This window comes from Arachis ipaensis, chromosome B5 (assembly GCF_059453495.1).
Source record: "Arachis ipaensis isolate K30076 ecotype BB chromosome B5, ASM5945349v1, whole genome shotgun sequence".
Taxonomy (NCBI): Eukaryota; Viridiplantae; Streptophyta; class Magnoliopsida; order Fabales; family Fabaceae; genus Arachis; species Arachis ipaensis.
This window is the reverse complement of record NC_142440.1, coordinates 2,422,141-2,481,190: the sequence shown is the minus strand read 5'-3', so window position 1 is coordinate 2,481,190 and position 59,050 is coordinate 2,422,141. Positions and strand designations below refer to the sequence as shown.

General features: G+C 30.3%; 6 protein-coding genes across 16 annotated transcripts; 3 read left to right on the top strand and 3 right to left on the bottom strand.

The window, feature by feature from the left end:
* The first annotated feature begins 4,831 nt into the window (after positions 1–4,831).
* On the top strand, positions 4,832–7,067 carry LOC107642439 (6,7,8-trihydroxycoumarin synthase-like). The gene is made up of 2 exons (XM_016345796.3): positions 4,832–5,785; positions 6,184–7,067. Exons 1-2 carry the CDS (start codon positions 4,862–4,864, stop codon positions 6,787–6,789), a joined length of 1,530 nt encoding a protein of 509 aa, XP_016201282.1. The 5' UTR covers positions 4,832–4,861; the 3' UTR covers positions 6,790–7,067.
* Positions 7,068–14,352: 7,285 nt separating this feature from the next.
* Positions 14,353–21,099, bottom strand: LOC107642440 (Pectinacetylesterase family protein). 7 transcript variants are annotated; one of them, XR_015883394.1, is made up of 19 exons: positions 20,795–21,047; positions 19,748–19,863; positions 19,549–19,631; positions 18,997–19,126; positions 18,823–18,902; positions 18,609–18,695; positions 18,395–18,519; positions 18,236–18,296; positions 18,018–18,071; positions 17,858–17,935; positions 17,481–17,586; positions 17,217–17,362; positions 16,784–16,906; positions 16,261–16,338; positions 15,556–15,624; positions 15,374–15,439; positions 15,038–15,093; positions 14,725–14,801; positions 14,353–14,616 (listed from the first exon to the last, which is right to left on the bottom strand). XR_015883394.1 is itself a non-coding variant. In XM_088487543.1 (13 exons), the coding sequence occupies exons 2-13, from the start codon at positions 19,860–19,862 to the stop codon at positions 16,778–16,780; spliced, it is 1,194 nt and encodes a 397-aa protein (XP_088343669.1). In that variant the 5' UTR covers positions 19,863–19,866; positions 20,795–21,099; the 3' UTR covers positions 16,359–16,777. The 7 variants fall into 7 exon arrangements, 2 of the variants coding, with proteins under 2 accessions (XP_088343669.1, XP_088343668.1); XR_015883396.1 differs by having other exon boundaries at positions 19,748–19,866; positions 20,795–21,044; XR_015883395.1 differs by lacking the exon at positions 14,725–14,801.
* A 16,188-nt stretch (positions 21,100–37,287) lies between these two features.
* On the top strand, positions 37,288–40,465 carry LOC107642438 (DNAse I-like superfamily protein). Its single transcript, XM_016345793.3, has 9 exons — positions 37,288–37,568; positions 37,660–37,700; positions 37,790–37,839; positions 37,929–37,998; positions 38,146–38,267; positions 38,831–38,964; positions 39,199–39,343; positions 39,480–39,627; positions 39,760–40,465. The coding sequence occupies exons 1-9, from the start codon at positions 37,340–37,342 to the stop codon at positions 40,066–40,068; spliced, it is 1,248 nt and encodes a 415-aa protein (XP_016201279.1). The 5' UTR covers positions 37,288–37,339; the 3' UTR covers positions 40,069–40,465.
* A 3,412-nt stretch (positions 40,466–43,877) lies between these two features.
* On the bottom strand, positions 43,878–44,512 carry LOC107641618 (uncharacterized). Its single transcript, XM_016345100.3, has one exon. It carries the CDS (start codon positions 44,424–44,426, stop codon positions 44,019–44,021), a length of 408 nt encoding a protein of 135 aa, XP_016200586.1. The 5' UTR covers positions 44,427–44,512; the 3' UTR covers positions 43,878–44,018.
* Positions 44,513–50,673: 6,161 nt separating this feature from the next.
* Positions 50,674–58,814, bottom strand: LOC107642436 (Tetratricopeptide repeat (TPR)-like superfamily protein). 5 transcript variants are annotated; one of them, XM_088488464.1, is made up of 5 exons: positions 55,940–58,809; positions 54,758–54,850; positions 54,109–54,370; positions 51,714–53,146; positions 50,674–51,070 (listed from the first exon to the last, which is right to left on the bottom strand). In XM_088488464.1, exon 1 carries the CDS (start codon positions 58,773–58,775, stop codon positions 56,112–56,114), a length of 2,664 nt encoding a protein of 887 aa, XP_088344590.1. In that variant the 5' UTR covers positions 58,776–58,809; the 3' UTR covers positions 50,674–51,070; positions 51,714–53,146; positions 54,109–54,370; positions 54,758–54,850; positions 55,940–56,111. The 5 variants fall into 5 exon arrangements, with proteins under 5 accessions (XP_088344590.1, XP_088344588.1, XP_088344589.1 ...); XM_088488462.1 differs by lacking the exon at positions 50,674–51,070 and having other exon boundaries at positions 51,509–53,169; XM_088488463.1 differs by lacking the exon at positions 50,674–51,070 and having other exon boundaries at positions 51,509–53,146.
* LOC107639946 (HXXXD-type acyl-transferase family protein) lies at positions 51,700–53,414 on the top strand. The gene has a single exon (XM_021122693.2). The coding sequence runs from the start codon at positions 51,700–51,702 to the stop codon at positions 53,053–53,055; it is 1,356 nt and encodes a 451-aa protein (XP_020978352.2). The 3' UTR covers positions 53,056–53,414.
* Positions 58,815–59,050: the final 236 nt, after the last annotated feature.

Genomic DNA, 59,050 nt, shown 5'->3' with positions numbered 1-59,050 from the left:
TTGTTAGCCTCAAACAGTGGATAAAGATCAGATTCACGTGGTAGTCAATTAGCTAAAGGAATTTAAAATTTCTTTTTCCTGCCAAAGAAAATTAAAGAAGAGATACCTTTTGTAAGAGTTGAACTAATTTATTCATAAACACTACATTTTGCTTCAAATTAAAGCTTTTCTGTGACCATAAATGTAATGTTGGCTACATGATCCGTAGGGCCCAAAATAATCTCTTCAAGTTAATACTGAAAACATGCACCTGCTCTGGTTCAGAGTTAGTGTTGAAAATGTGCAAATGATATATATAATATAGGATTGATTAATTAAATAAAATAACTACTAGAAAAGATTACGAAAGTCTTTCTTTTTTCCTTAGAAAAAATTAAATGATCTTTTTGGCTAACAAGGGTGGTGCTAATAAGTTTGTGATTAGGTTAAAGAACAAGCAAGTGTATCCGATTTGATATGCTACAAAACTTTTAAGTTGTCTGTTGTTGGCAAAGGACCTAGCAATTACAATTAAGATTGCTGAAAAGAAAAAGGAACAGGCAATTTTTAAAAGGATTTCATGTCTAATGTCTTTCTATACTAGACATTGCATGAAAGAATTTAGTTGTTTATTCTACATGTGTTTGATGATATAATTCAGAGTCACTATTTGCTTAGTAATTAGTTGTGTAATGTGTACATGGAGAATGATGGTATTAAATAAATAAGTATCAATATATAAACACTTTTGGTTTTAAGAAGAGGTGGTCAAATTGAAAACAAGTTTTTTTTTTTCGGTCTTAATGAGTCAAAAATCTAATAAATGTCACGGATTACGTGACGAGCTCTAAAAAAAAATCGTTATTTTTTACTAAAATTTCACTTTTTATCGTAGTATAGTATTTATTCTTTTTTTTTCTTAGTTTTTTTTCTTTTTTTTTTTTTGTATTTGCAAAGAAAGAGAGTTTAGAGACTTAGCACAAATGAGAAATTATGTAGAGTTGTAGAGTTCATATTTTTTTGTCCATTTTAACAAAGTGAAGTAAAAATGTAAAGAGATGCGTAAATGATTTTTACCTTATTTATTTGCTCTGACAATGCTGAAACGTTAAAGGGATCTTATTTTATGCTCATTAAATGCGGTAATCGATGTAGTATTAGAATGTATTTGGTTGTTGTTAAAATTTGAGTTAAGTAAATCGTCCTGAGATATGGGTTGAAAATCAAAATCGTCTCCGACCTTTTTTTGTTATTAAAATCATCCTCAATATTATAAAACGTTATAAAATCGTTCTTTTCTATTTTTTTGATCAAATTACCTTTAACTATTAATAAAAATAATATTAAAAAAAAAAAAAAAACCCCAACCCCACCCACACCCAGCATCTTTTCGTCTCTCCCTCCTACCCAAATCCATCCCCAATTCCATCATCATCAGTTTCCAGTTTTCACTCCCTCACCCCCTCACTCCACTGCCGCCGCCCCTGTGTCCAACCCACGCGCCTTCCCTACGTCCAACCCGCCGCTACCCTTCGTTCTTCTTATTTTTTATTTTTCTTTTTTTAATTTTTGAAGAACATATACATGATTGATGATTATTGAACTTCTGCTTCTTCTTCTGCATCTTCTTTTGTTCTGCTTGAACTTCTGCTTCTGAAATTGTAACTTAATGATTATTGAACTTTTGGATCTGAAAACCGAAATTGTAGTTGATGATTATTGAATTATTATTTATTGAAATTGATGTAATTATTGAAATTGTTATGCTTCTTCTGCTTCTGATTTTTTTGTTGATTTATTTTGTTTTGTGAATGTTGCTATGAATTTGTTTTGTTATAAGTAATGAATAGCTATGGTGGCAATGGTGATTGGGTGAGGAAGAGGGAGGAGGTGGAAGGAGATTGGGTGAGTGAGGGAGTGGGGTGAGGGGGTGAGGGGTGGAGGGTGAGGGAGTGGGTTGAGGGAGTTACAGGAGGGGAGGGGGGGATTTGTTTTAATTTTTTAATATTATTTTTAATTATTTTTATTAATAATGAAAAGTAATATAGTAAAAAAAATAAAATTAAAATGAAAAAGGACGATTTTATAACGTTTTGTAACGTTAAAGATGATTTTAATAACAAAAAAAGGTCGGAGACAATTTTAATTTTCATCCCAAACCTTAGGATAACCCTTCAAATTTTGAATGAATTTTAATTAGTATCTTATTTCTCATGCATGGTTTGAATATAATACTTGATTACACAAAAAAAAGTTGAATTATATATTAACGACATACATAATCATAATTACTTATTTTAATTTATAATGTTTAAAATTTATGTGAAAAATAAATTTCTCTTCTTTGAACTCCTTGTTCTTTGAATACTTTGTTAATATTCTTCTCTATTTTTATTTTCTTTTTGATCAGGTATATTCTTCTCTAATTAAAATCTTTGAACCCCAAAAATTTTTATAAAAACTAAAAAGTCAAAATCTTTTTGCTCCAAACAAAATGGGCCTTTGCTCCCACTAAAGTAGACTTTTCACCTCCAATCAAATAATGTATTTTTTTTAATAAATTGATCATTCATCTATGGAATTAGGACATACTGTGAACTAAAAAAAATAATGCACTTCACTGTCCAAAAAAATAATTGGTGTACTTAGATATCACTGGAATGTTTTATCGCCATGTTTGTGTAATTTCGAACAAATAGGTTACTCCCGTCCAAACAAAAATAATAAAAAAAACTACTCTTAAACATTACATTCTAAGAGTAACAACATATATTTTATTTGCAGAAATTCAATCAGGTGGGATGGAGTTACTAATTCGATTTGCAGCTGGTAGAGTTTTTGTGCGGATTGAATAAGATGCAGATTGAACTCCAATCTTATCCAATTTTATTTGTACTCTATATATGTATATGTTATATACTTATATAAAAATATGATGAAAATTCAGGTGTAGTCGACTTTACATGAGGTTGATAACTGAGAGTTATTAGATGATTTGACTGATTTGACTAAATTTTCATTTAACGGCTCTCAACTATCAATTTCATGTGAAGTCGACTGCACCTGAATTCTTACCTAAAAATATATTTCAAATGATGTTGAAGTAAAGACCTATCACTAAATACAAAAGATTCTTAGCCACTAAAAAAATATCATTAATTGATAATTTAATATTTGTTTTAACATAAAAATAAATTTTATTTTAAATTATCATCAAATTATATAATAATATTGTATCTTTTTGGTAATTTGCGGATAGAATTGAATACCCACGAGTTAGGAACAGATAGAGTTAGATTGGAATATTCTCAACTTGCGAATGGAATATAATTGAATTTATATAAAAATTTCAACCCACAAATAAAATTAGAGTTAGTTCCAAACCCTATCCTACTCTAACCATTACCATCCCTAATACACCTTCCTAAATTTTGTATATAAATTTTTTAGCCTTTTCCACCGTTTTTTTCTTCAAGAATCAACACTAAAGATAAGTTACTATAAAATATAGAAGACAAAACAATCCTTATATATATAGAGGCATCCAGACATATCTTTTTCCATTAGTAATTATTTTTTCACAGGATTTTATTAATATTTTTTTTAAATGAAGTCGCAAGTCACAACTTATACAAAACAGATATTGTTTTGTTAAATAATTTTGGGAGAGTTTACTTCGGTTATACTTTTTGGTCTTTATAATCTTTTTTTAGTAATTTTTTTTTTAACTTTTTATTGTACAAGGCAATATAGCTCTTCCGTTTTAGAAGTCAATCATTACTACTTACTTCGTTATAAAAATAATAAGAGAAGGAAAATATGAATAAGACACGTAATGTGTACTACAATGTAACCAAAGGTAGTAATAAATTATTCCTAGACAATATTTTTTTCAACAAATAATCAACATCAAAATATCTCCAAAACTAATTAAGTAACCAAATTGACAACGGAAAATAAAATACGACAATGTAATGTTGCATTTTGGTCTTATATATTTAGTTTCTCTATTAAAATTTTTTAAATCCTTTACTCTTGATAACTAAGCACTAATAACTACAAATATATATTATAAAATTAGATTTGTTAGTTAAACAATGACTTTTATAAATAATATAAATAATGGACTCTAGAATTGACTTAATAAAATAAAAAAATATCTCATTTTTAAATTATTTTTTAAACCTTAACATGATAACTATCTGCACACTTAGTGAATTGAACATTCAGCTATTGTTAACTGTGCATGAATAAATCGAATCAAAAGAAATAATCATTCAATTAAAAATAATAAAGATAATCACCTACGTACCTATTGAATTGAACATCTAATATATTCATTATTTATATTATCCATGAAGCGGCACCTCTGATCTGAGGAGACAAGAAAGCGTGCGTATTTTTTGGTACCTTGTATAGGCTGAGATAATAGATTAATAATGAATTCCAACAGATAATATGTACTGTTGTGGATCTAGTATAGATTCAACAAAAGGTAACTTGTCAAAATGAGTATGAATCCACTTGTCAAATGTAAGAGTAGAGTCACACAGAAGTTGCATACTCTTCAATTGCTACACATATATAAATTGTAACAACTCTTTGGACTTGGAATTGTCTTCTTATTCAAAACATTTGGTCTTATATCATCTCTTGCTAGTACATTAATTTAATATAAACTTTTAATTCTCTGCTGATTGACCAGAATATACAACATAAAAAATATATACTGCATTTCCCTTTGGACTATGAATTTTCTTCGGCTGCTTCACATCATATCAAATATCATACCTACAAAAAAAATAACCGACTTTCAGTTATCAAAATTTCACGAAATTTAACTCTATATATATCTATAACTAATTAGTCACCCTTAGCTTGCATGGGCTTCTTCAATTTCTTCCACACAATGTTTTCATTTCTGTATTATCTGCTTCTTCTTGCAATTCCTCTAATGGCAGCAGTGATGTTTCATCACTTAAAGAAACAACAACACAGAAGAACCACTCTACCACCAGGTCCTAAACCACTTCCCATAATCGGAAACCTCCACCAACTCGACAGCTCCAACCTCAATGTCCAACTATGGAACCTCTCAAAGATCTACGGCTCCATATTCTCCCTTCAAATAGGTTTCAAACCAGCCATAGTCATCTCCTCACCGAAACTCGCAAAGGAGGTCCTCAAAGACCACGATCTCGACGTTTCAAGCAGACCTCCCTCGCTCGGAACCACTAGACTCTCTTACAACGGTTTCGATTTGATTTTCTCTCCATACAGCGAGTACTGGAGAGAAATCAGGAAGATCTGCGTCGTTCATTTCTTCAGCTCCAAGCGAATCTCTGGATTCTACCACATCAGAAAATCCGAAGTGGAAAGAATGTTAGGCAAGATATCAGAGCACGTGAGTTCTTCGAAAACGACGAATCTGAGTGAGATATTGATGTCCGTTTCGAGTTCTATAGTATGCAGGATTGCGTTCGGAAGAAGATACGACGACGAAGGAGCGGAGAGGAGTAGGTTCCACGGGTTGCTGAATGAGATCCAAGCTATATTTCTTGCTTTCTTTGTTTCGGATTATATTCCTTTCATGGGTTGGGTTGATAGGGTAAGTGGCTTGCTTGATCGTGTTGAAAAGACTTTTAAGGAGTTGGATGAATTTCTGGAAGGAGTAATTGAAGAACACGAAGAAGATCATAATAATGGAAAGAAAGGGGAGGACATAGTTGACGTCTTGCTTGAGCTTAAGAAGCAGGGTAACTTGTCCATAGATATCACCAATGATCATATCAAAGCTATTACCATGGTCAGTCACTCATTGTTAATATTGTTGACTATGCTACGTGTACACTAAAATCAGCCACCAAAATCAGCTACCAGTATAAAAGACATGTTAAAGTACAAATACACATTCAAAAAAGAGGAGTGCTAGAGAGCCAGCAACTTTTGTGTTTTGTAACCATCAATTGGTTATTAATAGTCTTTTTAATTGTGTGAGAATACATCCAATGGTGGGAAATCACTCACTTTTCTTTTGATGGTTAGTACTGGCCACAAAACACAAAAGTTGCTGGTCCCCTAGACTTTTCCTTAAAAAAATTAAACCATACATATTTTATATACAAATATATTAGTGACTGATTTTGGTGTACGAATAGCATTTTTGTAATAATACTATTAATTGAAATTCAATGATAATTGCAGAACATGCTTGTAGCAGCATCAGATACAACTGCAGCCACAACAACTTGGATAATGACAGCATTGATGAAGAATCCAAGAGTGATGAAGAAAGCTCAAGAAGAAATTCGAAGTTTATACGGCAGGAAACAGTTCATAGAAGATGAAGATATTGAAAAGCTTGTTTATCTGAAAGCAGTGATCAAAGAAACATTAAGATATTATGCACCTGCACCATTGGTACCAAGAGAATTCAACAAAAAGAGCAGAATAGCAGGGTATGAAATTGAAGCCAAGACTATAGTATACGTAAATGTGTTTGCCATCCATAGAGACCCTGAAACTTGGAAGGATCCAGAAGTATTTGATCCCGAGAGATTCATAGACAGCAATATCAATTTCACTGGACAAGATTTCGAGCTGATTCCATTTGGTGCCGGACGAAGAATCTGCCCAGGGATACCGCTGGGATCTGCATCCGTAGAGCTTATAACGGCGAACCTCCTTAATTCATTTGATTGGGAAATGCCTCAAGGGATGAAGAGAGAAGACATAGATTCTGAAGGACTTCCGGGACTTGCTAGGCACAAGAAAAATCATCTTTGCTTGCTTGCCAAGAACCATATTTGAATAAAAGCAAAGGTGTTGAAGAAATTATCAACCTGATCATGCTTAACTGCAATGAGCGGAGAGATGTGGATTTTTTTTGTTGATAGCTATGTCGGAGATAATTTGGGATTGTCTTGTGTTATTTTGATTTTTCTGTTGTCTAGTGATTTGTTGTCTAGTTTTATTTGCTCTACTTTAGTGTGTTGAGTTCCTTTGTTTAAAAAAAAAAAGAGAATATAGACATAAATATTAGTGTTTTTGTTTTTTGTTTGATAATAAATTTTAACAAATTATAAAAATTTAATTTATTCTTTTTTTCATATAAAAAATTCAAGAAAATAAATATAATAATAAAAAATATAATTATGAAAAATTGATAAGAATAATGAAAAAAATAAGTTGTATTGCTTGTTAGTGTCTTAATGTCCTTATCAAGAAGAATACAAAATACACTAATTCAGTATCTTTTGATACAATATTTTTATTTATGTCTCTATTAAATATAATTTTGTGTTTCTAAATCCTTATCTCTATGTCTCGTTTCTGTAAATAAATACAATTCAATATACTAAAATTATTTTGTAACTTCAAAAAACATACTATTTATCTTGATTATTGAAAAATATATAAAAAAAAATTTACAAAATTAGACTCTCTTAATTATGATTACGAATTTAAGGGCAATTTACAAAAATAAAATATTTGGCTTCTAAAATTACAGAAATACAACTTTTGCAATTGGATACGAAAATACAACTTTTTACAAATTTATGTAAATCATGGAAGGGGTCCCACGGATTTGAAATACACGTAAACAGCTAGAGGGTTCCACGGTTTACGTTGATGAAGCATCTGGGAAGAAACCGTGGTTGAGATTCCATTGTGAGAATGCAAAACATGCATAAACATGCAAAACACGCACCGAGTTCTACTATATATACCAAGTAAATATTTAAACTATTAGTCTCTAAAATTTGAGTTAGGTAATTTAGTATTTTTAATGATGATGTTTAGGATAAAATAAATTTTTATGATACTTATATAAAATTTTAAAGTTAAAAAATAAAAGAGTTTATTTATTATATTTATGTTTATTATGAATTTTTTATTTCAAAATTATTTTATTTTTAAATATTATATAAAATTTTAAAGAATTTGAAAAAATAAATTATTCTTTGTTATAAACACGTTTATTATAATTTTTTTAAGTTTTAAAAGTTATTTTATCAAACATAATTATGGTACTTGTGCTTATTAAAAGTCATTTTTAATTTAATTTTACTAAATGCAAGTACTGCAGCTTTTAGAAAGCTGTCTAGACAGCTTTCATAAGTTAATTACAAAAAATAAAAACTTTATCAAATCAAGCCTAAATGGTTATTGACATGACCAGATCTTTGAAATGTTTGTCCCTAATGATATTGTAGACTTGCAACTTCTCTTGAGACTTATTTTTCTCTTTTATTTTGAATTTATCCTTTTTAAGTCACCAAAAAAAAATTATTAACAAATATATGAAATTATATATCATCCAAATAATAAGGTTTAAAATTTTAAAAATTTAAATTATATTTATTTAAATTTTAAATATTTTAGGGTAAAATATGTTATTATTAATAAAAATTTGAGAGTATTATTTAATAAATATATATATATAAATATACGTATTAAAAATTTAAAATATTATTTGAATATATGTACTAAAAATTTGAATGAGTTACTTAAATTAAAAAATTAAAATTTAAATAGAATATAATTCTATTTAATTCAAATTATATTAGATTAAATCAAAATAGTTTGAAAAATAAATTTAAATTAGCACTGTATAAATCAATATTTGCATAAAATTGAATTAGATTGAAAAGTATAAATCAAATTAATATTTTTCAAATCGTTTAAAATTATATCATTTTTATAATTTGAATAAATTTAAAATGTACTACAAAATATAGTCTTATTTCGTTGACAATACAAATGATAGATGTAAATATATCCATTCATTCTAGGTTGGTATATATAGTGAAACTCGTATATAAGTCGTTGGACTCCTTTCACGGCATGCATGTTTTGCATCCTCACAACGTAAATCGTGGAACTCTTTCAGCAGTTTACGTGTATTTCAAATCTGTGGGATCTCTTCCACGATTTACATAAATTTATAAAAAATTGCATTTTCGTATTCAAATTGCAAAAGTTACATTTTTATAATTTTAAAAGCTAAATATTTTATTTTTATAAATTGCCCCAAATTTAAATATACTTTTGCGATTTCATCTCTCTTTTTTAATGGTTTAACATAAATAGTCTTAGGTTAAAAAATTTGAAAATTTTCTAACGCTATCATGTTTTTGTTTCAAATGCCTAAACATTAACATCCCTATGTTGTTTACCATTTGCTTAAAGAAATTAAAGATATTTTCGTAAAGATATAATTTACTTAATAGTTGTTTATTTTTACTTTTAAATGAATCATTTTCGCTCTCAAAAAAAAAAATTCTTTGTTCAAAGAAATGGTTTTGTTAAAAATTTAACTCAAAGATATCATTGTCTTTTTATTGTTTGAATTTTTCCTTGTGACTTACATGGCTGAAATTGATTGATGGTCGAACTTTCATCTTCTGTATCAAATCACAGAGCATCTGTATTCCTACCATGATTACATTCGACTTCGATTGGTTTGTAAGGAATGGAACTCTAAACTTTCAAGCATTTCAAATCATAAAAAAAATCCGTGGCTGTTGTTACCTGGCACTACTCATGACTCTTGTTTGAGCCATATTCTTGAAAAGGAGTAGATCTACCATGTTATGTTCCCCGATATTGATATTAATGACAACTTAATTTATGGTTGTGGCTATAGATGGTTGATTACTGTTGTGATATCCGAGGGAGCAATACGAATGTTGAATCCTTTTACTAAATCTCATCTTAATCTTCCTCCAATTTCAACTTTTCCAAATGTGGTTCGTATTAATTATAAAAAAATTGTGATATCCTCCCCTCTTGATAATGACGATTTCATGGCAGTGGCTATATATGAAGAGTGCGGCAAGTTGGCTGTTTGTAAACTAAATGACAAGAAATGGACAAATATTTCAACTGAATAGATATCGACATTGTTTCAAGATGTCATATTTTTTCAAGAGATGATATACGCCGTAGACTCTGATATAAATCTGTATGAGTTTGATAAGAAGGTCATTATGGACGAATTAGGGAAGAAGCCCCGGCCTCAACTAGTGCCGCTACTATCCTCCATTGGAGGAATATGTGAACCCCCACCTCCTGCAAAATTGGCCAAGCACTATAATTGCAGCATGAACAAGTATGTGATTGGTTGTGTTGACGGCAGTTTGTTAATGATAGTTACACATGATGATTGGGCTATGAAAATACTACACATCTGCAATAAATTTGATGTGTTCAAGTTGAACAAGAATTCAAAAGAATGGTCAAGAATACATAATTTAGAGGATTATGCAGTAATGATTGGATATAATTTATCTGTTCAAATGTTTCCTCACAATTTCCCATATTGTAAGGCAAATCATATATACTACACAGACAACTAAGTGGAGTTGCACATTCCTGGCAAACCTAGCCTGCAAGATATGGGCATCTTAAACTTGGAAGATACAAAGATCAATAAAATATTACCAAATGTGGAATGGGTGTGTCTTCCAACTTGGTTGTTACCCTAACGAAGAACTCCTTTATTTATTTACTTACTATCTATTAGAGTTTTTTAGTGTTTTTTCTTGCACTTTATAAAAGTTATTTCTTAGTCTTCTACTTCATAGGATTTAGTTAAAAGTAGTTAAAATAGAAAGTTTATATTTGTGTGTTTATTTATAAATTTATATATTATTTATTATAATTCAATTATTCCAAGTAAACTATGATTGAATTATCTTAAATTATTTGGTATAATCTTAAACCTCAAGTAAACTTGCACTTTAAGTATTCCAGACCTTAAATAATTTTGAATCTGAAAACAAATTTAGACTTTAGATAATCTTAGACTGAAAATAAACTTAGCGTTTAAATAGACTTAAAATTTAAGTAAACTTAGACATCAAGTATAAGGTAACTTGATGACCACTAAGGATGAGTTTGGTAAAACTTTTTCAAGAGGTGCTTGTACTTTTAAAAAGCACAAGCACCTCATTTTGCGTTTGGTAAATTAAAAAGTCTAAGTGCTTGTGCTTGCGGCTTTTAAAAGTTAAGGGTGCTTTTGAAAGTACCTAAGGAAGAGCTTTTCAAAGCTGGTTTGTGCTTATCAAATTTTATTTATTTTTCTACACATATTTTCTGCTATTATATTGCCATTGAAATCCTCATATATTTTTAACTTCTCATCTTAACCTTCACAAATTCTAACACTGTCTTCATATATTTTTTATTTTTTAATCTAATCTTCACAAATTTCAACACAAATATATCTCTATTACATATTAAGTATGAACTTAAAATTTTTCTTGCATGAACATTAGTCAAAATTATATATATATATATATATATATAATCATAAGGGTAGTTTATTTGAGATATGTGTCTCATTTTTTGTGATCTGTAAAGGTGAGCCAATATATAGGTGGGTAATGGACGTATCCAATACTAACATTGGATTACATACAAATTTTATTATTAGCTAATGATAACTCTATTTATATTAGTACAATCAAGTAAATATTTAAACCAATAGTCTCTAAAATTCGAGTTAGATAATTTAGTATTTTTAATGATGATGTTTGGGATAAAATAAAATTTTATGATACTTATATAAAATTTTGAAATTAAAAAATAAAAGAGTTTATTTATTATATTTATGTTTATTATGAATTTTTTATTTTAAAGAATTTGAAAAAATAAATTATTCTTCGTTATAAACATGTTTATTATAATTTTTTAAGTTTTAAAAATTGTTTTACCAAACACAATTGTGGTGTTTGTACTTATTAAAAGTCATTTTTAATTTGATTTTACCAAATGCAAGTGCTACAACTTTTAAAAAGCTGTCTTTTAAAAGACAGCTTTCATAAACTACTTTAAAAAAGTAAAAGCTTTACTAAACCAAGCCTAAGTCTAACTCATTCTTATTTTCTTCAACCATGATTTATTTTAGAACAATGCTAGAGAACCAAAAGGGTATTAGCCAAAAACCAGCCAAATATATTTGGGTGAATCTCAAAATCTCTACGAGTTAATATATATGGATGTTTCTTCTGCTAAGTATCAGAATGTTTCTTTTTCATACTAAACAGATGTTTTTTTATATATTTTTCAAATTTTTTTAAATTTTATAGATATTTAATTATTTTTGCTAAAATATAAATGGGTATTTCTTTTGTTAAGTATTAGGATTTTTTTTTCATATTAAATGGATATTTTTTTTTATATTTCTGTAATTGTGTAGTTTGCGGTCTCTTTAATCATCAAAACGGTACCTAATATCCCAAAACGCAGAGAGCAACATCTGCAACAAACTCCTAATTACAAACGTGTATTAAATACAAAATAAGAACTCCATCATTCACCATCCTTCTCACTAGCATCATAGCACCATCCACCTTCTTAACCTTACACGTGCCCATCTTCTTCAAAACTCCGGCAGCGACAGCCACGTCTCCAGCGTAACAGTGTGCAACGAGGAAGTAGTTGTGTCCCGTCAGATCCAGATTCACGTCAAGCGTGGACATGAAATCCACCACGCACCGCGCGTGGTCTATGGCTTTCTAGCGCGTTAGGATGTTTAGAACGAGGTAGAAGGTGGTCGCATTGGGGCAGCAGCCTCCGGCGTCGGTACGGCACTTGGAGCGCGTTATCGACGCGCTGGAGCTTACAGAGGCGCGTAATGAGGGAATCGAACGCGTTCTTGCGAGCGACGCCGCGGTTGAGGGTAGATAGGGTTTGAAGGAGGTGGTTGAGGAGGAAAGAGGAGAAGGTTTCGTCAGTGGAGAGGCAGAGAGGGCCTGACAGTGAGAGAGAGGTCTGTGTGTGTGATTGTTGGAGGTAGGTAGGTTAATGTGAGAGAAAAGAGGGAGGTTTTTATAGATTTACTTAATTAAATTTAAATTTTTTAAATTTTAAATTTAAAAAATTTAAAATTAATTATTTATATAAATTAATGTGATTTTGTTTAGTTTTTAGCTGGTAATTATTTTATACATACATTATCTTTTACCTTATCTATTAAACTCTTTTCAACATTGACTATTGACTACTTTTGACTCTGATTATTAAATTTTTTTCTTGACTTCGACTCTTGAGATATTTTTTATTGTCTTTAACTCCGGCCATTTATACCAAATTTTTTACACAATAATAGTCTTTTGAGTAAAGTATCGTTTTGGTTCCAACGTTTAGGGTAAGTCTTATTTGTATCTCTAACGTTTAAATCGTTTTATTTATATCACTAATGTTTATAAAAGTGATTCAATGTTATCCTGCCGTCAATTACACATCATGTGCTTTAGTTAGAGTTCTGAAAATCTCTTCTTGAAGTTAGAATATAAATGTTTGGGTCAGAATTGATGATCCACTCAGGATAGTAACTCATTAAAAATTAAAACTAATCAATGCAATATTTACATAATTCACTTTTTTAGAGACATAATTGAACATAAACACAAATTTTGGATACAATATTAAAATCGAACATATACAAGTGAGACCTAATTGAGAATAAATACATCCAAGTGAGAATAATTAAAAATACAATATAATATATTAGTATAATTGACGACAGGATAACATTGAATCAATTTATAAAATGTTAGGAATACAAATAGGACGATTTAAATGTTAGAGACACAAATAAAACTTACCTTAAACGTAAGGGATAAAAACGATACTTTACTCTAATTTTTTAATAATCACCAAATAAAAAAAAAAAAGAAAAAAAATTCGTACACAAGTTAGATATCCTAATCTTTTGATATTATAGAATCTCCCTTTATAGTGAAAAGCATATATAACACATTTAGTAAAATCGAACATCAATAAACATATGATTAAAGAATTTCTATTATATTACTATTACTATTACTGTTTCTAAAACTTAAAACAAAAAATCATTTATTAAGAGATAAAAACTTAACTAATTTTATATTTATTATTAGAATTTAACTAACATGGGACTTCATGATAAAGTTATAAATTAAAAAAACGTTTATAGAAAATGATATAAAATTTAAATTCTAAATATATTTGTTGTACATTTATTAAAATAAAATATTTCAAACTTTCTATTACTAATAACTTTAATTTGTTAAATTGTGTCTTTAAGATATAGATTAGCTAAATTTTTATTATTATTACACGCATTTAGTAATAATAATAAAAAAAAGAGAAAATGACAAATAGGTTTTTGCGGACATTTTTGTTTCTGACCATTGAAAAATACTTTTAAGTCCCTAACCTTCACAAAACTTGAACGGACGTCCAAATGCCTCCGTCAGGGACTGATCCGTCCAAATTTTGTGAATATCAGGGACTTAAAAGTATTTTTCAATTGTCAGAAACGAAAATGTCTGCGAAACAAAAGGTTAAGGATCTATTTGTCATTTTCTCTAAAAAAAATAGTAGATTAAAAGTTACATTAATATCTATTACTCCACCAGTAAATCATAAATGCTACATAAAGATCTTCAGACCCTTCTCAAATAGTCAAATTTGTGTCCTAATTAACTAACTAATGAAACTGATCAGCATTCAGTAAAAATTCCGTGCCAGTGGAACCTCTGTCGCATAGCGTGAGTTAGGCAAAGAGAAAACAAAGCGAGGAAATTGCATACATAGCCTTCCATGGTGGTTATTAGTACCAAGCAGATTGTAGTATCAATATCCCTGCATAAATAAATAAATAACAATAAGAATCTGTTTAAAATTCTATTTCTTTTGAATAAAATAAAATAAAATGAAAAATTAAATTGAAATTTAGACTCGTGTACTTACAGACTAATAAAATACATCCTGGCTCCTAACAAATACTCCACCAGCAGATTTTATGCACCATGCATTAAGCGATTTTTCTTTAATTGACATAATTATTTCAATTAATAAATCAAGAATTACAATGCACAAAAATAGGATTAGTGTCACATGATGACACTTAAAAGAATAATTCAATATGGTTCTTTTATCATCTTAAACCAGAATTAGTTGGTGATATACGGTTACCAAATTTCTTAAACACACTAACGCAAGATGTACTTTAAGCAATTTCAAGTGGAAAAACAATTTGTATAAAGAGATAATTCAAGCTTACATTAATTATTGTATGTATCCAACTATGAAGTTTTCTGTCTGTAGTTTATTTACAATCTGTATATAAAATCAACAAGGTGGTCAGCATCCAATTCATTATAAATCAATCCATTATTTCTGGAGGAAAAAAATACATAAATAATTTTTAATATAAGAATAATACTACACACACAAGTTTTTTTATGCTTCTAAGTTCAACTAAGTTAAACAATAAAATTTAAAATAATGCTAGTGATAACTGATTTTTGTTATGTTAGATCAATTTAATTTGAATTTAATTAACAAAAAGACTTGAATGTATAACATTATTCAAATGGTAGATTATAATTCCTCTTACATGGTAGACAGAGAGACGATCCAGCTGAGTCATAACTAACCATCAAAGCAGCTTTTAAAGAATGGCCTAAAAGATGCAAGAACCATATAAATTAATTAATTAACGAATAATCTGTATTATGAATAAATTATTTCAATAAAATAAAACAGATTAACAGCTTTAAACAATTTAAGCTCACTCACCAGAATAAGCAAGGTTGGAAGAAGGCCACTTATCCATTGTTTGATGCACAAAAGCTCCATCCGTTTTCCCTGGCAAGTAATATACAGTAACATATCAACACATTTATGTTTAAATTTCATTGCAATTTATACGCGACAAAAACACAGATCAAAATCGTAGTTGATGATGATATGGAGAATATTGTAATTATATTAGAACAGAACAGAAAATCGTTTTTGGTTTCTGTTCTTTATTGGAAATTTCGCTGTTAATCGCGATCATCAAAGAAATAAAATTACGGTAAATTGAGATTGAGGACAATCGCTGCAGCGGCGGCGCGTGACGACGGAAAATCGGAGAATCAACAAATCACTAATTGAATTCCACACAGGAGAAAGATAAAGTGCAGAGTGTAGATCTGATTCGCATTCACACAACACGTGTTCCGTTTTTGGAACACCTAATCAAAATGCTTTTGAAATTTGTATCTTATTCTTATCTTATTTCAACTTTAATGATAAGTTAAACATTAAAATTGTTATTATTATTATTATTATTTTATTAATTTAGCAGTGATGCGATTCGGCATTTGTCATTGTTCTACTGGATGGATGGTCCCAAAATCATGCATGAAATGTAAGCTTGAAGTTAAAGCATTTTGATTTGATTTGCTTTGCTGGTTATCATTACCTTTAATTTGCAGAATATTGCAACATAAGTCTCACCTTGTTTGATAACTTTGGGAACCATGGATTTGGATTTCTTGATGATGCATCTGAAGTTCCTTTGGTGGTGACATTTTTCTAACATTGCACACAACATATAAATAAATCTCTTAACCAAATACCTTTTTTACAATGAAGATTATATATATAGATACATATCATAGTACTAATATGATGACTCAAATTTTCTATTGTACTCATTAACCCATCCAGTTGGTGTGTGAGAATCACACCAAGTTACAGTTTCATTTTTCATGTGGATGAAGCGAGTACAAGAAAAAATGACTTAGAATAAAGAATATTAGTAGATGCCTGTGGCATTCAAAACAATGATGGAGGGGGCGCCCAGCACACAAGTTGAGTGCAGTGGCTGCATTTCCCTTATTGTCATACCTTGATAAAATCATATCCATTTTTTTTTTCTCCTCCTTAATCAATGACTAGCTAGTGAAACAATGAATGTGGTTTATAAGAATGATGACTATAATCTATATATGAATTTTTGATGAAAATGAATCTATACTTCTGGTTGGTCTTGTGGTTCGAAGACACGGTTGTGGCAGCTGGGATTGCAAGGGTAAGCACAATCGATCTGCCGGAAAGGCTTTCGTTCAAAGAACCAATCTGCTACAGCCTTCGCAATTGTCTGCACATTGTTATGTACACAAGTTAGCCATTGAATCAGCTGGATAGAGAAATATTGAGGGCAAATTACATTGATCTCTCTTGAATTTGAAGAAATTCACTGCAATTCGATTTGTCAAGTGATATTGAGTATTGAGTATGTCATTATCTAAATCTCATAGGAGATCAAGTTATACTTTCAGAAATAGATAGGAGTCAGGTTGAATTTTACAAAATCTCAAGGGAGATGAGTGTAATTTGCCTATAATAAAACCAGAAGATATGAGAAAGCTGATTATATAATGTTTATAATGATGCATTCAGCTTCTTACTGTCTTGTTCAACAGGGGAGAGTCAGTTCTGAACCATGTTTCCTGCATTTCAGTTTGGCAATGGGCATAGCATGAGTCTATGAACATTCCTTTGGATGGAGAGTTTCCTAACACAGTCAGTGCCCTTAGGAACTGTGTCCTAAACCCTGAAAAATCATGAATTTAAATGTGATGTCATAAAATGTTAGATGATCTTATGTCAAATTATTAAGGGTTTCAGCAGATTTCCAAGAGAGACAATTTATCAAAGATCAGGATATTCACCTTGCATTAATTCAAGTTGATCAGGTGAACAGTTATTTATATCAAGTTTGCAGCTATGCCAATGGCCTTCAGGATCGGCAACTCCTGGTGCCAGAATGTTCTTAATCTGAATCAAAGCAATAAGGATCAGGAAGAAAGACTAGAAGGATCTCATCAGGCGATGAGAGCTAGTAGCAGTAACATTAAATGACAAGTTCATTGCAGCGGTGAGTTATCAAAGATCCATATATTGATACTGACATAAAAAGACTAAAGAGTGTGTGGAATAATCTTGAGCCAATTCTGATAGTATCACAGTTTTTCAGGTTAAAATCTTAAGTCAAGCATGACCGACATATTAAGGAAAACTAATATGCAACTAAACTGTTGTCTCTGACCTGCCATGAGTCATATGCTGCATTCACAAAGAAGATTGGTGTTTTGATTTGGGATACCAAATACTGTGGGAAGAAGCACTACAACATTTTCCAAAATAAAGTATTAGTAACTTCAGAGATTTACAAATGTAGAATATAAAACTAAAATGATCAAACTTACCAGCCCTGGACTAAGTCTTGAAGTGCAGGACGGAGGCAAATTCTTCGCAGAGCCCTGCAAAAGAAAAAGAGGAAACAAACCACACCTGAATATTTTAGAACTTATACCTCTCTTAGATGAAAGCTTCAGAAAGCATCTTTCAAATGAAAACTGGGACTTTTCTGTAAAACGCAGGAGATAGATGCTAGTGCATTTTTAAGTTGGAAAATAGTACATACATGTGTTGCAACAATTTGACTGAAGAATTGTTCAATGTGTTGTGTTCCAGAGACATCCCGTCTGTTGTACCACATTAACATATTCTATCACAAAATGATCTAAGGAAATGTAAAAACAATCAAGAGAGGCTAAGTGGAAAGAAAAGTAAAGGATCTTACGTGTTAATAAAGTAACCGGCATCTGAAAGGCATTTAACTTTAGCTCCTGCAGGCAATAGAGCTCGGAAGCGATCACAATGCAATATCGAAGTCAATCCTCCAGCTGAACATCCAGATATGATAGCCTGCAGTTATAGTGATAAGTTTCAGTGACTAAGAAAAAAAATTAATAGAGGAAGAAGAAAAGTAGTCGCAAATCATCGATGTCTCTTACATTTCGAGCATTTTTCATTCCTTTTGTAAGTAAATCCTGCATGACAGCAGCAAAAACCCTTGCCCCTCTGAAGTGCAATTGAGTTGTCTGATTTATACACCATGATATTTTATAGTCTCATCAGAACCAAAAATAGGAAATACAATTTGCAAGTGTTTAATGCTTCTCTTGATAATTCAACTAAGAGATTCCTTTTTAGTATTGCAGAACTCACTGGATTAACTTCTTCCTTATCACCAGTAAATGAAGAACCATCACAGTACCTAACCTTGACTCTGTTCCAATTGTAGAAATCTGGAATCAACAACTTTCATTATTAGAAACCTAAGCAAATGTGAATTAATGAAGGGAAAAAATAAAACATGATCTATTGACTAGTAGAAAATACCTGGATTAAAAATTCTTCTGTTATTTAAAATCCCTGAAAAGGCAATTTGCTTGGCCATTTTCTTAGATGAACCTAAACGACCGTTCTTTCGACCAAGGCAAGTAGTAACATTGTTGCACCATCCCCCACCCTAAAATAAACCAAATGAAGTTCATTGGACGGAATAGACATTTAAGAATCACTTTACATATGAATCCAAACTTGAGAATTAAAATTTTGTTTTGGCAATCTCCATAGACCATGGTAAATGAAAATCATAATCACAGCTAAGAATTTGCAGGTTCAACAACAGAAAAGTCACTTAGAAAGCTTCCAGTTCTTGTGGAATTGAAATTAAGATTGGGTTTTATCTTTCCAAAACAGTTCTTTCACCCCTCTACCATTTTGCCAAAGCAATTAGTTTAATCATAGTGATACAAGCAAAAGAAATAAATATTTTTTGTTATTTTAAATCAGAAAGAAAAACAAAATAATGAAAGCAATGTTTTCTTGAGTTGGTAATTGGTGAAGACTTATTATTGATGCCAGTTTGCAGAAAGGGACAGGACACACCTCAAACTGAACTAACCAATTGTTTATCCCTTCTCCGAATCCCCTATCAAGATGGTAAGCTGGTGCACTCCCATCCAAACAAACTGCAGAGTAATTTTTAGGGGGGGAAAAGTTACCAAATATGATAATAAACTAACTAAAATAGAACAGCTCAACAAGGAAAATTAACTTCTATCAGACGTAGCGAAAAATTCCTCACCGGCTCCTTTTGTGACCGCATTCTGGACAAAAGTGATTGGAACATAAGAAGCTTCTGCCTTCAGCAATAGAAGTACACAAAATAGAAGGCATAACCATTTTGTGCAATCTATCATTCTGCTACAAATCCAACAAATAGAATAAGGAATGCAAAGTAACTTATGTAGAAGTATCAAATGAGGGCATATACTAATTTTTCCATAAAGCCACGTTTTATTTTTGGCCAAAATGGAAAGACAAAAGCCACAAGCATCCTCATGAGTTGGCAATAAGAATAATAAGAACACATGTTAAAGGGAAAATTTTCATTTGCCAAAATTGGATGAATTAATTTATGCCATCTTGCCAACCAATTTAACTTTTTCACCTCAACTTCAACCTACCACTTACCAAAAGAGCAAAACATTTTATTCCTAGTCATTGTTGTTTAAGAAACCAATGAACCAATCAGTTAGATTTATACACAAGCAAAAACATCACATATGAACAAGCAAACCGCCAATTCCTTTTCTTTCTGATTCAGACTTAGATCTTTTGGAGAGACTTTTTTTCCAAGTTACCAATTTAGAAGGAAGATATCCAGATATAATAAAAAAATAAAACCTAAATTAGTGTACAAAGTTATCCTAATCTACCTATACTTAAATAAAAGATCTTAATACTTCTTTTAAAATTTAACTCATGAACTCAGGAGCATAGAATTGCTTCACCAATTCATCATAGAAAACTTAATGCGATCAATGAATAGAGTTAAATTGTATAAAAAAAAAAACTCAGAGCCCAGAAAACCAAGTATTAAAGCAAACGCAGAGCGAAGTTAATGGCAATGCCCCCATCGGTTTAATACTTTAATTCACACACAAACTAGAAACTTCTAGAAACAAACAAGTATGAGAGAATTCACAAGACAGCAAAAGCTATGAACAATTCGATGAATCAAACAATCTTCTCCATTGCACAGTATCACAAAACTTATCAATGATCCAATGGTATTAATGAACAAAAAAAAGCGTGATGTGCGAGTAAGAATGATAAGTGCACTGTGTACCTGAAACAAAGAATGAGGTGGAAAATGCTCAACGGGTTGAATCGAAGGTGCTGCTATATTTTGCTACATACAATGAAGGAATATGAATATGAATATGAATGTGAATGAAGAGAGGGTAGTAGCGGTGGTTGAGGGTGGTGGCTTATAAAAAAAATGGTCCAGTGTTAATGTTTATGTGAGAGATGAATGAATGAATGAACACTGGTTTTAAAAAATTGATTTTTTTTTTTTTTATTTATTATTTGTGAATGGAGGGAAAATTGGTGGGTTAGTTCCTGAATTTATCGTTGTGGAATTGTGTTGTTGCTGTGAAAGCGAAAGTGTACCAGTTAATAGCAGAATTTTTTTTTTTTAATTTTATTATTATTATTATTTTTTTGCTAAAATATTTTAGGCACAGAAGCAAAAGAGCCGACACTCATTCGCTGAGAAAAGAAAATAGGCGCACCAAAAAAATGTGTATTGTTTAAACTTTCAATGCTTTTGTCTCTTCTTTTTTAATATTTCCACCGTTTTATTCTCTGTCATCATAATTTTAATCACGGCCACCAACACAGCATCACCACTCCCAATTTATTTGGGCAAATCAGGGCTTTTTTTTCTTAATTAATCATTAATTTTAATTGAATTTAATTCAGAGAGTAAATGATCAAATTAGTCCCTAAAAGATTATCCATTCTTTAAATTAATTTTCGAAAGATTTTTTTAATCAAATTCGTCCTTTAAAGATTTTAAATTAGTCATATTAGTCCTTGCGTCACTTTATTTGTTGATGGTGTTAAAATTTACTAATGTAATGTATTAAATGACACTCCAACATACACCTAGAAGTCTTAATTGACTATTAATATGATTAATTTATGAAATTAGATCAAATCAACTCTAAATTAGAAAATTCTAATGCCTCAAGTTTTTTCTTTAATTAAATTTTGATTTAATCTAATTTCATAAACTAATCATGTTAATAGTCAATTAAGACTTCTAGATGTATGTTGGGATATTATTTAACACGTTAAATTAACAAATTTTGACACTATCAACAAACAAAGTGACAGAAGGACTAATAAGACTAATTTAAAATTTTTAAAGGACGAATTTGATTAAAAAAATCTTTCGAGGACCAATTTAAAGAATGAGTAATCTTTTAGAGACTAATTTGACTATTTACTCTTAATTCACATGTGTCTTAAAGATATAAATTAAAATTATTATTAGCAACAAATTTTAAATTTTTTATTTTTATAAATGTACAATAATTATGTTAAAAATTAAATTTTACATATTTTTTAATTAATAATTTTAATTTGTGTTTTTAAAACACATATTAGCTGAATTTATTGTAATTTGTATGCACCACTAGTATAAAAAACTTAATTTTGGATATTCTAAAATAATAAAGTAAGAGATTAATTATTATTAACTTTTATAATTCTTATTATATGTAAATTTTATCATCTTAAATTTAAGAATAATTAATTTTTTTATATTAAAAGAGCTTAATCTAAAAGAGATTTTTATATAAATAATTAATAAATTTATTTCTTAAAATGCTATCTAAGTATATAAATCTAATTAATAATTATGTAAAATTGTATACATTATCACTACGCATTTAATTTTTATATCCTGCCAATGTAAAACTTTTACACAGCTATCTAATGTTGTATTGTCGCATCATCAAATTAAAAGTAACTAATTTTAATATAATTTCGTAATTTTCCGGCGTTCTTCTCTTCAAATACCCCTAAAGTAATTCTTAATATATTACAATGATAACGAATCAACGCATATTATTTTTCTTTTGGTAGAGAATAGGAAAAAAAAGATATATTGATATTATTTATATGGAATAAACGTTTAAAATAATCCAGTGATGACTTTTTGACTTATGCTCCTTAATTTTCTATGAATAAATCCATATAAAATAGAGTACCATGAACCTGAAATTAAAATACGAAAGAGGAATGAGGCATCGTCATTGGTCGTGGTACTCGTACAGTTCAAGAGTCGATAAATGATTAATTATTTGTTTACAGAGAACAATATTGATACCGTCGTTAGTTTTGTTTTATTGGAGTTAGATCCGACCCGAATGTTCTCCCCACCAATTAATGGTTCCAATGTGCAATCCTATTCTTTGGCGCCGACTATATTAATGTTTTGGAGACTAAATTCCATAGTGTTCTTTCAGATTTACCATTTTTATCATTTTAGTCTTTTAAATTTAAAATTTACTATACTGATTATCGAGATCTAATTCTAGCACCATATTGATCCTTAAACGCTTTATAACATTGAATCAAGTCAATCAAGGAATAAAATGTGAAATTAGTTCTAACTTGTCACGCTAGATACGTAGCTAAATAGTATCTTTTCATTTTAGTACTTAAATAAGATAAAAGAAAGTCGTGCACATCATATAAACTCTTCTGTTTTTGCCTTGTTTAAATGTCAAAACGAAACGATGTTGTTTAGCTATATCTCCAGCGTGGCGAGTTAGAATCAATTCAACACTTAGTTCGCTAATTCAGTATTAGAAAGAATTCAGGGACTAATATAGTATCTAAAATTGAATTTTGGGGATCAATATAGATAATTTTTAATTTGAGAGACTAAAATAATAAAAATTATGAATTTAAAGGACCATTTTAAAGATTTAGTCATGTTTTAGAAGAATTGTAAATATATCAAATATATTAGTATTTTAATAATTTTAATAGTTAATTTTAATTATAAAAATTATATATAATATATATTAATTAAAATTAATAGTTAAAATTACTAGAACACTAATATTTTGAATAAATTTAAAATTTTTTTCAAAATTTAAAGCCCACTTTTGGAGCCATGTTCCTATAATCCCATGCACCCAACCCTATTCTTACTATCCCACCTCACCTATGCTTCCCTTTCATTTTTTTTATTTCTTTATTTTTTGTGAGACACTCTTGTAAAATAATCTCATTCTAAGAATTTAAATAGTTAGGTAAAAATATATAAGTAATTATATATTTAACATATTTTTTTAAGAATTTGTTTTGGACTTAAAATATAATTATATATAATTTTTTTATAAATAATTATATATTTAATAAAGAACAATAGTTGAGTTATTTTTGTAAATCTCCTCATAAATTTAAAATATAAAAATAATTACTGATGTAATAAACATATTAGATTATGTATATTACATTTTTTAGATGTAGTCTTTTTTTAAATTTTACGTTAATACAAAATGTTTATATACTGAACTATTTGTTTATGTTTAAATTATCTAGTATTATATTTAATTATATAAAAAATTTAAATTATAAAAATATATAAATAATTATATATCTAATAAAGAATAAACTCTTAATTGATAAGTTGCTAATCATCAAGAGACAAATATATTAACAAATTAGTTTTTTGGGCCTGGCCCCTCATCCAATAAAAAGAAAATAGCTTTTAGTATAACATATTAGAGAAAGACCAATGAATCACATATTTTTTTTTCTCTTACTTGAATATTAGAATGTAACTTATTTAATTGGAAAGCAAATTAAATTATTAAAAATTGTTAGAGATGAATTTATATTTTGTCAGTGGGATATATATTTCAACAGAGAGCCTTATCTAAAAAATATTTGAATTATTCGTTGTGTTAGGTAATTTTTTTTAATATATGACTTTAGTCAAGAATTTATTAGGAGTTTAGGTTATGATCATGATTGTGGCCTAACAATCATGTATTTGTATGTTGTTTTTCAAAACTAGCACCCAATTTTCAGGTCGCGGATGAATTTTAGCATCACAATAATTATATTAGTATGCCCGCCTTAAATTTTATCCTGTAGAAACATTAATCAACTTTAAATATATAATAATTATTTTTCATTAAGTATGTAATAATGTTATACGGTTGCCTTTGTTGAATGAAACTTAAAAGCTTAAAATAGATATAAAATCATATGCATATATTATAAGCATGCATTCCTTTAATTGTTCATATATATCATCAAATCAATTTGGGTCGAGGATTTGAATTCTGCTCTATATATACAATATTCTTAATTTATTGAGTTTGAAAATACTGTAAACAAAAAAATACATATATTATCGTTCTATTTTACTATATTGTTTTATCATAAATGTTACATCACGCGTACGGTGTAACAGAACTAAATATATAGATCTATATAAAAAAAATTTTTTTGATATTTTTCAGTCCAATAAATTAGAACTAATCTGTCACAGTACTCAATTCTATGTAAGAGTTTGTCGATCCATATAAATATATAATGATATATGAATAAGGGAAATTTTAATTGAATAATTATCCCATTTGTATGAAGCTTAAATTGCGCATGTTTGGCATAATAACATAAAAGAAGTAGGTATCTATACTGATTTTATGGACAGATTTTATATAATCCAATAATCCATCGAACTGATGATACACACACATGCAAAATAAAATGAAACAAAATTGTCTCGGTAAGTTATAACCATGGAATAATTGTTTTAAAAGAACACATGACTATAATTATATAATATATTCAACATTAATATCCAAATAATTAATACACTTCAATTGAACTTAGTGCATAAAAATATTTTTATATAAAAATAATAATTAAAATATTAACGTATATATACTATCATACGCCAATTTAATTAAATATATAAAATTGTTTAATAAATAATAACTTTTAACTATTATGATGATAATATTTTTGGATAAGTAATCACCTATTATTATTGGTGCTGGTTTGTTGTATGATTGAGGATTGTGAACCCCATGATTGAATGGAGAGATGACGTGGCAGCTGTTTATTTCTTAAAAGTTAAAACTCGAAGGTGGTGCACCAACAACTGGCACGGCATTGACGGTGATTTCTTTAATGCTTACATTTCTATTTATTTTTAGCATTATTCCTTTCTATGATTTTTATCAAACGGCTCTCAGATATTAACTTCATGTGAAATCGACTTCACATGAGTTTTCACCTTAATTATTAGTACCTTTCTAGATATGTTAGTATCAGTATGTATCATAACCAATTTGGGTTGGCCAAAACATTCAGGAGTAATCTCACTCATCCGTTTAAATAAGTGTTAAGAGTTCGAATCTCATTTTATATATGTAGTAATTTATTGGCCAATAATAAACTTTTAAAATATATCCTCCCTGCAACCAAGCTCTAAAGTCAGATGAAGAGTAGTTTAATTGCAACTCTGATATGGAGAATTTGGGTAACTATCTGATTGATTTTTGGGATGACCATTTTTATTTTTTGGATGATCCTTTCTTGTAAAAATTTCTTTGTACTCATTTTTATAATGAATACAATCCTATCTTAGTTAAAAAAAAAAACAAACTCTTAAATCCTATCTTAATTAAAAAAAAAACAAACTCTTAAAAATTTTTGACTGATCAAACTGACAAATATTGTAAAAAAAATCAGTAAAATTAATATTAATAATAAAAATAAAATAGGTAAGCATATATTGTTAAATTTAATATTAGAAAAAATTCTACTCCTTTTTCTTGAGAAATGTTAAAATAATACTTTTTATTCTTCCGTCTATTTATAAAATGTACATTCTCCTCTTTTATAACTTTTAAAAGACTTTCTCTTTAATCTATTTAAATTTTTTATATTAATTAATGTTAATTTTATCTATTTTTTTTAAAAAAATATTTTTTACAAAAATACTTTTTAATTAAAAATTTTATTTTTTTATCATTAAATTTTACTGATAAAAATATCTTTTAATAAATTATTGTTTATTAATTAAATTATATTTTTATCAAAATATTTTTTTAAAAATTAATAATTAATTTTTTAAAAATATTTTTTAATTATTAAATTATAATTTTATCAAAATTTTCGTTAACAATTATTTTAAGATACAAATATTTTCTTGACAATTAGTGGCTAGATTTTTTTTTTTTCATGTATAACATAACTGTATGCTAATTCTAACTTATTCATATTAATTATATTGTTAAATAAAATGGTTACACATACATAAATATTACAATGATTAATCACTTAATAATCTCTTAGCTTCCTATAAAGATTGTCCAGAAAATCATTAAACGGTATTTAACTGAATTATTTAATATAATATAGATTTACATTTTAACTATTATTTTAACATAAAAAAAAAAAACTTTTATGACTATTCACATGACATGTTTTCTTAATATAAAAATAATATATAATTTATTCTTTATGAAATATAATTAATTTTATGACTTTTATGACTTTATAATATAAATTAATAGTAAAATATAAAATTATATAATTGTATTATATAATTTGGTAAATTCATAATTTAATTAATTTATTAATCAATTGTAATATATTAATTTATTTTTTATTGAAAATCAATAGTAAAATATAAAATAATTGTTAATAAAAATTTTGGTAAAATTATAATTTAATAATTAAAAAATTATTGAAAGGTATCTTAAAAATAAATTAATTATTAATTTTTTAAAAAGTATTTTAGTAAAAATATAATTTAATTAATAAAAAATAATTTATTAAAGAGTATTTTGGTAAACAAAATTTAATGACAAACATGAGTTATTAGTTAATACAAAAAATTTAAAATAGATTAAAAATGAGGTTTTTTAAAAGTTATAAGGGAGAAAATTGTACATTCTATAAATAAAAGAGAGAAAAATAATATTTTAGCATCTCTGAAAAGAAGAGAGTTAAATTTTCTCTTAATATTAATTTATTCCATTTAAGTAAATTTAATAATTTAGATGAATCTTTAAAAATGAGTATAAAAGATAGTTATTTTTATTAATTTTGAGTGAAAAATTTTTACACTGAAAAGTATGTTTCATACAAAATAATTAACTTTTTTATTTATTAATTAAGAAAAAATTATTTTTAAAAAGAATTTATAATATTTTGTTGGTGAAAACTCAGGTGCAGTTAATTTTATGTGAAGTTGATAATTGAGATTCGTTAAATAATTTGATAAATTTAACTAAATTATTATCTAATAAATCTCAACTATTAACTTGACATAAAACTAATTACACTTGAATTTTCACCTATTATGTTATAAAAAAGTATAAGTAACCAACAATATTGGTGAATAATGTGAATAATGAAGATATAAGATGTTTATTTCACTAAATATGTGGATGATTATTCTAATATTAAGATTTAAGTGAATAATTTAAAAGTATAGTGTATTTTTATTTTATTAATAATTGTTTATATTATTTAAAAAAGTGATTAATTACCTAGTATAACCTATGTTATATATTACTCATTACAAATACGTATAATGTTGAGGTGTAATATATAGTAGATCAGTCCACTTAATATAATTTCTTTTTGTAGAAAGTTTAATATATACCAAAAACATTAGAATAATGGGATGTGAAGAGACATAGTTATATTTTAAAAAAAATTATTCTATTGATTTCTATAATTTTATTAAATTTTTAATTAAATTTTTATATATATATTTTTTAATTAGTCTTTACACTATTTTTAATTTTGTAATTATATTTTTTTATATTAAAAATATTAAAATTAACATAATATTTTTACCAAAATACATACGATTAAATATTTAATTAAGTTTTTAATTATAAATACTTTTAATTTACGAAAAAATATTCAATTAATTTTAATATTTTTTATACTATGAAGGACTTAATTATAAAATTAAAGTAGTATAAGAATTTAATTAAAAAATTATATATATAAGAATCTCATTAAAAATTTAATAAAACTATAAAAACTAACAGAATAATTAAACTTATTAAAAATAAAGTGAGTTTTATGGTACTATTGTTATGGTGCCTAAATTGTCTAACTTTCCTTTTAAAGTAAAAAATAAAATATTTAAAATAAAATTAAATCATATAAAATTTATTAAATATTATTTATTTATCTTTTTTAGTAACTTAGGTACAAAGTGATAGACACCATAGCATCACCTAAAAATAATACTAGATATTGGTTGTTCCAATTGCACTTCCTTAGGTTCCTATTGTCTGAATTTTTCAGAGCTGTCAAGCAACAAGAAAAAGGTCATGGTTATGGGGCCTCAGAGGTTAACATGGCGCCAGCCAAATATTTTTCTCCCTTTACGCCAAAAGTGTTTTTCTTAGTTTTCTATGTCCTCCACTTTAATTCTTAGATCAACCGAACAACGAACCTTCCCCACATAGATGCTAGTGTTTATATTTGAAAACTAAATAATGAGAAATGTTGTCTACATATATCCTACAACTTATTTAGTACATATCTGTTTATTTATTGGCTGGTTGAATATAAAAAAATTAATCTTTACGTATAAGTCTTTTTATTATACAAATTTTAGGAGTCCTAAAATTCACTTACTTTTAAAATACATTTTTATGGTACGTATATTTCACGTTCTTTTTTAACAGATTTTTCAATGAATATGCTTTTTCTTTTTATTAGTTATTTTTCTTTTTTGTTATTGTCGTCATCAACACTACCTCTTCCTCCTCCTCCTCCTCCTCTTCCTCCTTCTTTTTTTATTATATTTTCTTCTCTTTCTTTCTTTTTCTCTTCCTCCTCCATCATCTGTTATCTCATTGTTGAATATAATAATAATTCAAGTTCAGATTGTGAATTGATTCAGAACAAAATTGATTATTGTTTTTGAATCCAATCAAGTGGCTGAGGTGTGGTTCAATTCAGAAGAAAAAAATACAGCATTAGAGGAAATATTTTTCTGTATTTGCAACAAATTTGAATGTAACACAAAGATATTTGAGTGTAAAACGAAGATATTTGGATGTATTTTTATTCTGATAAGTTTTGCATAATTTAAAAATCCTCATCTTTCTCCTCCTCATCTTCTGCGGCTATTTTTTTCTTTCATCATCATCACAATCTTCTTCTTTTTTTTCTTATTCATCTTTTTCTTTTTGTTTTACCTTCTCAAGTTTCTTATTATTTTACTCTCTTAATAAAATAAAATAAAATCAAACAAAGAAGAAGAAAAAACACATAATGCTGCAAAATTATTTGAAAGATGATGAACTTACATTCATTTAACTAAAAGAAAGAAAAAAAACAAGGAAAAGAAGAAGAAAAAAATGCAGCATTAGAGGAAACATTTTTCTGTACAAAAATGCTATTTGTACACTAAAATCAGCCACCAATATATTTGTGTATAAATACATGTGTGCTTTAATTTATTTTCAATGTATATTTGTATTCCAGTATGTATTTTATACTGGTGGCTGACTTTGGTGGCTGATTTTGGTGTACACGTAGCATAACTCATTTCTATATTTGAAGCAAATTTGGGTGTAAAACGAAGATATTTGGGTGTATTTTTATTCTGATAAGTTCTGCATAATTCAAAATTCTTTCTCTTCTTCCTCCTCATCTTCTGCTGTTTTGTCTTCTTCATCTTCTTATTTCATATTCTCATAATTCTTTTTGGGAGGAAAAAATCAAACAAAGAAGAAAAAAATACATAATGTTGCAAAATCAAAAGAAGAAGGAGGAGAAACATGACGATGAAGATGAAACACGCGGAGAAAAAGGAGGAGAAACACAAAGAAAAAGGAGAAGAAGAAGGAAGAAGAGAAAGAGGAGGAGAAACGCGAAAAAAAAATGACAATTATAATTTTCATCAAGGAAGAAGAAGAATAGTCGTTTATAATGGTGAATGAGGGCTTTGGAAACATGATGCACGTGTTAACATGCTTTTGTAGGTGATTATAGCTTTTGCTGGGTTTGACCCAACTTGTAAAACTTATAAGTCAAAAATACTTGTATGTGTAATATAACGGATAAAATTATTAGTGACCAATCCATATAAAAGATGTGGTAATAGCGTGACAGGTAAAATATATACACGTATTAAGTTAAATAATTTAGTTAAATATATTAAATTATTATTATTTTTTATATAATATTAAATTTATTTTATGTTTTATTAAAAATAAATAAAAATATATGAAAAACTAATTTTTAATTAGTTAATATTAATTAATTTTTTAGAATTTAGATTTATTATTTAAAAATTATGATTTAAAATTTAAATTTAAGATAAATAAAATAATTTTAAAAATATTTATTGATGTTAATTAAAATAATTAGTTGTCTATTATTACTCAAACGAAGAATATATATGTACTAAATATATAAATTAGAATTAATAAATAAGACTGCGTTTGTTTATGAAAACAGGACAATATAAGATATTAAAAACAATATATAAAGAATAGAGACACAAAATTTTGTGTTTTTGTATTTTGTTTGGTGATAAATTAGAATAAATTATAAAAATTTAATTTATTCTCATTTTTTCATTCAAAGAATTAAAAAAAATATAATTATAAAAATTAATAAGAATAATAAAAAAAATAAAAAATAAATTGTGTTCTTTGTTAATATTTTTTGTGTTCTTTCTATTAGAATAAATATAAAATACACTAATTTAATATTTTTAAACACAATATTTTTATTCATATCTTATTTATTAAACATAATTTTATGTTTCTTTATTCCTATTTCAATGTCCCATCCTTAAAACCAAACTCAGCCTAATTGTTTTCATAATTGTAAATTACTATAGTTGAAGAATGCATCCATATCCATTATCTAATCTTCATCGCCTACAATTATATACTTGTGTGTCTACACTCCCTTTGACTTAAGAGTCATCCATGTGTGTATATATATAAATTAATGGAAATTATTATATGATGGAATCATCTCCCTACCTTGCCATGCACCTTCTGAGCAGTGCAAAACTTATGCAGTCAACAAACGTGAAAGCAACAGAAGACAATGTTGAGTGTTGACTATTGTTTTTGGATTATTGCAACATTATTTAGCCATATATATATATGAAATATGGATTTCCCATCATCACAAAATAATATGTAAGAGATCACGTTAATATATATATATAATTTGAAGAAATTGCTTAATTATTACTTAATAGTTATTAATTCATGAGAATATTTTCGATACAACAACTAATGATTTCAATGATTTAATTTGCCTAAATAAAACAGGCCAATTAGTTAAGGATAAACAAAGACATCCCACGATGCACACAACTGGAAGAAGTTCGGATAGAAAGTGACAAAATGTGAAAGGGACTTTATTAAATAGGTTCCATTTGCAATGGATAAAAATAATAAAAATGAAAAAAACTAAATTTATTTATGATGACCATTGACCAAACGGCATTCCATCATTGATAAATTAATTGAGGATGATAAGCCTAACTGTATAGAAAGCGTTACTATTGTCATTCATCAGTTGATTTGTTTTCTTTCTGGAGAGTGCTAGGGGAAAAATAAAAATTTTGAACAACATGAACAACTACTAATCAAATAAAAATACATTACACCCTAATTTAATGCTACTAATCAAATTTACTCTTTTAACCCTATTAATTTATATTATTTACACATTGTTTAAAAATCTTATTGAATTATCTATACTTTTCCTTTCTAATTAGTTTGGTTTAACTAACAGCAGTGTGCTGGTGATTTTAGTTTCTAAGTCAACAACGTAACTGCGCACCTGACATGTTTTTTGCTTTGCTAGCTTGCAACTAAATCATCTTAATCCAAAAGCAAATAATTATATATATATATATATATATATATATATATATATATATATATATACCTATTTAAAAGTATTTATCTAACTTATTAAAAAAAGTTAAAATTAATATTTAATTTTAAAAAAATAATTATTAAATATTAAAATTTATCATAAAAAATAAATTTAATAAAAATTAAATACCAAATTATAAATATTATAGAATTCACCTATATATATTCATTTGAAAAATTGTTGTGTTCACTAACTTTATTTTTGTTTTCGACATTATTTTTTAATTTAGCAGACTAAAAACTAATTTATCACATACATAATACAAAATTTAAATTTTTAATATTTATTTAAACATATTAGTAAGCTAATTATTAAATTAATCCAAATTAATTTGTGTTCACCAACTTATTATTAGCCTTTAATTAAAAGCATATGATTTATAATCTAACTAAAAGCATTAATTAGCCACAATATTACTTATGTTTTATGAAGTACGGACATTTTGTTAAATTTTTGTGTATACGTATTGGACACATTTTGGATACGACATTTACTGACACTTGTTCAATACGCGTGTCTGGTGTGGCCAACTGTATTTTAATAAAAAAGTAAAAAAAAATTTTCGGACACGTTTGGACACACCTAAATACAATCACGTGTCAGCGTGTCCAGTATTATTCTTAACATATATTCTTGAAATAAATTTAGATATAGTATATATTATTATTTATTAAAATAAAAAATATTTTAAATATTTGATATAACCCAACAATACTTTCTGCTGATTATGCTAACCCTGATCAGTCAATCACAACCTGACCCATACTGTGTACACTTGGCATAAAATGTCAACAGCTTCGACTCATACGCCTGGTAGTCTACACCTCTTTGGATGTATAATCTTTCATCGCCATAATAACAGCTTTCCTGGAACTGAATTCCATTCTCACGGCAAATTCATCATATGCGACAATAGAAATTTCTACCACGACGACAGCCATACGATAAATATTTAATAAGTGAAATTAAAAGTAAATCAACACTCACTACATCAATATTAATATAAATTAACTTTACATCAAGTTATTATCTCAATTCTAACCAAAATAAAAACATAAACACATAAACACAAAAATAAACACTAATTAATAAATACTAATTAACATTTATCTAAATCAATAACTAACTAAAAAGATTATTATCTTAAATTTAACTAAATAAACACATAAACAAGTGCTAATTAAGTATATTTTCTGAAAATTATTATAAATTATTACAAAATTCTAATCATTCGTATAAATATAGGTAATTACGTACCTGCATTTATATATTCTGGAAACTCCGGAGCATGCATAGCTTCCAAATTCAAAGCTCGCATAAAAGATGGCTTCTCAAACGGATGTTCGTTTTCGAGTGCATTTGCCACGTCTGTCACATTTTGAGTCATAGTGTCGTCACCTTGATCTTCGTCTCCGTCTGGACCAACAATTTCGTAATTGCTTTCAAACTCTTCCTCACTGTCACTATTGTAATCTTTTCGTTCAATATTTCGGTCGGCTTCAGATTGTTCGAACTCAATATACAACTCAATGAACGATATCTGAGCGCGACTTTCAATGTACATTAAAAGCATCTCTTGCATGCTCACTTCATCAATTACATATTTCGTTTGAAATTGAACGAATCCACTAAATACCGGTATAGGATATCTGTATAAAATACATGATATTTTTCTTGACACTGCAGAACCCATTTTCTCACAAATCACACCTTTTAGTTCTTCAAATGAGATTGTGAATGGAATAACAATATCTAACAGATTTTCACAAATAAATTTAACTCCTTCAGATATTTGTAACAAAATTTGAACGAAATAATATATTTTTAGTAGAACTCTATTATCCATTTTTCTCACTCATATAAATATAAATTTCACTATCAAATTTTTTTACTTAATATGAACTAATAGAAGAACCTGAGGGAACGAGTAAGCTGAGGGAAGAAGAAGAAAACAAGAAGAAAAAAAGAAGGAGAGGAGATCTGAGAATCTATCTACGAGTTTCACACACTTATATATGTATATATCAAATCGGACCACCGATTTGTACTCACGGATTGAAATAACACTTATAATAATCAAATCGGACGGTCCGATTTGACTCTAGCGAAATAAAAAAAAAAAAAGAATTCTATATGGAAATTGGATGGTCTGATTTCCTTCGCCAAAATTCAAATTTTTTCTCTTACACAAATTGGACTGTCTGATTAGTGGGCTTAATTTTTTTTTCCAAAGAAATCGAATGATCCAATTTCTTCATCTTTATTTCAGAAAAAAGCTGTCCCACATCCATATCTAGCCCCCACATCTTCCGTAACAACGCACAACACACACATGCTTCTCATATCTTAAAAAATGAGTCTAAGTAGAGGACCATATATCTATACTTATCCAAAATTATTGCCTAAAAAAGTAATATATGCAACCAATTTAGATTGCTCGAATGGTCAATTCATTTGTCCGTTCCAATTCCACTTTATGCAAGCAACGATTCATTGACAGTGACAGACTCTTAAATAGAATTTAAATCCATAATAAATTAATTATTAATCTATCAAATTGAAAAATATTGTAAACAACTAAAAGAATAAAAATAATATATGCCATTTATAATAAATATTATACTATTATATATGTATTTTTTAGCAACTGTCATATTGTACACCTTTATGTACCTATGTGCTGGTGAATATAACATTAAAAGAAAAAAATAGAAAGAGAGTAGAGTGATACCACAATAACTGAAAAAAACAATGTTACAGAGTCAATAAATATTAATATTTTATTATCAATAATTTCTATTCCTATTTAAAAATTTTGTACATAAGAATATAATTTATACATATATTTATCAAAATTTTATATACGTAAATTAATACAATTTATATTTATATTTTTTAAAATTTAAACACACAAATTAATAAAATTTATTTATTAAAAATAATTTAATATTTATATATGCTAATCAAATGAATACTAAAAATTAGTAATCCAAAGAGTTTCTCTAACTGAAAAATCATCAGCATACATAATATATATATTATACTTAAATCAACATTAAGGTACTTAGTTACTCACTGTTCCAACAAACATATTGGAAGGTAGGAACCACCCAACATATCATGTGAATATACACAGCAAGCAAAGCATCGAAAGCTCAGTAGTACCATGTCCCCCGAACTTGACCAATCCCTGTTCAGATTAATGTTTACATACATTAATTACATTAATTACGAATTTATAAGTTCTTTCATACGTTGCTTGGCTTCATATTTATTGAATCTACGGTAAACTTCCAAAGGAAATTTCATTGCACCCATCAAATAATTGGTACTTAATTAAACTACTACTTGAAAACGTTTCGTGAATATCATTAAACAATTCAGAGACATAGTAACTGTTAATTTATACTCAATAGTTAGTATTAGAATTGTATTTGGATTTTGCTACAGTGGTATTTCTAAGTTAATCGCAAGTCGCAACCACCAGTTCTAATGTTAAATGTGATGCATTTAATTGTTTGGGGTCGGGGATTAAATTTAAGAAAAGAGCTTAGCAAAAGTGGACCATCATGGAGCAGCCATCACTAGCTAGTGCAATCTTGTCGCCATGATATTAATGTGCCTATTAATTAAGTATAGATGTATATGCAACGCAACATGGATAATGTTATTAGTGGTGATGGGACTCAAATTAATTTCATGCAACTTGTTTGAAACACTAACATATTCTAATAAGATCCAACCCCTTTAATTGAAAAAAAAAAATTAAAAATCACTAATCAAAACTCAACTCAAAGAATCAACACTATCTTTGTAGAAACTTCTTAACTCGTTGATTGCATAATTATCCTAAACAATGGTTGAGACTTAAAATTGATCATCACCAGAATGATTAGGTCCACCAAAGAGTAATTTAAATATTTTGTGTCTCTTTAATTTGTGGACGAACTAGAATCTTGTTTGATACGCAAGTGGAACCTTATGGATTAAGAATTGACGAGATTCTTGCGGCTTTATCTCCACTAATGCGAAGTTGCTTGGTTAAATTGGTCCAAATAAAAATGGTCCCATCTGCTTACGAGGTTGTGGTGTCATAGCCATTTACATCCATGGAAATGGCATAATTCACGATTCTCACTTATCATTATCCATCAATCATTGAACTTTAGCTCTTCATTTAGCCAAGTTCACATTAGGCGGCTGCAAACATAACTATAGTTTTTGTTTCTCAAATAAATTAATAAAAATAAAATGTTAAATAAACGTTACATACATTGTGTGTGTGTGTGTGTTTTTACACCCAAAAAATACATTGTTTTTTTTAATAGTATTTTAATGGCATACAATGAAAAAAATAAATAAAAAAACTACTTCACGCTTCACGCTTTTTTCTTCTGTTTTTTTTTTCCTCCTAGTTATCCGCAGTATTTCTTAACTCGACAAGTCAATGACTAATCAGTCACGAATTTGAGTTCTATTTAAACGTTTGCCGCTGAATAATAGGTTGTTATATGTACAAGACAAGATTTGAACTTCCAAAACTTGTTTAAGTGAACAAGTGAGTTGACCACTCGATCAGTTTAAGTTGGTTTGAAATGAGCCTTTTTTTTTTTTTGGTAAACTGGAATGAGCCTCTTTGATTGGAGTGTGATAAAAACAGGCCGAGGCCCATATTTGGGGCAGCCCGTTAAAGCAGTGAGATAGGAACAAAATAAAGTAGTTGGGTTACTTATTACCCAAAACTATTGTTGGGCTACCGATACAAAAACAAAGTTGGGCCTAGGCCTGTATAATGTTAACAGTAAATCTGTAACACAACAGTGCGCACAACTGCAGTGCAGACAAATGCAGCAGCAGTTGAGAACAGATACAGAAGACGAGAATTGAAGAGATAGAAATGCTAAAAGCAGTAGTAGCTGCTCTTTCGCGCTCACCACCTCCTTCTTCTCCTTTCACGAGCTACGCTACCATTCACGATTCCGCAAACTTTCACCGCGTTTCGATCAGAGTAGCAACATTCACGAAAATGGCCTCCTCCTCCTCCTCCTCACCACTCCCCTCACTCAACATTCCAAATTTCGTTTCCGTCGAAGGCGCCGACGTACATTCGCGAACTAAACCTGATGGTAACGCCGTCGTATTCAAACCTTGTTCGTTTCACTTCTTCTCTTTCACGTCAAATCTAATTTTTCCTTTTGGTTTTATAATTAAATTCAGGCTTCAGATTCAGCTTCGTCTCGTATAACATATTAGCTCAGGTTTGTTCAGTTTCTCAAAATCTTGATTTTGATGCGCAACCATTGACTTTGACTTTTTTTATTTTAATTTTAAAAAAATTGTTATGTAGGCTTATGTGAAGAGCTCTCTGTTCCCACACTCTCCTTCCCCGTCACTCAAGTAAAGTTCATACAAAATTTAATCAGTAAATTAATGTGAACTACGAATTTTACTGTAGTTGATCTTGATTATGATTTTGCTTGCTGCAGGTGGAAATTTCGTTCAAGTTCGATTTTAGAAGTTCTCAAGAACTTGGGAGCTGATTTTTTCTGCCTACAGGTTTATTTTCCTCCTCTTTTTGATGTTGCTGCTTTTTTTTTTTTTTTTTTATTATATTATGCCAACCTGGATATGAATTGCTTGGGACATATGTCTTGCATTGTTTTTCTTTGGATGAGTTCTTATTCCTATATGGAATAATCTCAGGAGGTTGATGAATTTGATAGCTTTTACAATGGAAGCATGCGGAACTTGGGATATTCGTCTATCTATATGAAGAGAAGTGGACAGAAGCGTGATGGGTGTGGTTTGTTTTACAAGCATGACCGGTATGTCGATCTATTGTACAATGCTCAAGCAACTTGTACTTTAGAAGATTATGGTACATAGATACATGACCTATATCCAATGAGTAGCAAGGATTTTGCACCTGGATAGAGGTTTTTTAAATGGACAAGAGAGAACTAGAACAACCTTGCTTTACTGATTTTAAAAATTGAAAACCCCTCAACGTGCTTTTTGTTTGACTAGATTTTGGTATTGGAAGGATTCCACATTCTTCCTTGCAATTCCGTCACCACTTACACAACATCCTTCTATTGTAAATCTTGGTCAATAGATATGCTGATAAAATGCGAATTCCCTAAAATCTGAATGTAATTATGAAGCATTTACACAACAGGGTAGTATGCTAGTTATGTGTAATTGGTATTCAGATCATTGTGGTTGTTTTTATCTGTCTCTCGTTCTCGTCCTGTCTTTTGGGATTAATTTTCGTTCGAATTTGGTTTTATAGTAAAACAATGGGACTGATCAGTGATCAAAACTTCAATTAGTCTTTAATGATTTCAACGTTCTTAGTTTATATTTATTCTTACTTTCTGGCATTTAGTGCAGAGTTGGTTTTGGAGGAGAAAATTGAATACAATGATCTGGTAAAGTCAATTAAAGATGGAAACTCTCCAAAGGATGACGAAGAAAGCAAAGGCCAGCCAAATAAACAAGAGGATGCTGCATCCAATGATGGTTAGTGCATCAAGCCCATGTATTTTCTTATTGATATTAGAGACTGCCCCATCTTGTGTATACTACTGCCTTGATAGTGATACTGTTACTGAGTATTAACCTACTGATAGACTACTTGCGGAAGCTATGCATTTGTCCTGCTTTTTCATGTCTGTTGCTGCTGTACTCCTTTGATTGTTTCTGCACCAAATGCATGTGTGCAATATTTGTTCGTTGACTGATCTTTTGATTCAGGACCTAAATCGAACAAAGAAGATCGTGGAGACCCCAATGATCCTCGTGTGAGACTAAAGCGTGACTGCGTAGGAATTTTGGCTGCGTTTAGGGTCAAAGATCCCTCTCGTCATGTTGTTATTGTGGCCAACACACATCTTTATTGGTATGAAGTGGCATGCTTTGCTTTTATTTTTCTTTTGTTCTTTTACTTTTCAATATTTTTTGTGTAGATCTAGTTATATGAACACATGGTTGCTCTAGTGGTGGAATTCATTAATGATACTGAGTTATTGTCCCAGGGATCCTGAATGGGCTGATGTCAAGCTTGCACAAGCTAAATATCTTCTTTCTCGATTATCACAATTCAAAACTCTGGTATCAGATCAATATGAATGCACGCCTGAAGTCATTGTGGCTGGTGACTTTAATTCTACACCAGGAGATATGGTATGGTAACTAGACACTTAAAATTTCTCATTTCCTATTTCTTATTTTTATCTAGATTCTGTGTTCCCTGCGCCTGTATTGCATGAAATTTATGTGTTGATGCAGGCTATTCTTATTTTCGGATTGTTTCAGGTTTATCAGTATCTCATATCAGGCAATTCTTCTTCACAAATTATGCCTGAATGTTTGGAGGAGCAACCAATTCCCTTATGTAGTGTCTACGCTTCTACGAGAGGAGAGCCACCATTTACAAACTACACACCTGGTTTCACGGGAACTCTCGATTATATATTATTTTGCCCCTCTGACCACATGAAACCAATCAGCTTTCTTGAGCTTCCAGACTCCGATGCAGTCGACATTGTTGGTGGACTGCCAAACTATAGTCATCCAAGTGATCATCTACCAATTGGTGCTGAATTTGAGATCATCAAGGAGTAAATGGTCTTGTACGGCTAAGTGGTATTTGATTTCTCAGGCATTCACGTGGATGAGTGCAAAGAATTGGGGCGAGTATACTATGGATTAGGCAGTGAAATCAACCGAGTGACTTGACAAGGTGATGGTCACTTAACCTCCAATTATCCAATGAACATTACTTGTTTTAGAAAATTTTGTAGGATTGAATTCTCTTTCCAGTTGCACAATCCTTGCAGAATCTTTTGCTTGTCTTCCATCATGTGATATTTTTCAAGATTTTTTTCCCTCCGATTTTGATGTGCGCATTTTTATTATAAAAACATAGTTTGTTATGTGTAACCAGCGGCTTGGCAAGCCACTTTCCTATTGTTGTTAAGTGACATTATTTTTAAAATAAAAGGAAAATATTAGAGGCTAATACTTTTATTGGAAAGGAAAATGGAAGGTTGACTAGTATGTAAGATAAATACAAAAAAGATATTAGTCTTCTAATATTTCTCAAAATGAAAATTTATAAATAAGGTAATCCTTCTGTTTTGTTTTATAAATTAGAAAAATGAATAGCCGCTAGTATTTTTGTGCCTAGTGCGAAGTTCTAAAACTGATCTTTTAAGTAGTTATGCAAAAAATGAATGATGATGATAACGGTATTGATGTTAATGTATATAGCTTATGGCCCTATGATGGCGCGACTAGTAGTTTGATCATGGCCTTGACATTCGTTTTCAGTCTATGGAGTATGTAGTGATAACATTATGATTCTTCCTCAGCTTAATTTGCTCTGTGCTGCATTATTATGGTTATTGTTATTGCTTTGTTCTCACAAATATGAAAATGTTTTGGACGGCTCTGATATGTCAATTCAAGTGATTCTTGGGTCATTATAGTGTCACAATCATTCACACTAGACTGCAGCATGGGCATCACGACTTCATACACAGTTATGAATTATGATGGGAGCGTTTTCTTGTTCAAGTTGGGGGTCTTAGGGGACCACCAATTGCAAGTTGCAATGTGAGTTTGTGAGGAGTTAGATTTGGGTGGCTACTTTAGCTTTCTATATCCATCAATGTGTTTCATTGAGAAGAACATTTCTCTTTGTTAAGCATTTCTATCTTTTCTTCTCAATGAATCAATTGATATTTCACCCTTTATGATTATAAATTCAATTCGAATGTCAAAGTATCCGCCACTTTTTCTACCCATTGGCTGAGAAATATAATTGAGTCTAATCAAGGGAATTGTTTTTTGGGAGTAAATTTCTAGCTAATTTTTTTTTAGATTAATTTTTTGAGTTATGTATACCAAAATTAGTCATCAAAGTCAGCCACCAATATAAAATACATGATGGAATACAAATACACATTAAAAATAAATTAAACTACACATGTATTTATACACAAATACATTAGTGACTGATTTTAGTAGCTGATTGTAGTGTATAAATAACATTTTTGTTAATTTTTTACTCTTATATTTACAATAACTCATAGTTTTGAGAAACGGTTAATTCAGTTAACCAAAAATTGGCTACCAAATTAATTCAGCTCAGCGTAAACATTAATTATTAGTAAATTGGTAAAAAAATCGAAAAAATTAAAAAAAATCATAAATCGATTAAATTGGTCTAATTTTTAACACCTAATTAATTTAAAATAATAAAACATAATTAAAAAAAAAATCTATTTCATACTTAAATATATTATTTTATTATATTTGCAATTAAGCTTTAGATCTCTCAACCTCTAATTGTAACCTTTCAATTTTCAGAACCTTCCAATCACCTTTTTTTACTTCTTTCTTCTTCCTCTAAAAAAACGCTTAACGCCACCACAACTTTACCTCTGAGGCTCTCACACTACTAACCGGTCATTATTGTTGTCGACCAGCCTAAACCTTAAACTATAAACCCAAACACTCCAAAAGAGAAGGATTAAAAGGATAATTTTGACAATTAAAAACGCTATTAGTTCATCCGGGAGTTTTCTAACAACTTTTACTAAACCAAGTCCTAATCAAGGGAGCTTGAGCTAAGGTACATATGGTGGGGTTGATTGAACTTTATGGTTCTGAGTGTATGGTAAATATCATTTTTCCCCAAGGCATGGGCAACATTATAGGGAACCTTATCCCCACGGTCAGTATCATAAACTTTAATAGCCCTATATATAAAGTACATTATTATTATTCAGCATTTCAACTATTTTCTTTAATCCATGACGCAGAACCATACAAAATCCATGTAGCAGAGTTGTCACACATTCGCGATTCTTCCTTCATCGGGTACTAGTTTGGCACTTTTCTTGATTTGAGTGCTCAATTTTTATTTTAGGATCATATTTTGAAACAAGGGAAAAAAAATAAGTCTCACATTCATAATGTAATTAATTATTTATATTTATTTCAGTTGGAGCTAGGAGTGTTCAAATTTAAACCGATTCAAATTAAACTGTTTATCAAATCCAAACCAAACCGAAAATCGATTAAAACCGCACTAATTTGGATTTGATTATATTCTATTTTTTGCAAACTGCTGGATCGGATCGGATTTCGGATCTACTTTTTATAACCGATCCAATCCAATCCAAATCGCACAATGTGTTATAATATTATTATTTTATTATTATATTTACAATTATACCTATAACATGTTCAATTTGTTAGATATTTTTATATTATTCATGTATTATTATTATTTAATAAATATTTTATTTCAAAATGTTATTTATTTATTTATTTTAACTAACCTATAATTTTATTTCTATTATTATGTTATCGGTAGCTTTTTGATATATTGTTGAGACTTGTTATATCATTATTAATTATTTAAAATTTGACGTTGAGACTTGTTATATGTATTTAATTTTTTTAATTTACAAAACCCCAAAACTAATCCAATCCAAACCGCTTGAAATTGGATCGGATCGGATCGGATTTTTTTTTTAAAACCATCCAATCTAAACCGCACCGCAAGTAAAATTAGTGTTCAGATCGGATGAGTTTTTGACGCAAAACCGATCCAAACCGCACCGCGAACACCCCTAGTTGGAGCTCTGTGTGTGTGTAAATGGTCATTAATACCCTTTGCATGTTTACACATAGACCAAAGGGAAAAAATTTAATATTGAGAGGTTGGGTTTATGCTTGAGAGTTTGAGTAATGGATAGGGGTTTGCACGTCCTTTTATTCAATAAATAATATACTTCTTCTATTTTTCTTTCAAGAAAAAACTCTAAGTATCACATTCATTTTAATAGAAATAAAAATAAAAATTTCAACTAAAAACGAAGAGTATATATAAAATATCTCATGCAACCTATCTACATGTATATATATATACACAAAGTTGAAAGCTTTCAATTTATTATTTTTGAGTATTGTATCAATTAGGCTTAATTTATTAGCTAGTTGCACGTATAATATACTATTATTAATTTCAATTTTCTTAACATTTAATTCATTATTATGTGAATGTTAATAAACTTGTCAGCAAAAACCTGCAGATGAAAATACAACACTAATTAGCAAAATAACAAATAAGTACAATGAATTAACTCAGAATACAGCACAATGATATACACCTTGAAATGCAGGCCCTTTGGCTTTTACACTCAGATTAATTAATTAATTAATGCTTCATCACATACATAAATACATGCCGCTCCTTCTAATTAATAATATATACATTAGATGAAGTCGACTTTATATGAAGTTGATATTTGAGAGCCGTTAGATGAAAATTTAGTCAAATCAGTTAAATCATCTAACAGCTCTTATATATCAACTTCACGTGAAGTCGACTACACCTGAGTTTCCACTTATACATTAATGTATGAATACTTATCATATGCAGTTGTTTTTCATGTGAAGTTGATAGTCGAAAATTGTTATGTTATAATTTAGTCGAATTTATCAAATCATCTAACTATTCTTAAATATCGACTTCACATCAAAATAACTGCCACCGTACATTAATTGTTAGGAAGAACTGGAAATGAGAAATATGGCTCGGTGAGTGGTGCCTCCATGGCGGTTATTATATTTTGTTGATTGGAAACATCTCCGAGAAAACCATTGTAGAAGGCCTTAACCTTTGTGACAACGTAAATAAAAGATGATGCAAGGTACGAGAATCCCAACCTGTGAAGCTTTTGTGCTAGCTGCTGCTTTGCACCTTTCTTCGTGTTCAAATCTTGTTCTTGTTGGGTGCTTGCATTGCCACTGCCGTCGTTGTCGCCGCAGTGGTTCGTTATTCGACGGTACCGATGAGAGAGTTTGCAACCGCCACGACGACGGCTGCCGCTCCCTCTTTCGCCGTAGGAGGCTGTGCAGTGCGTTAATGTTTGGCATCTTGTATTGCTAGCAAGTTGTGAAGCCATGTTTATGGCTGAGGAATGAAGAGTGTATCCTCTTTCACTCACTGCTCTATCCTTTTTTATTTATTTATTTGCAGTTGAGATTTGAATGGATCATGGCCTTTATATAGACTAGCCTAACTTGTACCAAATATATAGGTAACATTTGTTTTGAGGTACTGAGATAGAGATTGGGAGGCTGAGATTTAATATCATATTTGTTAATTCAGAGATTGGTACTAAAATTTCTGGCTTTGTCTCTAAAATTTCAGTGTTTTAGTACCTCCAAAAAGTAGGGACACAAGGGACTAAAATTTTTAGAGATGGAGATTGAAACTTTAATAGCATTTTATACCTAAAATATCTTCATTTTAATTAATTAATTCCAATTTTACCCTTTATACAAATTAAATTAGAGTTTCATTCTTGTTTCGATTTCTGTCTCCCACTTTGCACCAAAAAAAATACTGAGATTTATTTCAATCTCTGTCTCTTAATCTTTGTTTCTCAATCTCAATCTTTCTGTTTTTATCTCTCCACCAAACGCTACCATATATTACTCATTTTAAAATATGAATTTAATTTTGATATACTAATAGGGTAAAGCGTTATAAAATATAATTGGTAATCACATTTTTTTTTATAATTATTCATATGATTAATATAAAAAATAATTATTTTTATTAATATAACATTACATAATATAAAAATTATTTTATACTGATAGTATATAAAGATTAAATTTTTAAAATATATGTCAATTTAAAGAATTTAATTTTGATAGAGTATAAAAAATTTAGCGTTTTACACCATTATTTAATTAAATTTGTAAATTTAAATTTATTTAATTATATTTTACGATGTGACATAAAACATTATTGGACGTTAATTATAAAATTATTTTACATTATTGATGTATCAAAATTAGATTTTAGTAATATATTATATTAAGGAATTAAAATTTAATTTTAACGTACTAACAAATTAAAAACTTTTACATAATTATTTAATTAAATTTATGTACTTAGATAATATTTTTAGTAATAGATTTAAAAATTAACTATTTTGTTGATTAAGCAATACTGGATGCTTGTGTAAATTATTTATATAAATTAGATTTATGTATTTAGATAATTTTTTAATAATAAAATTTAAAAGTTAATTATTTTTGTTGATGAAGTAATACACGATTAGATGCATGTGCAAATCACTTACATGCAAATTAAATTAAACTTGCATTGCTAAATATATTTTTATTTATTATTTATTATTTTATTTCTGTTAACAAATAATTTAAAATAAAAAGAATATATAATATCTCATCGCATTTTTTGAGGTCTATATATGGGTTGTATTTAATTAATAATAATATATTTTGATTTGCAGACTACTTCAAATAATCATAATTTGAAGTCAACACCAAATTCGCACAGAATTTTAGTTTCTAACCACATATATAATTTGCGCAAAGAATTTTAGTTTCTAAATTGAAAGAACCTGGGTCACAATTTTAATTTGTAATTAAATGATATGGCAAACACAGCCTTTCTTAGCAAGATTTCATAATGTTTGTTAGTTAGTTGCTTCTACAAAAAATCATGAAGATGGGGTCCGTTGTTAAATTACTGAAAGGTACACGGCACGTGAAGAGTAGGGCCTATTAGGACAAGCAGGGTAGCATTGTCATTTTCATTTTCATTAAGACATGTAATGTAAATGAGGTTGGATCACGTAATTGCATTTGCATGGTAATTAAGGTGCTTAGCTCTCTATCTCTCTCTCACACACACACAACTATCTAACTATCTAATTCTTGATGCCTGATTTGGTTAGGCAATTGGTATCATTTGGCCTTTAATTAATTTGGAAAATAATGTATGTATTTTTTCCCCTGTATATTTCTTTTATCATATATAAAAATGCCATATATAACGTAACGTTCTTTTTATATCTATCTATCTATATAAATAATTAATTTAGTTGGTCAGTGGTTAATTTATTTGTTCGCTTAAATAAATATTTGGGGGTTTAAATTTCGCTTTGTGTATGTAGCAACAAACTTTTAAATATAGTTTAAATCCACAATAAATTAATCCTTAGTATCAGATTAAAAAATACTTTGAGAAAAAAAATCTATATACGTGTGTGTTTGATCAATTTTATATTTTCAGTAACAGTTACAACTTACATGTGTGTTAAAACCAAAATTATTTCACTCACCTACGAGAATAATAACAACTTTAACTCCTTTAGGTATATCAGCTAACCTTAACAGTAAATATATTAGGGCTACACATGTATCAGATAATATTCGCAATAATTATTCGCATTCAATCCGAATTTTGTGGATATTATCCGATCTGCAGAGTCATAGATCCAATCTGCACTATGGTAGAATCGGATTGCGGCTTTGGTAATGATATCTGCGGATTCGATCCGCAGATTCGCATATCCGCACGTCTCATATAAATAGTATAGTTTAAGAAAGTAAATCCTAATGTGACATGAATTTTAGTGTGTTATTTTATGAATTTTATGATATCTTGTTTTTAATTTTTTATGTTGTACTTTAACTTAGAATAATTAAACATAGATTTTGTGTTATTATTTTTCTTTTGTTATTTAAGAGAACTTTTATTAATAATATTTTAGGAGTAAATAAGTTTAAACAAGAGAAAAAATAGATTTTTTTTAGAGCTAAAAAAGACTTTAAAACAAATTTTTTTGAATTATGTGGATATACTCAATATCCGATCCGATCCGCATAGATCGGATCCAACTTGAAAATATGTCGGAAATGGATCCTCTCAATTTTTTTTAACAATTGAGAGAGTAAAGTGTAATCTCTCACCATTAATTTTGTAAGTGTGATCAATAATAAATATGAAAGAGAGAACAATGAAGGGCTATAGATCACACTTTACACCCTTAATTTTTTTTAACAATGGAGAGGATCCATTCCCGAAAATATGCGGATATCGTATTCGATTCGATCCGATCCGATGAGTACAGTGCGGATCGGATAAAATTATAAGCTATATCCAATACGATCCGATCCGTGTGCAGCCCTAAAATATATTATGAAATATCTGGTACAAGACCTGCATATTCAAACTTAGTTTGTAAACTCAAGTTAGAAACGAAAATCTCTAGCCAGCGAGCAATTTATACAATAATAATAATCTTATATATGTTGAATTTTAATTTATTTTACCTATATTGGTCTCACATATATTTATAATAAAATGTTTTGAGCTATAACCAGTAACCACTATGTCCATGAAAAGAAAAAACACTGGTAATTAGATAATTTTACATAATTTAATTAGAACTATGGTTCCTTTTTATGCAATTAAAACTCAAAATTGAGATTAATGAAAAAAAATAGACATATATACATATATAGCTATCACTTAATTAATGATAATAAAATTTAAATCACCAAATATATATTACTAAGATTGTTGTTTCTCACTATGTGCGTGTCTTAACTGTTAAATAAACAGAAAACAAATGTACATATGCGTGATCATGGAGATTGACGAAGTTAACACAAAATACATAAAGAAAAATATAGTCGCACTGAGTCTAAAATTGGTTATTGATAATGACATTGACTTCAAATTATGGGGGTTTGGCGGTGTTACTGGTTGTGGCGGTTTTGCTTGTCTTTACGCCATTCCCTAATTTGCAAGAGCTTCAATTAATACTCTTTAATTTACCAACATTTTTGCTTTCTTGTCTGTTTGTGGCTGCAGCATGCAATGTTGATTCTCACGTTGTGTTTTGCCTTAATTGATGGAACATCACTTCACGTGAAATTGAGCTGGCGCTTCTTCTCTTCATTATCTGCAATGATGAGGCCATTCCACATTTAACTTGAAATTCTTTATCATTAATTGTTTCAATCACATTTTTTATTTATATTAAATATACTAGCATTCCCAAAGCATTTTAACTATAAGGTTTATTTTCTAGTTCTACATATTTTCAGTAGTTATAAAAAGACACGTATAGTATCTGACATTACTATAGTAAATAAAGTTGAGAGCATCACATATGAAACTTTTTTTTTTTTTAACACAAGAGCTCAACACAATGAGCTCAACACAATACAGTGGAGCAGCATCTAACAGACACACCAACACAAAAAGCTTATAACAAAAGACACAACAGCATAAAAAGGAGTCCTCATGTCATTTCCGGCATAGTCATCAACAATTAAAGGGATGTACACCTTTCCATTCATTGGAGCTCACCACCGTCATGTTGAAAATTTCTTCCACACCTTTGTTTACATTCTGAAATACTCTTTTATTTCTTTCCAACCATATGGGCCAGACGATTGCGCAGAAGCATCTCAGTCGTTTCTCTCAATCCACTTTTCTCTTTGGTTCCTCTGTCCAGCTTAAGAAATGTTCTCTCATCGAACCTGGAAAAGACCATTGGCGGCATAACTTCGATATCCAAGCACTCCAAATCTGCCAGGCAAATTCACATCCTAAAAACAGATGGTGGACATCCTCCACTTTAGTATTACAGAAAATATAGATACTATCTTTCTGTCTGATAATTCCAAACCTGCTGAGGTTGTCTTTTGTGCTCACTCTACCTATCAGAACAAACCAAGTAAACAGTTCCACTCTAGGTGGTACTAAATCGTTCTCGATAGTCTTCGTGAAGCTATAACTATTGCAAATTGCAAGGTAGGGTCAAATCATATCAAATATGTGAATACAGGCGTCACAATGATTTGAAAGGGTACATAGAAACAACTTGTTTTACCGGGAAAACAACAGTAGTGGGTATGTACTATGGAAAATATTTCAAGTGTACCGGAGAGTATTGGTGCACCAATTATTTTAACTGTTGATTTCAATTAATATATATTATATATATATTTTATAATTCAGATCAACGGTTAAAACAACTGAAACACCGATAACTTTCGGTGCACTTGAAATATTTCCTGTACTGTGTTAGTTTTCTTGAATCTTCTTTGTACCAAACTCACTTTAGAGAATTAGTGGTGAATGATTGATCTACATCTACTAGCACTCTAGCACCTTAGTGAACCTTCATAGTTAATTTCATTCACATGATCGAAATCGTTGCAGTGTTCAATTTTTTTCCTGTACAAACAATTGTACTCTTTTAATTAATTAGAAAAAGAATATATTCGGACATTTTCCCAACGAAACATGCAATGCTTTTAATATTATAAAGTACTACTATTCCATCAAATCCGACATGAATTATCATTATTTTTTAGGAAAGTTTTTCCCAATAGAGAGCTAATAATTGGAACCGTGAACTCTTTCATGCTCTTTGAAAACAAAGAATAATGGAATCTAATATAATTCTTCACCGTTATTGGTGTGTTTACTGTTGAACATTATATAAGAAAAATCAAAGGCCAATGAATGAGTAAAGAATAAAATATCACCTGAAAATTTCCAAGCCCTCTTCAGCAGCAGCTTCAATAGGCGGACACGTCTGAAATCCAATACCTCAGGTCCTTTTTTTTTTACTTTCTCCGTCTTTTTCTATTAAAAATTTAAAATAGAGTCTTAGAGCATCTCTAATAGAGTATTTTTAATCATATTACAATACTTTTAAAAAGTGATTTATTTAAATTTAAAATCTGTATTGGAATTGATTTATGAAATAAAACTAGTATCACTTTAGAAATACGGTATTATTTTGATGAAAAACTAATAAAATTTTACTATTTGTATAATTATGTTGATAAAATAATTTAAAATAATATACAATTCTAATTGAACTAATACTAAATAGGAGGAACAAATTTTACTTTTAATTTTAAATTATTATTTATGACATATAGTCTCACAAATATTTTTGTAGAATCCAAAATAAAATAAAATTAAAATAAGCATTGGAGATACTCTGATTACTACCAAAAACCAACATGGTTCCTTCTACTCTTCTCTCAATTGGGATCTTAAGCTGATTGAAATGGCAACAAAACCACTCATAATAAATGACAATGCTACTTGAAGGTACGGAATTTGGATTATTAGATAAAAAAACGCATTAACTTTGACAAGATAATGGTGCGGATATTGGGTTATTGCTAGCAGAGAAATTCTTTAGAAAGATTTTCAAGTGTACCGTTATACCGGTGTATCAGTGATTTTTAACCGTTAATCTTAATTATATATATTATATATATTTTTTATAATTAAAATCATCGGTTAAAAATAACTGAAACACCGGTATGACAGTACACTTGAAAATTTTCCAATTCTTTATACTTACAGTTAATAATAAAAATATAAAATGATACATGTAGAAAGAAATGACAATTCCCTTAGTGCTCCATATTCCATAAACATCAAGAATTTTTGTTGCCTACCCCAGTGGCCAAACCATGTTAGCTCTGAAATGACCAGCACTAGACCATAACAAGAAAGTGGCTCAAGACCTAGCATCTGACACGACATTAACTAATAAACTTTTGGAGCAGCGAATGACTCAATAGAATCCATTGTTTTCCACAGATCCTTCTCAATATTGGTGCTGGTGGATGACTTTCTTCCTCTAAAATGCATGCCCATTCAATGGCCTGAATACCTCAGTTCTGTTTCGATGTTTTTCCAACAATAGTGTCTCCAGCAACGATCTACTTTTGCTGGACCTTCTACCTGCAGGTTCAATCATGGTCCATGGCTCTTATCATCTCTAATTAGTTACAAAATTTATTTACTTTTTCCTGAATAAATACCCAAAAACGAAAAAACAAAAAATCAAATAATGACTTGAAAACTGAAGATTGTCATGGCTAAACTTTGTATGTAGAATGCTTAATATATTTGTCACATGACTTTCAAACTGCAACATAATTTTGGAAAAAGCTTACTTGATCTGTTGCAAGGACGATTTTGTGTTTCTGTATGAACCAAAAGTACCAGAATAGTTATATTGCACAATATTTGATTATCTGGATTCCACAATTATGTTGCCTACCAAAATTGACGGTAGGCTTTGTCTTGTTGCATTTTTATGATTGAACCATCAATGGAAATTGGTGGAAATAAAGCACAAAGATACCAACCAAAAGTAGCATTTGTGAGATCAGCTTAAATCATGACAACATGCTTAGTAGATTCATGATGTCTGACGAAAAAATATCTACAGTTATGACCGAATTATTTGTGCCAATTTCCAGCACACTATATAAGCATTATATACCATGTTCAAATTAGTTCAGTAAAATTTTAAACCTAAGACTCGACAGAAAACACCAAAGAGGAATACGATCCTCCCTGAAAAAATGTCGGATATTACCAAGCACGGTGAGAATGGGAATTTTGAAGTGATATTCAGCAGGAAGACTGTTGTAAAAGCTGCCAATCCATTACCAAAGCCTTTTTCAATCAGACTCTCAAATCTTGACCTCCTTTCAGGCCGTTTTCCAGTTACATACTTGTATTTCTACCACAGGCCACAAGTAGATGACTTCAGAGCTGTCGTTGAGGCTCTCAAGACCTCTCTAGCACAAGTACTTAATTACTACTACCCTTTTGCTGGCCAAATTGCTGAAAATCCCAAAACCAGTGAGCCGGAAATCATTTGCGACAACAATGGTGCTCTATTCATTGAGGAACACATCAATATTCCATTGAAGAGTGTAGATTTCTATAATCTCAACGAAACTATTGGAGGAAAAATAGTCTCCATTCAACCAGACTTCCCCTTGCAAGTTCAGGTAACAGACTACACTTGTGGAGGTATTTCCATAGCATTTACTTTTGACCATGCATTAGGGGATGCAAGTTCCTTTGGTAAATTTATTGCCTCCTGGTGTGAAATATCCCAAAATAAACCACTAACCTGCCTGCCAGACCACACTAGATCCCTTCATGCGCGTACTCCTCCAAGATATCACCCATCCTTGGACCAAACTTTTATCAAATGCACCAAAGAAGATATACAAAACATATCAATGAACCACATCTCACTTAAACGACTATACCACATCAATGCATCAAGTATTAACATGCTGCAGAGACTTGCATCTGTTAATGGTGCAAAGAGAACAAGGATTGAGGCTTTCTCTGCCTATGTATGGAAGAAAATGATCGGTACCATTGATCAAAGCCATAAAAAGTATAAGATGGGTTGGTTGGTCGATGGCAGAGAGAGAATGAGTAGGGGTAGGAATTCCATGTCAAATTACATTGGCAATGTCCTATCTTTGGCTTTAGGGGAAGCAAGTATTCAAGAATTGAAGGAAGCCTCTATATCAGACATAGCTAACATGGTAAATGAGGCAATTTCAAAGGTGAACAATGAGGTTCATTTCTCGGACTTGATTGATTGGATCGAGTGTCATAGGCCTGGTTTGATGATAGCAAAGGCAGTCTTGGGTCAAGAAGGGCCAACCTTGGTCGTGTCCTCAGGAAGGAGGTTTCCTATCACTGAAATTGACTTTGGATTTGGGACTCCCCTGATAGGGACAGTATACACTTCCATTGAAAAGATTGGAGTTGGTTACATGAATCAAAGGCAAAGTGCCAAGGGTGATGGCTCTTGGACTGTGTCTGCTATCTTGTGGCCTGAACTTGCAGCTGCACTGGAGAGTGACCCAATTTTCCAGCCAATGTCTACTTCTCATCTTCAACTTTAGTGCCGTACCTTGCCTTTGCATCTGGGGCGGGTGGGAGTCGTGGGAAGGAGATTAAGGTTACTTTCCAGGTTCTACAATAATGGTGATGAATCTGAATCCTTAACATAGTAAGTTCTGCATATTGAAGCTCGTGAAATAAAGTTATAAACATTGAGTGCATCAATGTAATGTATATTTAGTGGATCAAACCATGCTTATGATACTATATGAGAATTATAACCAAAGGCAATATAGCACGCAGAATTTTAGCAGAATACAATTACTATGTATACAACAAAGAGTAGAGTAGTACACTGAACAGGTCTAAACTAGTTGCACAGTCCTGAAACCACCAAAATGCATAAAGTCATGTTTGATGACATTCATTCTTTTCTTCTCTCCTTTTTTTTTTTTTTCTTTTTTTGGATAGAAGAATATATAAATAAGATAAAGAAAGGAAGTCTACCAAAGAGAATAAAAAAAAAGAAGATAAAGAAAGGAAGAATACAGAGCCATACAAGGATAAAATTATTATCCTCTTATAAAGCTTTTCAATGTCTTAACAATCAACATACATAAGAGAGAAATTCCTATAAAAAAATTTGAAATTCAAAACTTTAAACCAAGTAGAGGTTAAACACCAAAGCTTTTTCCGCAAGTCTTGCTTATTCCATATTCTATCATTGAAAACATGGAAATTATGCTACAGCCAAATTCACCCAAAAGTGGCATAGACTGGACACTGTGTCACTGTCCCAAGGATATAGCTTCCTTTTCCCAAAGCTATCAAAACTAGTCAACAGAAACTAATTCAAAGTAGAGTTTAATTCCTTTCTAAGGAAAATAAGTAATTGTATAATTCTTATTGGGCTTTCCCTTAATGAATACAACAATCCATACACAAATTACTGTACAGTTCTGGTTAGAAATTGTAATTCTTTTCTTTTGTATACCACAATTAGTTCCACTAAATAGACACCATAAGGTGAAGCAAATTTGAAAAAATACAATCATGATGATGGCTTCACTATCTCCATCTGGAAAATTTGTTAAAAGAAATTAATAAATGTTTACCCTTCATCCCTCTTGACTTGTAGACTTTCTTCTCTACCCCAAATCCTTCCAATGTCAAGGGCAAAGATGGTGACAACAAACACTGGTTATTGGTCAGCAATCAGCATGCATAATAAATTCAAAAACGTCTTTCATCTGAACTGTATCCAAGCCTATATTCTCTTCCAAGTTTTAACCAGAAATTACTATAAGCAGATTCTCCTTAGATATAGAGCATCCTAGAAGCATGCAAAGCTATTATGTTCTGGCCATCAATGTGAACCTGGAGAAAGTAATGTGAACTGATAACTATGTGGCCTGATAGGTCAAATCGGAAAAATAAAACAACCAAGCCTGTACTCATTAAGTGAAAATAGGCTTATATGGACCAAATGAAACCATTGCATCCCATCATATCAAAGTAGCAAAATTATCAAAGGGACATACATGGTAGGAAAAGCAATCGCGGCCTCATAGTTCACATATTCAAACCAGAATGCATGTCCATTTGCACTGTACATAGTTTAAGTCTCGGCCCTAAGGGCTTCTTATGGAAATATAGTCCAATCGTTTAAATTCTCATACTTATCCACTTTGAGAATTCCTAGGATGGTTAGGGTTATAGCTACAATAAAATCTTTATACTGTAGGTACAAGAAAAGAATCTTACCAATTTGATTGAACGGAGGACCAACAAGGGACAACAACCTTGCATAGTTAAAAAGCTACAAAATGTTTGCTCCAATGGCAATCCTCCTACACCCTGAAACATAAGTTGCCTTATTTTAGAGGGAGAGAAAAAGAAAAGAAAAGAAACCCCGATGCATCACTATCAAATGGTACGTCAAACACACCAAACAATTGAAGAAAAACTAACCTAATAATCACAGGAAACTGCTTCAAAAAGTAGATCACACTGAATGCTAACAAAAATCCAGAAATACATTTGCATAAGTAGAACAAAGGCCAAATGTTTCTAAGCTTGCAATAAGTCATCTGCATTTATTCCATTAGGTAGCATTGTCAAGACGAAAAACTTGTATTTACAAGAGCTTGACTTCCAAACAGATTTTATCAAAGAAGGAATCCTATGACTCTAGGAATCTAAAGTCCAAATCTCTCCATATATTGGCTGAACTAAGAAACATGTACAACCTGAACCGACTATGTTAAACAATATTCCAATATATACATATATTTTAGAGTTAAATTAGTGTGCTCTAACAATGTAAAACTACTTTATATTGTCAACCAACCAAATTCAAGTAGTGGGTGAGAGAGCTGATTATAACAGATGATGTGATAGTATATGAATGGATGACAATATAAATTCTTTTTTACATTGTCAATGTATTTAAATTAAATTCCATATATAAGATGTCTTTACAAACATTTATACCTTACAAATGAAATTTTGCAACATTGGATATGGAGATAAAACCAGCTTCCTAGAAGCAGAAATTGACCAAATCTGTTTAACTAATTCCGAAGTCAACTAATTTGGCTTAACATTCACACATCTTCCTTTTTAGAGACAAATTTTTTCCTTCCTGAACAAAGTTTAGAAAAAATATTTCCATGTTACTACTATAATCATAGCAGTACTAATTATCAGATCAGAATACCAAATTGCTATTTTTATTATCAAAGCAATATCAGGTCTTAAAAGAAGAAAGGAATAAAAATAAAAAAAAATAATTAAAAAGGTACACGGCAAATGTCAAAACATGGAAATGAAAACATTAATAGAACAGTCATCATCCCAAAACAATACCTCCATCCATCAATAACAATAACAATAACCAAAATGATGTGAAGCAATCAACCATTTTAATGTGAATCGTTTACTAACCTCTGAAGTTCCATGAGCATTTTCAGGTAAGAATAGCAGCTGATCATCCTATCACGAAAACAAGCATATGATGCCCTTATCTTCCTGACAAGAGGTTCCAGCAACAATATGGCACTATCGTCCAGAAGAGTCATGATACCAACTAAGATACAAGCTTTCAATAGTTTCCTCTTTATTTCTGATTGCTAATTGCTGTAGGAGAATGTAAACCCTGAACCAATGTCGAATATGTAATTTCATCTAAGGGTTCTCCTCTACTAGACAAATGATCACGCAATTGCAAGGCTCCGTGCAGCTTCCTTTCCTTGCAATTCCCATTTTTCAATACCTTACGAGTGACATCATCTGGAGTTATTCCATTTGCTATCATCTCGTTTAAAAGCTTATTTGCTTCTTTCATATTTCCCAATTTACAATACCCATCTATCAGAGTAGTGTAGGTAATCTTATTAGGTTGTATGTTATTCAAAGACATTTCAAGTAAGATATTCCCAGCTTTATCCATCTGTCCTAACTTACAGTAACCACCAATTAGAGCAGTATAGCAAAAAACATTTGGCAGCAACCCTTCATTTTTTATTTCTTCAAAAATCTTTTTTGCTTTTTCAACAAGGCCAAGTTTGCACATACCATGTATTAGCGAAGAATATGTGGAGCAGGTGCGTAGGATGCCCCTACTTTTCATGGCATCACGAAGTTTGAAGGCATCCATGACCTTCCCAACCCTACAGTAGGCTGCAATAAGAACGTTATAAAGAACAGGGCTTACCTCTACTTTCTTGACTAGCTCATCAAATAAGTTTATGGCATGTCCAATCTGGTCAGCCTTACAGTATCCTTCTAATATAAGGGCATATGTATAGACATTTGGAACCAAGCCACACCCTTCAGCTTCATCCAAAACCTTATTAACCTCATCCATTTTTCCCATATCAGCCAATCCCTTCATTAGGAAATTGTAGGTATACATATCAGATTGAAATCCTTGCTCATTCATCTCTTCCTTTAGCACAAAAGCTTCATCGATTTTACCCGCTTTGCAAAAGCCAAAAATAAGTGTGTTGAAAGAGATCCTATCTGGTACCAAGCCCCACTGAATCATCTCTTTGAATAATGTGACGGCCTCCTGTGTGTTCCCTTGTTCACAAAATCCATGAAGAAGAGCGTTTGAGGTAGTTGTATTTGCTGAAAGGCCTCTCTTTGCAAGGCCAAACCAAAGTTCAGTTGCCTCTGCATGTTTTCCACATCTACAAAGTCCACATACCAAAGGGGTTAGCAAGCTATCACTGGTCTTGACATTCCTCAACAGCATCTGTCTTACAATTTTGAGAGCTGCGTCAAATCTGGATTTACCAAATAACCAATGAATAACATAAGAACACGCATCCTGGTTAACAACTAACCCACGCGATAAAATGTGCTCTACTTGTTTCTCAGCTTGCTCCATTTGATTACTCCTACAATATCCTTGTAACAGAGTATTAAGAGTAACATCATTGGGAATTATCCCGTTGGATAACATCTCATCCCTGATCCTTAGTGCCTCGCTCATATTCTTGTTCCTGCAGTACCCATCAATCATTGTATTATAAACAAACTCATTAGGGGCGATTCCCCTGCTGCTCATTTCTAAAAAAACACAATGTGCCTCATCAAACTTCTCCAACTTCACCAAACCATTAATAATGGCACAGTAAGTTACGACAGTCGGCCTCACTTTGCTTTCTAACATTCTCTCCTTAAATCTCAAGGCCTCTTCGATCCTTCCACTCTTGCACAACCCATCAATCACGTTATTATAAGTCACCACATTAGGCGAAACACCTAACTCCTCCATTCTTAGAAACAACCCAACGGCATCATCAACCCTCCCTCCCTTACAAAAACCATTAACAGCAGTAGTTATCGTGTAAACATCTGGCGAACCGCATCGACAAACAGCCTCGAAAACGTCAAAGCTCTTCTCAAGCTCATTAGTCTTCACTAAAGAGCTAAGCAAGAAATTGCAGGACTTAGTAGAAGGAAGAATACCTTCCTTCTCGAACAACCAGAATGCATCAAAAGCAACACCAACACCTAAATTCTTAAACTGAGAACAGAGAGTATGAATCAACAAGTCCAATTCACCATATCTCATACCAGTAGCTGCATTAAGCTCCAACATAGAAGCTGCAATCTCGATTGGCCCGTTGCGGCGGTTTTCGAACAGAGCAGGTACTCTCCCATCGATCAAACTTCCGAGAATCGATCTCGCACGAGGCAAGAAATTCGAAGCGAGAAGCATACGGAGCAAGACGCAGTAAGACCGAACGGTGAAAGCGAAACCGAAGCATTTGGACGCGAAGTTGAAGAAACGGAAAGTCGTGAGGACGTCGAGGTTGTGGTGGTGGTGGTTATTATTTCGGGCGGTGGCGGCGATGTGAGTAGAGAAGAAGAAGCGATCGAAGTCGTGAGGGGACAAACGGGGAATGAGGGACTTGCATTTGGAAGAATCGAGAAGCTTGGAAGAGAGGATGGAAGGGAGGGAGGTGAGGGGAGAAGAAGAATCAGAAGCGTGATGCGGAGGGTTTTTGTGATGACGTGGCGGGAGAGAAGGAGAAGAGGAAGGAGGAGTAGTGAGGCGGCGGCGCGTGAAGAGAGGGGAAGGTTGAGCGAGTGGGAGAGTGGTCCTCCTGGTGAGGGTGGTGGTTGTGGAACGCATGGGATGGGGTTTGAGCAATGCGGTGCGTTTTAGGGAGGAGGCGGCGCTGGTGAATAAGCCATTGAAAGGAAGGAAGGTGGCTACGAAGCTTGCCTGCGATTTGGTGAAGATGGGCAAGCTTTCCGCGGGCGACATAACCTCGCAGGACAGGAGACGTGGGACGTGGAGCGGAAACAAACCAATCAACAAAAGCTTTTGGGTTTCTTTGGGCTGGGTCGGGTCAATCATTTGGGCTATGGCTCATTCAAAGTAGGCCGGCCAATTGTGGGCTCCATCATACTACTTTTTCAACTCTTATTGGGCTGTACATTCAAAAAACAACCCTAGAAGTTCCTCAGAATTTCTGACTTCAGCCCACACATTGGTGAATCATGATATGATTTATGAGTTAGTTTGTGCTTGGAGTTGGA

Coding starts and splice junctions, on each gene's coding strand:
- LOC107642440 (XM_088487543.1), bottom strand. CDS start 19,862: ATGATAGATTGCACAAAATGGTTATGCCTTCTATTTTGTGTACTTCTA. Junction 19,632..19,747: donor TGCGGTCACAAAAGGAGCCG/GTGAGGAATTTT, acceptor ATTACTCTGCAG/TTTGTTTGGATGGGAGTGCA. Junction 16,907..17,216: donor CTCCCCTGTTGAACAAGACA/GTAAGAAGCTGA, acceptor AACAATGTGCAG/ACAATTGCGAAGGCTGTAGC.
- LOC107642439 (XM_016345796.3), top strand. CDS start 4,862: ATGGGCTTCTTCAATTTCTTCCACACAATGTTTTCATTTCTGTATTAT. Junction 5,786..6,183: donor ATATCAAAGCTATTACCATG/GTCAGTCACTCA, acceptor TGATAATTGCAG/AACATGCTTGTAGCAGCATC.
- LOC107641618 (XM_016345100.3), bottom strand. CDS start 44,426: ATGGCTTCACAACTTGCTAGCAATACAAGATGCCAAACATTAACGCAC.
- LOC107642436 (XM_016345789.3), bottom strand. CDS start 58,775: ATGTCGCCCGCGGAAAGCTTGCCCATCTTCACCAAATCGCAGGCAAGC.
- LOC107642438 (XM_016345793.3), top strand. CDS start 37,340: ATGCTAAAAGCAGTAGTAGCTGCTCTTTCGCGCTCACCACCTCCTTCT. Junction 38,268..38,830: donor TTGTTTTACAAGCATGACCG/GTATGTCGATCT, acceptor TCTGGCATTTAG/TGCAGAGTTGGTTTTGGAGG. Junction 38,965..39,198: donor GGATGCTGCATCCAATGATG/GTTAGTGCATCA, acceptor CTTTTGATTCAG/GACCTAAATCGAACAAAGAA.
- LOC107639946 (XM_021122693.2), top strand. CDS start 51,700: ATGTCGGATATTACCAAGCACGGTGAGAATGGGAATTTTGAAGTGATA.